Below are 51,968 nucleotides of genomic sequence, written 5' to 3'. Positions count from 1 at the left end.
GGAGAAGTACCAGTAGTTATCTCACTGATAGTTGGTTGCTTATTGGCAGGGCCGAATGATGCACGGCCCAGTTGCTGAGCAAGACTTGTTGCATAGTAACAGGATGTGGAGTAATAAGGCAAAGCAATGGCTACCTGCTAATGGCTGTGCTCATGCTGCTCTATTCCATAAGGATATGTTGGGTCCAGTGTACTTTAATCTATTTGACTGATTCCTTTCCCACCGCAGATTTTGATTTCACATGATTGTTTAACTTTTGTACATTATTATTTTCATTGTATTCACAGGCATGCCAGTCAGCAGTGCTTATCTATATGCCCCTCCAACAGCTGTCACATGATTCCATGTTCCACGTATATTATACCTAATATTTCAAAGCCAACAAGAATGTCAAAGCCAGCCTACCTTGAGAACTACTTTGACAAACCTTAACCTCACAGTGATTCTTATTCTATTCACAAGGTAGCAGAGCAGAGTGATTACAGCCCTATGCAGTTTGCCATTGATGTGCTTCATTTCAACCCACCCTGTTCCTAGGCAACAGGTGTAGCTCAGCCTTGCTTAGTGCCTCAGATGGCCCCATTCACAAGCAGAAAACTCTCAATGAGTGACCATTCGTTGTCCTGCTCAGCTATTGATCAGCACCACAGTGGGCCCTGCCCCCCAGTTACTGTCAAGCAGGGATTATTCGGAAATGATTAAGGAAGGGTGGTGTGGTGGTCATCAGCTGGAAAGTGAGAGAAGAGGCAGATTCAGGCATTCTTTTGGAGGGCCTGGAGATCACCTAGCCTTGGGCAATAGGTTGAGCTGGACGTCCAAGGTAATAGACTGGGGACGACATCCTGTAGTGCTTCAGAGCCCTCACTAAGGCCCTCCAGTAGCCTTGGCATAGGCCTTGAGGAGTGGTGAACCTCTCCACCAACCCTGTCTCTGCAACCTACTAGCAGTGGCCATCTTCCTGGGCCTCCGTCTCAGAACTGGTCTCCTCACTTGGACAGCCTGAGGAGACAGGACCTTTTGGGTTGGGTGCCTGGCTCCATCAAGGATGAGACGTGAGCAGATTGTGGGAGCCTTGCCCTGAAGGAGCTGCCATATGAGATCTGTTTCTGCTTATACAGGATGGGACATTTCAAGGTGAAAGTTGTGCCTTGAGACTTTGCCCTCTCTTGACAGGGCAAGAATTACAGAAAATAACATTCATTTGGTAGAGATATATAGGAATATTATTACCTGACAATGTCCTAACTTTAAGCCCAAAGGATGAGACACCAAGAAGTGTGTATCATCTTACCACAACACTCTCTATCATTTGCTTTTAAATGTCCTTAACTGAAAACGTTCAGTACCTTTGGGTTCTTAGGGCAAGAGCCACCCACATCTTTGGATGAATCTGTAATAAACCTTTCCCTTTTCCAAACTCTAACATTTAGTTTTGATGGGCCTCATTCTGCCCCAAGCACATGGATTTGCAATTTTGATAACAACCATACTGTCGAAGGTCAGACTTGGCCTCTCTTAAACAACAGCAGAGACTGGCCAACTGCTCACAGTCATCCATAACATACCCACTACTAGGCTTGGCTAAACTTCAGCCTTGCTTCTCTCCTCTGAACTTCAGCTTTCCCTGACGCTTGAACAAGCGCTAAGAGTCAGACATTTCTGATTCCTTTAACAGCTCATTCTACTAATCAGCACACTACAGAAAGAAACAATTTCTGTCAAACTGCACCATCATGCTGTCTGTTCATCCATCCCCACCTCTTTCCCCATCACACACACACACACACACACAAACTTACACACACACACATAATTGCTACACACCCTTAATGAAATATCTTTTTCTGTTCCATTTTGAGACATATTAAGAACATGTGTTCAAAACATTCACCCTATGGCAATCAGTCCATTTCATTTGTTCGGTTGTCTCCGACTGTGTGCAACCCCATGGACTGCAGCACACCATGATTCCTTGTCCATCACCAGCTCCCAGAGCTTGCTGAAACTCAAGTCCATTGAATCCTCGATCTCATCCTCTCTTATCCCCTTTTCCTTGATCTTCATTCCTTCCTAGCATCAGGATCTTTTCCAATGAGACAGTTCTTTGCATCAGGTGAAAAAAGTACTGGAGTTGTAGCTTCAGCGTCAGTCCTTCTAGTGAATAATCAGGACTGATACCACACATCCATGGAATGATGCCTGCATGGGCACAGGAGGGACTAGAGGAGTTCAAGGTAAGGAGTGATGTCAGTGACGAGATATAATTCGTCCAAGGTAAGGAGAAGTGGCTGCGCTTTGCTGGAACAGCCGTGAAGAGCTACCACAGATCCAGGTAAGAGAAACCCACGTAAGATGGTAGGTGCTTCAAGACGACATCAGAGGGCAGACACACTGAAACCAGAATCACAGAAATCTAGTCAATCTAATCACACTAGAACCACAGCCTTGTCTAACTCAATGAAACTAAGCCAGGCCCTGTGGGGCCTCCAAAGTTGGGCGGGTCATGATGGAGAGTTCTGACAGAATCTGTTCCACTGCAGAAGGGAAGGGCAATCCACTTCAGTATTCTTGCCTTGAGATCCTCATGAACAGTATGAAAATGTAAAATGATAGGATACTGAAACAGGAACTGCCCAGGTCAGTAGGTGCCCAATATGCTACTGGAGATCGGTGAAGAAATAATTTCAGAAAGAATGACAGGATTGAGCCAAAGCAAAAACAACACCCAGTTGTGCATGTGACTGGTAACAGAAGAAAGGTCTAATGCTATAAAGAGCAATATAGCATAGGAACCTGGAATGTTAAGTCCATGAATCAAGGCAAAGTGGAAGTGGTCAAACAGGAGATGGCAAGAGTGAATGTCAACATTCTAGGAATCAGTGAACTAAAATGGACTGGAATGGGTGAATTTAACTCAGATGACCATTATATATACTACGGCGTGCAGGAATCCCTCAGAAGAAATGGAGTATCCATCATGGACAACAAAAGAGTCCAAAGTGCAGTAGCTGGATGCAATCTCAAAAACTATAGAATGATCTCTGTTTGTTTCCAAGGCAAACCATTCAATATCACAGTAATCCAAGTCTATGCCCCAAGAAGTAACGATGAAAAAGCTTAAGCTGAATGCTTCTATGAAGACCGACAAGACATTTTAGAACTAACACCCAAAAAAGATGTCCTTTATGTTATAGTGAACAGGAATGCAAAAGTAGGAAGTCAAGAAACACCTGGAGTAACAGGAAAATTTGTCCCTGAAGTATGGAATGAAGCAGGGCAAAGGCTAATAGAGTTCTGAAAATAGAACTCACTGGTCATAGCAAACACCATCTTCCAACAACACAAGAAAAGACTCTACACATGGACATCATCAGATGGTCAACACTGAAATCAGATTGATTATATCGTTTGCAGCCAAAGATGGAGAATCACTAAATAGTCAGCAAAACAAGCCTTGGAGCTGACTATGGCTCAGGTCATGAGCTCCTTATTGCCAAATTAACATTTAAATTGAAGAAAGTAGGGAAAACCACTAGACTATTAAGGTATGACATAAATACAATTCCTTATGATTATACAGTGGAAATGAGAAATAGATTTAAGGGAGTAGACCTGACAGATAGAGTGCCTGATGAACTATGGACGGTGGTTCGTGTCATTGTACAGAAGACAGCGATAAAGACCATCACCATGGAAAAGAAATGCCAAAAAGCAAAAGGGCTGTCTAGGTAGGCCTTACAAATAATTATGAAAAGAAGAGAAGCCAAAAGCACAGGAGAAAAGGAAAGATATAAGCATCTGAATGCAGAGTTCTAAATAATAGCAAGAAGAGATAAGAAAGCATTCCTCAGTGATCAATGCAAAGAAATAGAGGAAAACAACAGAATGGGAAACACTAGACATCTCCTCAAGGAAATTCAAGATAAAAAGGGAACATTTCATGCAAAGATGGGCTCGATAAAGGACAGAAATATTATGGACCTAAAAGAAGCAGACGATATTAAGAAGAAGTGGTAATAATACCCAGAAGAACTTTACAAAAATAAAATCTTCATGACCCAGATAATCATGATAGTCTGATCACACACATAGGACCAGATATCCTGGAATGTGAAGTCAAGTGGGCCTTAGAAAGCATCACAACAAACAAAGCTATTGGAGGTGATGGAATTCCAGTTGAGCTATTTCAAATCCTGAAAGATGATGTAGTGAAAGTGCTGCACTCAATATGCCAGCTAATTTGGAAAACTCAGCAGTGGCCACAGGACTGGAAAATTTCAGTTTTCACTCCAATCCACGAGAAAGGTAACGCTAAAGAATGCTCAAGGTACCACACTATTCCACCCATCTCACATCCCAGTCAAGTAATTCTTCAAGCCCTGCAAAAGAATGCCTGAATCTGTCTCTTCTCTCACGTTCCAGCTGATGACCATCACACCACCCTTACTTAATCACTTCCCCAATACTCCATTCTTGAGAGTAACTGAGGGGCAGGGCCCACTGTGGTGCTGATCAATAGCTGAGCAGGACAACGAATGGTCACTCATTGACAGTTGGCTCTTGTGAATGGGGCCATCTGAGGCACCAAGCAAGGCTGAACTACACCTGTTGCCTAGGAACAGGGTGAGTTGAAATGCAGTACATCAATGGCTAACTGCATAGGGCTGTGCTCACTCTGCTCTGTTACATTGTGAATAGAATAAGAATCACTGTGAGGTAAAGGTTTGTCAAAGTAGTTCTCAAGCTGGGCTGGCTTTGACATTCTTGATGGCTTTAAAATTTTAGCTATAATATATGCCACACATGCAATCATGTGACAGCTGTTGGAGGGGCATATAGATAAGCACTGCTGACTGGCATGCATGGCAATACAATGAAAAGAATGATGTACAAAAGCTAAACAAGCATGTGAAATTAAAATTTGCAGTGAGAAAAGAGTTAGTCAAAAAGATTAAAGCACACTGGACCCAACGTATCCTTATGGAATAGAGCAGCATGAGCACAGCCATTAGCAGGTAGCCATCGCTTTGCCATTGTATTCCACATCCTGAGCAACAGGTCTTGCCCAGCAATTAGACAGTGCATCGCTCGGCCTTGCCAATAAGCAACAAACTATCATTGAGATACCTACTGGTACTTCTCCTGCTCAGCCATTGCTCAGCTCCACATTGGGCCCTACCTGATGATAACTGTCAATGAGGGACCACTGGGGAAGTGATTCAGTCAAGAGATAGTGGTGCATTGGTCATCTGACTCTTGCCTTTGGGCACTTTACATTTTTTTTGGGGGGGGGGGAATGTATTTCTGGTAGATGGGGCAAGTTGTGTTTCCCTACTCAATATGAGAGTTGAAGTGTCCCCAAAAATATTAGTGGAAGAGACATTTATGACTTTCTTGGCTCTGATGTGTAATTTTATGGAGACAGTGTATACACCTTGGGGCAACAGACTGAGGATTCACCAAGTCTTGGGATCTCTAAAGCTCATTGGAGTAGCAAAAACATACAACCTGTTCTTAATTACCCTTTTCCATGTTAAGTGCTGGCTCTTAAGTTCCTTAAGACCCTCAAGAACCCCCACTAGGAAGAGGGTTGTCAAAAGATGAAATGACTAGATGACTCTGAGGAAGAGATTTGGAGTGAAAAGTGTTTGGTAGAGGTTCATACAGGGATGGAGGAGGCAGGAGTGTTGAGGGGGAAATATACGTCAAAGAATAAAGGGCACTGAAGGAAAGTCTGAGGGTCATGAGAAGAAACACCATGCCCCTGAATCACCACTCCCCAGAATCAGACACACAGAGGTGTCAGGGGTGAGAAAGTTGTATCATGGCCTGCCTCAGCACCCACTAACCAATGCTGATGGGCACAGTGGTTCATTGTGATGTCTAAGACCCCAAAACCACCATTGGATGGGGAGTGCGTAGCTAACCAATCAGATTGAAGGGTGTGGCTCCTCATTGTTCTGAGAAGGTATATATAGGGAGGTCAGAGGCAGAGATTCTGGGTTATGCCATTTCATGCTATCATTTTAAGGTAACCAGGAAGCCACTGCAGTCAAGAAGAGTTCCAATGCGGTATCCTACAAGGGTGAAAGGACGAAAGAAGACCCTTTGTCCACAGAGATACAGAGGCAGTGTGAATGTAAGATGATGCCCTCTATGCTCCCCACTTTCTCCATTGACTTTGCTGCCCAAGACTTCTACACTGCCCTTGCCTGCCACAAAAGCCCTCATCAGCCCCCATCCCTTTTCATGAAATCTCCCTTCAAACTCAGATGTTATACCCTTTCATCAAATCTAATACCCTTTTCTTGTCTTTCAAGGCACAGAATATGACCATGAGGGTCATAAGACCTCAAAAAGAACCTTGAGAAAGAAATCCGATCATATGCCACTCAGTCGAAGAAGATGAAGAAAACAAGAAATCCAAACTGTTTTTTTCTGTTCATGTGCACTTAAGAAACTGAATCAAAGCCGAAAATTGTGCCAAAATATGAGGCAGAATCAAAGAAGGAGGCAGAATCAAAAGAGAAGGTAAGCTCAGCCATCCCAGAATGAGAGACCCTGGAGAGGTACAAGCTGGGCAGCCAGTAACTGAATAGAAGGTCAAACATTTAGAATTGTGTCTCCAGATGTCTGCTTTCTTAGAAATGGCCAACCAGTAAAAGACTACTCTCACACTAACATAGGAAACTGATGGCTGAGATTAAAATACACATCAAATGGTGAAAAGATGATATTTTTGTGTGGGTTAATTTTCTAATGGGAAGGGAGGAAAGGAAGAAAAGATGTGGGCACCTGAGTGGGGAGTACTGTGGGGTCCCAAGAGCTGAGGGAACAGACCCTCAGGTCGCCAAGTAGCCAGAAAGTAGAGGTCTTGACTGGGTCAGGAGTCAGCACTGAATGTGAATAACCCTGCTTAACAATTGATCTCAGCGGCAAGGAGTAGTGGTGCGGTGTTACTGCCATTGTTTGGGGAGTGGAGTGACATTAGGGTCTAGATTGCCAGAATCCAGATGGGAAGTGTGCTTCACAAGGGGATGGTGAATGCCATACTTCCCCTGATTGAGGCAGGCAGAAATCACCTCCTGGCCACTTACGTCATAACAGGCTTTGTTGCATCATTCACCTATTCTGTCAGCTAAAGGTGCTCAGGAGACACAAAATGCTGAAACAACTAAAAGCCACAATTAGCACTCCCAAAGATTAAAATAATGTTTGGAGGGATCAGACCAAATATCAATTAGGAAACTGTTATCCTAAGAAATTTGTGGGAGCAGTGTGTTCCCAAGGGCAGGGCAGTGGATGTGGTCCAATCCTGGTGCAGATGACTAACAGAATCATGATACGCAGATAATGTTTTTGGGTGGGCGGCACCATGCAGTTTGTGGGATCTTAGTTCCCTGACCAGGCATTGAACCGGTTCCCCTTTTAGTGAAAGCATGGAGTCCTAACCACTGGACAGACAGAAAACTCAGGACAGAGACTTTTGATAAATGTATTAATATAAGACTGTGTAAAAGCTGGTCTTATATTTATCACCATACTCTACTATTTCAAAATAACTACAGTCATAAAACATTCCTCCCCAATAAACTCTTTTGTTAGTCCAAGTTCTACAATTTTCGTGGTTTAAAAAGAAGAGTATCAAATATTTAATTTGGTGTTAACTTTAGTTTTGAAGTGTTTGAAGAGTTTTAAGGAGTAGTCAATCAAATATGGAGATATATAAAGCAGAGTCTCTACAAGCAGAATCCCGTGTGTTTTCAGAAAGCATTTTAGAAACAATTAAAACAGAGTTTCACTATCAGCATCCAAAGAGTTGAGTTCAGATTTTAAGTCAATGCTACGGTATCTTTTATCTGGTCTGCAGCTCCCTAGTTAAATCTTTCTGGCACTTTAACTCCTGAGAGACACAGTTGATGATTCAAAGTCAGTCACTGAATGTGATTTAAAATCATTAAGAGTGAAGGAGACCCTGGGTTTGTTGTCCTTTCAAAGCAAGTGGGAGAACTATCAACTCTGCCTCTGAAAATTAGTCAGCTAAGCACCTACCAGGATGATATGGACAGAGAGCCCGGAGAGGTGGGTGCTGTGATTCCAGATCTGAATACATTATCACCGTTTAACACTATCACTTTAATGCCCTGTTGTAGGACTGACTGAAATACTTGCTGTTAGGGGAAGGTAACAGATTACTAGGCCTGATGAGCTGAAAGTAAAAGTTCCTCAGTTGTATCCAATGGATGGTGATCCCATGGACTGTATAGTCCATGGAATTCTCCAGGCCGGAATACTGGAGTGGGTAACCTTTCCTTAGTCCATGGGATTTTCCCAACCCAGGGATCAAGCCCAGGCATCCCACATAAAGGCAAATTCTTCACCAGCTGAGCCACAAGGGAAGCCAAAGAATGCTGTAGTGGGTAGCTTATCCCTTCTGCAGCAGAGCTTCCCTACCCAGGAATTGAACTGATGTCTACAGCTTTGCAGGCAGAATATTTCCCAACTGAGCTATAAGGAAAGTCCTGAGGTGGACCAAAAGTGGAGGTTAGAGGGCCTTGTTTCCGTAAAGTAGCACTGGTATATATTTTAATATCCGTGGATATAGTGCCACTTTGCAGAAAGAGTTGAGGATGCATAGAGTTTAAAAAGGATCCAAAGACTCTTAGGGTTAAAAGAGAAAAACATAAACACTAAGCCATGGGTTGAGAAAGAGTATATCCCTTTAGATCAACAAGAATAAATCAATATCAGATGTCTGTAGCTCTCCTGGAAAAGGACAGTATATTGTGATTCAAACATGACAAGTTCTATTGCAAACGCTGTGTTGTATGGGGGTGGGGGGTTTGCTCATTAGCACTCACAAAGAGTAGTAGAAACTCTTTATACTTCCACTTATACAGGTTCGCTATGAATAATTTCCAACTGACCCATCTAGCTGTGTCCATAACAACCTCTATTGCCTGACACAATGATTTCCCTAAGACCTTCTCCTTTCCTCTATGCCTGTGTCCATCCTATCATCTGTGACTCAGAAACTAGCAACCATCTGAGGCCAGCCGAACGGTCACCTCCCAAGGAAATGTTCTTAATCATTCTCTTGTATATTAATATTTTCACGTTCTCTAATCACTTGCAGTTCATTACATGCAGTTTGTAGGATAGGTTTTGAAGTATGTATCTTATCAGAAATGCATGCCACAGAGGGAAACGGATTAGAAATCAAAAGGGTGGTGATATAAAATATTATCAAAAGTTGGTTTATCTAAGACTGTAAGGGAGAGAATCACTCTCTTCTGCCAAGTATGTCCAAGAATCTGTTTGAAAATATAGTAAAAACCATAAACTAGAGAGTGGATCAGAAGTCAAAGAACTTAAATGAGAAGCTTATTGTATCAGTAGTCAGGAGGAGCTCTATGTCCTTGTATTAAGAAAACCCTTTTGCAGGACACCAAATGCAAAATCCAAAGCAGTGCCCATGAACTCATGATGAGTGCACAATACTGCTGGCCCAGAGGCTTCTCTTGATTGGCAGAGGTCAAGAGCAAGTCTATGTGCCTAGGGTCAGAATGCATCTGCCCAGGATCACATCCACCTATCAGCGGGCATCAAGTGGGAGTCCCCAAACTTTACATGCTCCTGGCCAAGTCCCTCACTCCAGTGCCTTTGCTACAGGCTTGTCACTCATTACTGCCTTGAGATGATCATGATTAAGTTTCACCTCACCATCTCTTCAATTAACTGCCATGGGCAACTAGAAATCTAAATGCAAAAGATTGAAATAGGACCCTTACCTTAAAACACATCAAAAACTAAACTCAGAGTTGATTAAAGATTTAAATGCAAAATCTGAAACTATAAATCAACTAGAAGAAAACATCCTAGAGAAGGTGTAAACATTGGTCTTAGAAGTGATTTTATGTATGTGACACCGAAAGCATAGGCAACAAAAGCAAAAATAGAAAAGTAGGATGACTTTAAACGATTAAACTGCCTCCAACAAAGAACATCAAAAACACATCTACATAGAAGCCAAGCTGATGGTTACCAAATGGAAAGTTGGGGCGGGGGAAGGAATTGGGAGTTGGGGAAGAATATTTATATATAGATACCACTTTATATAACATAGATAACCAACAAAGACCTACTACAAAACCACAGGCAACTCTGCTAGAAATTCTGTAACAACATAAAGGAAGAAAGGATTTGTAAAGAAATAGATATATGTATGTGTGCCTGTGCAAGCTCAGTTGATTCAGATGTGCCCTACTCTTTGTGACTCTATGGACTGTAGCCTGCTAGGCTCCTCTGTCCATGAAATTCTCCAGGAAAGAATACTGGAGAGGCTCGTCATGTCCCTCTGAGCATATCTTCACAACCCAGGGATTGAACCCAAATCTCCTTCATTTTAGGGTGATTCTTTAACAACTGATGCAAGTGGGAAGCCCAAACACATGTATATGTAAAGTTGAATCATTTTGATGTATACCTGAAACACAATATGGTAAATCAAATATACTCAAATGAAAAAAAATAAAAAGAATCCATCAACAAGTAGAATAATTAGCTCAAAAAACTAATTGGAAAATGCATAAACATTCCCAAACGTACTCTCAAAGAAAGATCCACAGGGAACAAGGTATGAAGGGAAAAAGATGACCCAAGTCCTGACGTGTGCCCATGGGAGAGGACTCAGAATATAAGGGAGTTTACACGGTTAAAGATATGCCCTGGGTGTGAGTGGTTCGAGCCATATATTGGACACACAAGTCCTGGGTCTGACACAGGGAAGAGAAACAGCCTTAGATGGTTGCAGGGCTATGTGGACTAACAGGAGGTCTATGGGAAGACAGACTCCCCCCTCCAGGAGCATGTGCTCAGGGGCTTGCTCCCAAGCCACATTGAAGAGGACAGATTGAGACCGAATTTGTGGATGCCTGTTTTCCCATCAACTGCTCACCCTTACACATGCCCTGCTTAGTTCGTGTGGCCAATCTGCACTGGAGAAGGCGTTGCCATGACCAGGCAGATAGCTGGAATGTGGGAAACAGAGGTGCATCTGGCCCAGGGCAGCATGTGGGTGGAAGAGCCGGGGTCATGCTCATGGAGGGCACTTACATAGGCAGCGTATCAGGAGAAGTCCTGGTCTCTGATGGAGGCCAGACTGCCACAGCAGATGACCCAGCATGTGTCCAGAGCACATGAGGGCCTCACCTGCCCAATAGCACCCCTCTTCAATCGGGCAGGGAGAGCAGAAGCTAGGGGAAGTGATCAGCCTTGAGGGACCAAGAGGTCTCAGACCAGAAGGTATGTTTAAGCAGGGCAGGAGACGTTACTAATGGTGATGGCACGTTGGAGGTAGCCTGGATCTCCGTAAACAGCCAGCCTGGAGATTTGCTACTTTTGTTATTTTTCTAACCAGAACACGCTCCTCTTGGTCCTCTGTGGCAAGGGTTGCAGTGCTGGGAGAGGGGAGTGTACATACCTGAGGTAACACAGCAAGATCTGGCCTGACATTCAGGGCTTCTGCTCCAGAAACTTGGGATCCCACCCTGCCCCCAAGAGGACAGTGAAAGCCCCTGAGGAAAAGGAAGTCTCTGCCTCACATCTGGCTTCAGATGTGGTACCACTGAACTCCCAGGCATAGGTGCTGGCAGACCCTAAGGAAAGATGTGACTTGTGGTCCATCAAATCCAGCTCCACCCCACCCCCACCCCCAGCTGACTATGGTACAGACACTACAGTGATGCTCCCCGACAAGATGACCCCTTCAAGACCATAATAGATAATTGATGCACTTAAATTCAGAGAAGCAGAGTAAATGGGAAGACAGAAGGACTGGTCTCCACTGAAAGACTGAGAGGAAGTCAGTTCAGTTTGTCAGTCATGTCTGATTCTTTGCGACACCAGAGCATAGAATAACTAAAGAGACTCTTGATGAAAGTGAAAGAGGAGAGTGAAAAAGTTGGCTTAAAGCTCAACATTCAGAAAACAAAGATCATGGCATCTGGTCCCATCACTTCATGGCAAATAGACGGAGAAACAGTGCCAGTGGCAGGATTTACTTTTGGGGGCTCCAAAATCACTGCAGATGGTGACTGCAGCCATGAAACAAAAAGACGCTTATTCTTTGGAAGGAAAGTTATGACCAACCTGGACAGCATATTTAAAAGCAGAAACATTACTTTGCCAACAATGATCTCTCTACTTAAGGGTATGATTTTTCTAGTAGTCATGTATGGATGTGAGAGTTGGACTATGAAGAAAGCTGAGTGCCGAAGAATTGATGCTTTTGAACTGTGGTGTTGGAGAAGACTCTTGAGAGTCCCTTGGAGTGCAAGGAGATTCAACCAATCCATCCTAAAGGAAATCAGTCCTGAATATTCATTGGAAGAACTGATGTTGAAGCTGAAACTACAAAGTTTTGGCCACCTGATGAGAAGAGCTGACTCATTTGGAAAGACCCTGATGCTAGGAAAGATTGAAGGTAGAAGGAGAAGGGAACAACAGAGGATGAGATGGTTGGATGGCATCACCTACTCAATGGACGAGTTTGAATAAACTCTGGCCGTTGGTTATGGACAGATACATGCTGCTGTTAACCCTCTTCAGCTAAAACATCTTTTCCACAAAAAGTTTCTGAAATCTGGTGCCTGTTGAGGGGCCCCCATGAGAAGATGTGTGGTTCCCTGTGACCCCCACTGTCATGGATGCTGTAGCCCCCCAACAAGCATCTGTGCCATCAGGCTGTTTTGGGACTGCAGCCTTCTCTAAAGGGTCATGGAGGCCCCCTCCAGTGGGAACAAGAGGATCCAGTCACCCCAGACAGAGGGTCCCATAGAATACAACTTCATGCCTACTGGGACTCCTGAGGACCCTGGGCCAGCCTGTCAAATTAACCCCCTCACCTGGCGTCCTCAGTGAACACAGGGAGTCAGAGTCTTGGTCTATGCACAAGTCTCCTGTGAATTTTTTATGTTTAATTCAGCAAATATTAGAAAGGTAAACCTACTAAGCACTGAGATCAGACTTGGGAGAAGATGGGAAGAGTGAGGTAATTAGCAAGACTTTGGACTTGTCCCAAAATGCGAATGCCAAAGAATGCTCAAACTCCCGCTCAATTGCACTCATTTCACACGCTATTAAAGTAATGCCCCAAAGCCTCTGAGCCAGGCTTCAGCAGTACGTGAACTGTGAACTTCCAGATGTTCAAGCTGGTTTCAGAAAAGAGAGAGAAACCAGAGACCAATTTGCCAACATCTGCTGGATCATCAAAAAAGCAAGAGAGTTCCAGAAAAAAACATCTATTTCTGCTTTATTGACTAAGCCAAAGCCTTTGAATGTGTGGATCAGAATAAACTGTGGAAAATTCTGAAAGAGATGGGAATACCAGACTACCTGACCTGCCTCTTGAGAAACCTGTATGCAAGTCAGGAAGCAACAGTTAGAACTGGACATGGAACAACAGACTGGTTCCAAATAGGAAGAACATATGTCAAGGCTGCATATTGTCACCCTGCTTATTTAACTTATATACAGAATGCATCATGAGAATGCTGGGCTGGAAGAAGCACAAGCTGGAATCAAGATTGCCGGGAGAAATATCAATAACCTCAGATACACAGATGACAGGAACCTTATGGCAGTAAGTGAAGAAGAACTAAAGAGCCTCTTGATGAAAGTGAAAGAGGAGAGTAGAAAAGTTGGCTTAAAGCTCAACATTCAGAAAACTAAGATCATGGCATCCGGTCTTATCACTTCATGGCAAATAGATGGGTAAACAGTGGAAACAGTGGCTGACTTTATTTTTGGGGACTCCAAAATCACTGCAGATGGTGACTGCAGCCATGAAATTAAAAAAAAAAAAAAACTTACTCGCTGGAAGAAAAGTTATGACAAACCTAGACAGCATATTAAAAAGTAGAGACATTACTTCACAGACAATGCTATGGTTTTCCCAGTAGTCATGTATGGATGTGAGAGTTGGACTATAAAGAAAGTGGAGCACCGAAGAATTGATGTTTTTGAACTGTGGTGTTGGATAAGATTCTTGAGAGTCCCTTGGACTGAAAGGAGGTCCAACCAGTCCATCCTAAAGGAGATCAGTCCTGAATGTTCATTGAAAGGACTGATGTTGAAGCTGAAACTCCAATACTTTGGCCACGTGATGCAAAGGGTTGACTCATTTGAAAAGACCCTGATGATGGGAAAGATTGAAGGCAGAAGGAGAAAGGGAAGACAGAGGATGAGATGGTTGGATGGCATCACCAACTCAGTGGACATGATTTTGGGTAAACTGTGGGAGTTGGTGGTGGACAGGAAAGCCTGGCATTCTGCGGTCCATGGGGTCACAAAAATCCGGGCACAACTGAACTGAACTGGATTTGTGACTGAACTGAACTGAACTGGATTTGTCCCAAGAGGCTGACTGTGTAACTGGGAGAGAGGAAAAATGGACCAGGTGAAAGGAAGAAAGGATATAGCCAGACACAGTGCAATGCCTCGGGAGAACTTTGGCCAAGAGGACACTGATTGCTGCAGAGAGGATGTGGGAAAGCTCGGAGATGCAGTCCAAACTGAGCTGAGTAAACCACAAGAGGAGACATGGAAGCAGGCATGTTCCCTGAGTCTGTCTCCATTCTTTAACAGCATGAGTTCATGAAGCTGAGCAGACACATTGAGCCCAGGAGGGAGCACTGGCAGACAGAGGATCAGCATCTGAGAGCAAACTTCTGGCTAGGGGCACACTGTGTGGAGCCAGTGCTGTGGAGAAAGGAGAGGGCCACCTGTAGGCTCTGAGTGAGTGGCAAAGGTAGTCGGTTGGCATAGAGAGTGCCTTTATAAAATAAGGAGCTAACATTCAAAAACCAGGAGATCTCTTACTGAACTTCAGCTTTTTTGGCCATTCTGGACAAATCAAAAGGCCTGGCACCTGGACTGCACACCCTCCTATTGTGAGTGGCAGCTCCTCCTGGGATAGATCATGCCCTCTCCGTGTGTTCTAGCCCCCTCACTCCCTGTGGTTTGCACCCGCTGACCTCACTTTAGGTTGCCTGCCAGGGCCCTGGAGCAGCAGGGACACTGTCACTTGGCTGAGTCTCATGGTCAGTCAGAGGACTAAAAAGGACAACAGGTTCTGTGCATAAATCTTGTCACTACAATTTTACTACCTGTTACCTTAGCTTCCTCATCTGTTAAGTGGGTGTACTAGTATACTCAATTATATAGCAACCACTCAGTATATGTAATTTGCTTAGCATAGCATCTGGACCCATCAGTTGAGTTAAGTTGCTCAGTCCTGTCCAACTCTTTGTGACCCCATAGACTGCAGAACACCAGGCTTCCCTGTCCATCACCAACTCCCAGGGCTTGGTCAAACTCATGTCCATCGACTCAGTGATGCCATCCAAGCATCTCATCCTCTGTCACCCCCTTCTCCTGCCTTCAGTGTTTCCTATCATCAGGGTTTTGGTTTTGTTTTTGTTTTCCAAAGAGTCAGTTCTTTGTATCAGGTGCCAAAGTACTGGAGTTTCAGCTTCAACATCAGTCCTTACAATGAATTTAGGACTGATTTCCTTTAGGATTGATTGGTTAGATCTCCTTACAGTCTAAGGGACTTTCAAGAGTCTTCTCCAGCACCACAGTTTAAAAGTATCAGTTCTTCAGCCTTCAGCCTTCTTTATGATCCAATTCTTACATCCATACCTGACTACTGGCAAAATCATAACTTTGACTAGACAGACCTATGTCAGCAAAAAATGTCTCTGCTTTTTACTATGTGGTTTAGATTGGTCATAGCTTTTCTTCTGAGGAGCAAGTGTCTTTTAATTTCATGGCTGCAGTCACCATCTGAAGTGATTTTTGGAGTCCAAGAAAATAAAATATCTCACTGGTTCCATTGTTTCCCCATCTATTTGCCATGAAGAGATGGGCCCGGATGCCATGATCTTACTTTTTTGAATGTGGGGTTTTTAGCCAGCTTTTTTACCCTCCTCTTTTACTTTCACCAAGATGCTCCTCAGCTCCTCTTTGTTTTCTGTCATAAGGTTTGTGTCATCTGCCTATCTGAGGTAATTGATATTTCTCCCAGCAATGTTGCTATGCCAATAGCAAACTGCTTAAAAACAGTCCCCAGAACCCCAGAGGGACATGATAGCAAGCCGGTGACAATGAAGCACTTTCTTCTGCCCTTGTCAGCCAAGGGTAGGTCCCAAAAGCAGATGAAAGAGCCCAGCATAATTTTCCTGGTCGCCTTCCCCATAACATCGTTGTGCACCAAGTTTATCCCAGCCTTTCAACTCACGGAACCCTCCCTGCTTGCCTAGTGACTGTGCACTGTTACTACACTCAACATACAGATGTGAAACCTGAGGCTGAAAAGGGTCAGCCTGACGAAAAGGGTCATCACTGGCTCAAGATCTAAAACCCTGGCTTCTGAGTCATGAGGCCACAATGCTAAAGACAAACTCAGGCAAGGATACTTATCTGGACTGCTCAGACCTGCACTGTGAGGCTGATGGCCATATACCCTCATGGATAACTGGGGTACCTCAAGGGTCACTGGGGCACAGAAGCCGGCTGGGGTAGGCAAGCAAGAGACAGCTTCCAGATCATGGGCTGACTGGAAACCACAATTTTGCTCAGGGAAAACCTGGCCTTTGTAATTTAGGGTCCAGGTTAATCCTAAGAAACTGATGAGCTACCAAGCATGGAGCAAGTGAGCCCCCACTGCCACTTCCTAAAGGCAGCTTTCCATCCTGTCCAAAGTTAATGCACAGGTTTCTCAGAGACAGAGGAGGCTGCCCAGCAGGGCAAGAAGCACCAGCAGCAGCACAAAGCTCTTTCTGCTCATCTCCTCTACCTGCATTTCCTATTGGTCCTCGAGAAGTGTGCTATGAAGGCAAGTCAACCATGTGAGCCTAATGCTGCTGAGCTTCTGGTGGCATTGCCTGTATCTCAAAACCAGAGACTCCTGAATCACGTTAACATTCCAGAATTATGTGGGTCGAACAAGGTTTTCTGGGGCTGTATTGGGAGACTGCACAGGGCTCCAGATGTCCTGAAACAAGATGGTGGACAGGTTTCCAGAATTACAAATTAGTGAATACACATGCTTGCCAAGGGTCCTTCTTCTTTTTAGCTCTAGGTTCCACCCATTTCTACCACAGAAGACCATGGTTGGTACCAAAAGACACCACATCCTGAGGCTGTTTGGCAGACGGTGGGGTGCGTAGTTATCCAGGTTGACCTGGGGCTGGCCCTTGGTCCTGCCTGTCCCAAGAAGGGCATCCCTCTAGGCTGAAGGCTGGAGGAAGGTAACACATCCTCTACCCCTGGGCCTCTGGCCGTCCTCTGAAAGTGTTCGCTCTTAAGGGACTAGGATCACTTGTTCCTAATGCTTTGTCCAAAAGCCTTGGGGGCCACGAGAATTTACAGATTTAGAAATCATTGACAGGGACACAAAGATCATCAACACCCCGGCAGGGGCTGGCAAACACTGACATGGCAGCAGTGAACCATGTGACTGTTAATAGCAAGTGGGCTCAGTTCAGTTCAGTCACTCAGTTGTGTCCAACTCTTTGCGACCCCATGAAGCACAGGACACCAGGCCTCCCTGTCCATTATCAACTCCCAGAGTTTACCCAAACTCATGTCCATCCAGTCGGTGATGCCATCCAACCATCTCATCCTCTGTTGTCCCCTTCTCCTCCTTCCCCCAATCCCTCCCAGCATCAGGGTCTTTTCCAATGAGTTAACACTTCACATGAGGTGGCCAAAGTATTGGAGTTTCAGTTTCAGCATCAATCCTTCCAATGAACACCCAGGACTGATCTCCTTTAGGATGGACTGGTTGGATCTCCTTGCAGTCCAAGGGACTCTTAAGAGTCTTCTCCAACACCACAGTTCAAAACACATATATGCCTGTGGTGGACTCATGTTGATGTATGGCAAAACCAATACAATACTGTAAAGCAATTAGCCTCCAATTAAAATAAATAAATTTATAATTTTTAAAAAAAAGCATCAATTCTTCGGTGCTCAGCTTTCTTCACCGTCCACCTCTCACATCCATACATGACCACTGGAAAAACCATAGCCTTGACTAGACGGACCTTTGTTGGCAAAGTAATGTCTCTGCTTTTTAATATGCTATCTAGGTTGGCCATAAATTTCCTTCCAAGGTGTAAGTGTCTTTTAATTTTATGGCTGCAATCACCAGCTGCAGTGATTTTGGAGCCCCCTCAAAATAAATTCTGACACTGTTTCCACTGTTTCCCCATCTATTTCCCATGAAGTGATGAGACCAGATGCCATGATCTTAGTTTTCTCAATGTTGAGCTTTAAGCCAACTTTTTCACTCTCCTCTTTCACTTTCATTAAGAAGCTTTTTAGTTTCTCTTCACTTTCTGCCGTCAGGGTGGTGTCATCTGCATATCTGAGGTTATTGATATTTCTCCCGGCACTCTTGATTCCAGCTTGTGCTTATTCCAGCCCAGCGTTTCTCATTATATACTCTGCATATAGGTTAAATAAGCAGGGTGACAATATACAACCTTGATGTACTCACTCCTTTTCCTATTTGGAACCAGTCTGTTGTTCCATGTCCAGTTCTAACTGTTGCTCCCTGACCTGCATACAGATTTCTCAAGAGGCAGGTCACGTGGTCTGGTATGCCCATCTCTTTCAGAATTTTCCACAATTTATTGTGATCCACACAGTCAAAGGCTTTGGCATAGTCAATAAATTTGGCCATGAAATACAGAATGAAGCAAAGCAAAGGCTAATAAAGTTTTGCCAAGAGAACTCACTGGTTATAGTAAACACCCGCTTCCAACAAGACAAGAGAAGACTCTACACATGAACATCACCAGATGGTCAACACTGAAATCAGATTGATTATATTCTTTGCAGCCAAAGATGGAAAAGTGCCGGGGTCCAGTCCTGGTGGATCCAGGGAAATTCAAAGGGGAGACGGCTTTGGCGAACTGGATACAATAGCTTTAATTAAATATTAATTAGAGGTATAAAGAGTAATAGAATAAGGATAGCTCAGTAGGAAAATTCAGTGGAGAAAAGAGGCTGAATAACTTGGTTTATGTGGAAAGCTAATAAAATTCCAAAATAAGGAATGTATGTCACCTACATCGGCTGCAGGCGTCCTCCCATTCTCCCGAAGGAGAGGAGACACTAAGGCCTCCCCGGTCAGATCATAGAAGCCCAGGCATAATTAGTAGGCTTGACGAGCCTCCATGTTCCAGATGGGGATTCAACCAGAAGGTGAGAGAAAGAATGACATGGGGAGACCAGTCTTTCGAGGAGCTGATCCCATTTTTTTATTTTTCCAGGGTCTGTTATTATACACTGAGATGTTATACAAAAGTCAGGCGGGGTCAGCAGTCCTGGCTTTTATTAAAGTCAGGTGCTTCACACAGATGTATACAGAGGTCTTAGGGGTGTTGCATCATCTTCTGGCCAGGGGGCCTGCTGACAATTTATGACCCTCTCCTTGTGACAGTGGTCAGTCAACCAGAACACTTATTTCTCCAGGGGTGATTATTCTTAAAACAGATGCCACCTTCCAAAGGTACCAGATAAAGTTACATTCCTATAGGGTGAGGGTGCAGTGGGTTTTAATTAAGGAAAGAATTTGCTTAGCCTAAGGTCTGACGTGATTAATATCAAAGGTTAATACTTATTTCTTCTATATATTCATTAATGTGTATAAGGGCAGGGGATGTGGAGACTTAGCAGCAAACATTGGCTCAACAAATGAAAAACCCTTCACCAATACAATTTCTAATCAGCCCACTATACCATACTAATAGTTTTCTAACTTCTCTAAAGAACCTGTCTTTAGAAGGTTTAAAGCATCTCATGCCTCTCACGGTTGAAAGGCTGTGAACAATCACATGTGGCCGGACAAGCCTGTCAGGCAGGCTAGAGAACCTTCAGAGGAGATTGTAGGTTGAAACACTCCTATCACGCACAGGAATTATTATTAACTGGAGCTCTTAAGTTAACTCCTTCTCCGAAAGAGGTGTTGGGGGACAGCCCCCCATAAAGTCAGAGGTGTAGGTGAGAGCACAAGGTAGTAAAGTAGGCAGACTCTAGATTTGGGGGTAGATGCTCGAGAATTTCCAGGGGGACTCCTGAGGCTCGATCCCACCTTGGCGTATGTCAAACCTCATTCCTCATGACCTTTGCCACAGGCGGAGTTCCTCATGCTAGCTCCTGGCAGCGAAGCGCTATACAGTCAGCAAAAACAAGACTGGGAGTTGACTGTGGCTCAGGTCATGAACTCCTTATTGCCAAATCCAGACTTAAATTGAAGAAAGTAGGGAAAACCACTAGACCATGCAGTTATGACCAAAATCAAATCCCTTATGATTATACAGTGGAAGTGAGAAAGAGATTTAAGGGACTAGATCTGATAGACAGAGTGCCTGATGAACTATGGGCAGAGGCTCGTGGATTCAACAGGTGTGGCTGAACCTCAAAGACACTGAACGTTCCACCAAGGCAGGATTGACCCACTGGCATTGGATGTCCTCTCGGGAAAACATGCATCACTGACATGAAGGCCAGAGAGACTGGGAGGCAGGCCCCAGAAGACTGGGACATCCAAGACATCTCTGAACTTCTGAGCCTACAACAGCAGCCCACCTCTCCCACCCCATAAAGAGCTGGTGCCCCCACCCTCAAGGGAGCAAACTGGACCAGAGGCCTCCCTCACAGGTGCCCTCCATCCCAGGAAGCAGGGGAGCTGGCTGCCCTGATCTGTGGCAGGACACACGGTACTGCCATGGTGAGAACCAAGGAAGCATGGGAAGAGCTGGTCACCTACTGCTGGGCCACCAAGCAGAGTGAAGTCACTGTACAACACAGGTCGGGCTTACCCGGCCTGGTGATGGAGGAAGATGGATGACACACCCCTCCATCCATCCCTGCTGCCCAGGGATGGCAGCAGAGGCCTTGGGGTTGCACTGAGCTGCCTGGAGCCAGGGACCATGAAGAGGGCTGCCACCTCCCAGGAGGCGGGTCCCACATAGGAGGGAAGGTGGTCCATACAACGCAGCCTCCCAGAGCTTTGATAGGTGGGCAACCAACCAAGGTACAGTCCAAAATGACACTGAGGCCAAAGGCAGCCACCCCAGTAAACAGGTCAAGATCCCTCGCCCAGGTTGGGCCCCTGAGCCAGTTCTCAGGTCTGCAACTGAGGAACAGGGATGGGGAAGGTCCCTGGGAGAAGGACGCTGCAGCACCACAGCAAACAGACATGGGAACAACCCCAGCCCCTCCCAAAGGGACCTCGGGCACTGAGATGGTGAACCCACACAGGCAGGTGGGACCACCAGAGGAGTGGAGGTTGCCAGACACAGGGTCAACTTGACACCAACTTGAGAGACACAGTTAACTCTGACTCTGTGGTCCCTTTGGGACGACCCCCTGGGCTGGGATTTCTGGGCACAGGGGCTCAATGGTCAAGGGACACAGGGCCAGTCCCCAGGATTCATCAGTCAGTCTTGAGCTGCGAGGGCCTGGAGGCCTGGAATGCAATATCCCCCAAAGCCAGGTCCAGGGCTTAGTGAGACGTCTGTTGAGGACTCCTTCAGAACCTGGGGGAACGTGTGATGTAAGGAAAAGATGGTAAGGCTGAACAGAAACCCTGCATGAACTCCAGTGAGTAAAAGAGAAATGCGCAGAAAAAGAGAGGGGATACACACCCCGCTCATGAACTGAAGAACCTGCTCACCTCTGGGGGCAACTCATGGGCATCCTCTGCTCCTGACCCCTCACACCCACTCTGTGCTTGGCCAAGTCACCATGGTGGGCACACTAGTACTCAAAGGATAGCTGGACAGGTCTCCCACCCAGAGCGTGAGAGTCCCCTCACTGAAGTCCTCTCACCGTGGGTATGGGATGACAATGCACACTCCAGTCCGCCCTCCCTGTTCCTTGTCCTTGCAAACTAAACAGCTGGATCCATTCTGTGAGCCGCAGCCTGGTGTCTGGAGGTCCCCTCCAGTGCTGGTGGGCGTGGCACCTGGTTTGCGGCCATCCTGCCCAGATGGAGGACAGTGAAGAGCACATAGACCCCAGAGCTTGGGAGTGATGGACACAGGCAAACCAGCATCTCCCACTTCCGTGTCAAACGTGATGTAAAGGCCTGTGATATGAATGAGAGCAGGGCAGCAACAAAGGCTCACAGAAGCTTCCCCGGTCCCCCTGGGTGGTGTCCCATCCCCTAGGCAATCAGTACCCTGAGAAGCAGCAGCAGAGTGGCCATCCGTGTCCACAGGTCATATGTGTGCCATGTCCTCTCAAAGAACTGCAGCAGAGCTGAGATTAAATCAGAAACTCGTCTGGTTCTCAGGCTGGCCCCTCCATCTGGGCTGTATGCAAAGAGGTGTGGTCAATGGGAGCTGCCCTGGGGACAGAGGGGAAGTAGGTCTGGTTGACCTCCTGGAGCTACACAGCTGCCCCTGGGTTTGTCCCGCGTGTGGGAGTCCAAGGCCCAGAACCAAAGCTAGGCAGGGACCGAGGAACTGACATGGAGGTGAAGGAGCCCTCTCTCATGGGCAGAGTGCTGGACACCAGGGCAGCATCTCCTTGAGGACTGCTTGCCCCAGGTGCCAAGCCTGGGGGTGGATGGCAACCCCCAGTGGAAGGACCTGACAGACACATGCTGACCTGTGGGGCACATACAGCTCCGAGACATCAGGCAAATACTGAGTCCATTGCTAGCCGGAAAACAGAAGTGAACGAATCTGCAATACAAACACCAGGGCAGGATGAGTGCCCAGACCCCAAAAGAAGTGCCCACAACTCAGCACAGAAAGGACACACAGCTCAGTGGAGATATGGGCAACAGGCATTTCAGAGAGGAAACCACATTGGCCAAGGAGGACATGAGGGAAACCAAGAATCTGTGTCAAGCCCTTCCAGGTCAGCGCTGTCTGCAAACGCACAACAGGAGCAAAGTAGAACCCTCACCAAGCCTCAGAGACCCAGGTGGGGAAGGAGGCAGCACCCCCTGTGGATCAGTCTACACATCTGGGCACGTGAGGAGAACTGGTGCCAGCAGCAGGGATGGGACAGGTGTGGAGAAATGCCACAGAGCAGGGCCTCACAGCTGCCCCCATCAGCAGCCACACATCATAGGTGTCCAGTTCACTGGGCAAGGTCTAGTTCATAACCAGGATGCAGAAAGAACAGCATCAGCCTACCTACCATTCACAGGATCCTCCCTCATGATCTGAGACCACTACCAGGAGGTTCTGGCGTGTATGGAGGTAGCTGATAACCACTCTTGGAGCAAGGACCGAGGCACCAGCATGAGGGAGTTGGGTGTGGTATTCGCTCGGGTCCCTGCAGCACTGAGGCCTCAAATCCAGGAGGCAGCCTCTGCCCCTCAATTCATAGCCGGGAGGGTTCTGCAAGGAGAGAGCATGCTAGAAGGGAAAGTACTGCTCGGAATAACATTCCCATGGCAGCAGTTTCATGGGTGCCTGGCTAATGGGAACCAGTGAGACATCGACCCTGCCTTCCTGGGACTTGGTGACCCTTGGCAGTCCAGACTTGTGCACAGCAGCCACAGTCTGGATGGAAGAACAGGGCAATGGCTTCAACAGGAAGATGCAGGGTGCCCCAGAACTACCAGATGAAAGCACGTGACACTCGGACAGACGGAAAAGGGATGTTACAGCTGTGCTTGGAAGGAGGACAGTAGGTTGTCAGGACAAGAGGAGCCAGCAGTCCAGGAGCAGGATCTGCACGATCTGAAGTGTGGGGTCCCAGATGTACTCTGCACAGAGCCTAGGGCCAGCACAGCCATCCAGAGTGCTGGGAAATGAGGAACGAGACCTGGGACCACAGGAAGCCCCCCAGGGCACCATGGATGGGTTGGGGCTTGGGCTCAGCTGTACTTCCCATCCAGGGTTGAGGAAAGATGTGTGCGCGGTGTGACACACATCGACAGAATCTATAGAGTGTGCAACACTGGGTGGAAGAGGAGACAAGAGGGGTCCAAGCTGGTGGGGGCAGCCTAGGCTGACAGCACTGGCCCCAGGCCATGAGGCCTGAGCTCAACTAGTAGCAGTGGGGACGGGAAGAGGAGCATTTACTGTGATCAGGCATTTGGGAGGCAGGGACACAGCAGCCAGGGCGGCGGTCAGGAGCAGAATCAGGTGGTTGCCCTGGGTGGGCTGAGCCCCCAGACAAGAGGAAGAGTTCAGGAAACAGTTTTGAAGGCAAAGCTGCCTTTCTCTGAGACATCTCAGGTCCCAGGGGCAGCAGGTAACACAGTGAGGATTTTCTTCCGCATCTGCAAAAAAACAGATAGACTTGCTCAGCACTGGGCCAACAGTCCCAGGGTGGCTTGGAGGGGAGACAGCCTGGGTTTTCAGCCCAGAGATGGGGAACTCTACCCAGAGGTCGTGCCTCTCTCTGCTTCCCTGGCCCCTGGGGTCCACTCTGAAGCTCAGATGCAGTCACTGAAGACACTGGGTCACGGTCACTTTGACTCTCGCCGATTCTCACGGACTGGACGCCTATGGCAAGGACTCAAAAGGGCACAGTCTGGCCTCTGCCATGAAGCTGGACAGGCCCACTCTCCGTGGGTTTCCTGGGCCCACAGCTCCATCCTTGTCAGCCACGCCCTGCCTCTGGTGGCTCCACCCCACCCAGAGCCATGCCCAAACCCCGCCCCAGCCCCAGCCTAGCCCCTTTCTGTCCCAGTCCCGCCCTGCCCCAGCCCTGAGTTGAGTCCTTCTCCAGAATCTCCACCTCAGCTCCGTCTTTCCCACACTCTTCCTCCCACACTGCTCCTCCCACCTCCTCCGCCTCTCTTCCACCAGGCCACTCACTTCCTGGTCCTCCTCTGGGTCCTGCTTCAGGCTGCTGGTCTCGAGGCTCCTCCCAGCCTGACCTTCCAGGTGCCTCAGAGCGTGACGGATCTTAGTTTGTCTCCTAGCGGACAGGGCCAGTGAGGGAATGCACCTTTGTTCGTACTTGTGTGTCTATGTAACTGCGTGCCTACGTGAGTAAGGGCAGCCATACACACTGGAAATGACAGGTGTCAGTGTTTGTGGGCACGATGAAACTGAAGCCAGCCAGTGCTGTCAGCTGTCTCGGTCCTAGTGGCGGACCACTGTCCTGCCTGGTGGCTGCAGCCCAACCATCCCAAAGTGCCCACAACTCGCTCTGCTTGCAGGAAGGCGGGACCTGCCTCGTGCGTAGATGGTACCTCCAGGCAGGGGTTTCCAGGCTCTGGGACCAGGAGTGCCTGCCAGGAGGCCAAGCGGGACATTCTGGCCCCCTCCACAGCCACAGTACCCCCCCACCACCACTGCTTTCTTTCCACATGTGCATCCCAGTAATGCCCTGGGACACATGGGAAGATGCCCCAGACCTGCCATCCAACCTCTTACCCCGCCCCTGGACTATGACCTAACGCTAGCCCCACACTCCCGCTGGAAGGCGCCCCCCTCACCCCGACCCTGCAGGGCTCAGCTGCTTGTCCACAGTTCCCCTCCTGGTAGGGCCCAATCAGGAGTCCATGGAGGGCGGCCCACTGACGGTTGCGGCTCCCGGATCCTTCCAGAGTGGCAGTTTGAGGGGAGGAGTCATTTTCTCTTGTTCTTTGCGGGGTCTCCTGGGCTGTAAATCACAATCACTCCTGGGGTATGGGTTTATGTGCTGCAGACTGAGACATCGTGGGGTCCCTGTCCCAGCCCGGTGAGGACAGGCCAGCTGCTGTGATGAGCAGAACCCACCCTGAGGGAACCTGCACGTGTGTTTCTCATGAGTTGGGCCCTCCTGGGACCCCGTTGTCTGAGGTCCCCGGTGAGGAGAAGATGGTGGTGGCTTGTTGTCCAAGATTGCTGTATTGTCACTGGTGACTTTCTCCCTGTTCCTCTGGTCCTCGTGCAGGTGAAGATGCCCAGTCAAGCAAGCAGAAGAATGTTTTCTCCTCTGGCCACCAAGCAGGCACCTTCTGCTTCAGGCCATAGGAGTGCTTACAGCCACTTCTTGGTCAGGGATTCCACCCACACAGGTGAGATTCAGAGGCTCTCAGGAGGAAGGGGTTGGGTTGGCTGAGATACTGAATGGCACAAACTGGGCAAGCATGGAATCCAGTCACATACCCTAGTAGAAGACTTAGCAATGGCAAAGTCCCAAGGGCCAGCCTTGTAACCAAGCCAGACCCAATGAACAGTGTAACCCTTTGTCACCCAGCACATGGGCAAACGTTCAACCGAATGATGATGCTCGGGACCAGGCAGTGCAGGAGGACATGACCCCCTTGCCTGTGGTTGGTGGAGTGGAAACAGGGGAAGCCTTTGTGGAAGGCCATTTGCTGGCATGTGTTAGCACCTCGGGTGTGTGCCATGTGCACTGGGCCGCCTCCTGCATGGTTCTTCAGTGAGTGTGTGGTCACATGGAGTGGCTATATTGGCATAATGAGTTTTCCCTTCCCTTCCATCAGGAGGGAAGCATCAGTAAATTGTGGGACCCCCGACAATGGGAGGTGTAAACAGACACCGTGTAAGGGTGAAAACAGACACATGAATTTTGCAGACGTGGAGGAGTGTGCTCGAGGTGCCGGGAGTGGAGAAGCCATCCCCCACTCCCCCCTTACCCCTGTGGAGAGATGTCCCGACAGACCTGACCCTCTGGCTTTATTTGCCAGCAGTCACATCAGGATTGCACCGGGTGGCTCATACTAGGAACCGTGTTGGTTCAGGAGGCTCGGCAGCCGAGGTCGAGATGTCAGCTGACGTTGGCTCTCATGAGGGCTGTGGAGTCTGTCCTATGTCTCCCCCCTCACTTCCAGGGCATTGCTGCCCTTGGTGGGTGTGTCTGGGCTTGGAGAGCTCCGCCTTCCTCTTCACCCCAGTTTCCCCGTGTTCCTGTCTGTCTCTAAATATGTCCTTTGTATGGGGACAGCCATCCTGTTAGAGGAGGGTCCATCCTAATGAGCTCACTTGACCCCCATCAGCTCTGTGAAGACCTTTCCTTTGTCTGTAAGGTCACACTGAGGTGCAATGTGAGTCCTCACACCCTGCAAAGGGTCTGAGGTAGGAACACACTGGAAGGTTCCAAGGATGGAAGGATGGCCTTCATGGCTACCGGAGATGAATCCAGGGGCAAGGAGAGCAGGCCAGTAGGGTAGGAGCCAGATCATGTGGGACCTTGTGGGCCTGTGAGAACTGAGGCTCTGCTGTGCCAAATGAAGGAAAGGCCCAAAAGGCCCTGGGTTGGGTGCCCCTGGGACCTTGTTCCTGTCCTCATAGCCATGTGGAAATGGAGGCCCCTTGCGAGGTGCTGAGACCCTGCTGAGGTTCAGGCTCATGGCTCTGCTCCTCTGCCTCCAGGTCCCTCCAGTGAACGGGGACCCCCATCCAGGTACAGGGAAAGAAGTGCAAATGGAGATGTGTGTGTTCAGGTCCCCTGCAGTCTATGCCTCAGTGCCACTTCAGCCATTGAATGAGGTGATGGTAACCTAGTGTATTATTTGAAGTCTGAATTCTGTGATACCTGAATGGTGCCGTCCCAGGCCCTGGTAATGACATGGAGTGCACCCATCCCATTAGTTTCTGTTCTCCTTGGTTCTTTCTCGAGGCTCTGGGCAGGGGCCGGGGCATCTGCTGACAGTGGAGGCAGTGGTATGGGAAGGGCTAGGAGGAAGGTGGCTCCCAAAGGCATGGGGAAGACACTTGGCAGGGCCATCTGAGGTCCAGGGTGCCCAAGGGCCGAGTCCAGATTGGTTAGCATGGATATGCCCTTAGCATCCCTGGGCTAAGATGGGGGATCTGCAGAGCATGGGCAGTGATGGGGTTGTGGAGCTGAAGGGTGGGGTGGTGGCAGGGAGTGGGGGAAGCCAAGCCCAGGACAATGCCTGTCTGTGCTGGGAGAGGACCAGAGCCCTCTGGGCTGTGAAACCAGGGGGCTTGCCCTCCCTCTTCAGTGCTCGCAGGGTTTCAGGGCTCTCTGTCTTGGAACTCACCTTGTGCCTCTCTCCCACTGTCCCACCCTCCTTGCTGACCTCCCCACAGACTGCATGTAATGGATGGGTCCTCTGGGTCACCACCCCCCTATCAGTGGACTCTGTGGAGCCGAATGGAATGAGCCAGCTCTCTCTGACCCCTGCGTTCTGTGTCAGCAGATTTGGAGGATGCTCGGGCTCGTGGGGCTGAGGTCCAGCCCAGGGCTGTGAGCTTGCAGGCCACTGAATCACACTCCTGACCTTTGTGGTTTTGTGTTTGCGCAGCCACATGAGGCCCTGGGAGCCCTAGGAGCCCTGGGAGATGAAGTTCGGCTATCTGTTCTTCCAACAGCCTTATGCGGGTTTCATTTTTTTTTTTTTTTTTTTTTTTTTTACATTTTTTTTAAATTTTATTTTATTTTTAAACTTTACATAACTGTATTAGATTTGCCAAATATCAAAATGAATCCGCCACAGGTATACATGTGTTCCCCATCCTGAGCCCTCCTCCCTCCTCCCTCCCCATTCCATCCCTCTGGGTCGTCCCAGTGCACCAGCCCCAAGCATCCAGTATCGTGCATTTTAAACGGTGTCAAGAACCTGGAGATGCCATGGTGGCCCATGCTACATGGTCACCGGCACTGTACCCTGGCCATCCACATGGTGTACCAGGACTGGAAAGACTCGGCCTAGTGGGAGCTGCTGGAGCAGAGGCTCAGAATGAGCCCCACCCAGATCCAGGCTTTGCTGGGGAAAAGTTCGGCCATGGAGTGATCGTGGGTAAGTGACACCCTGCCCCCTGCTGCCTACATGGGCCCTGGCACTGCCCTGAATCTCAGCTGGGTTGTACTTGTTTGTTTTCTGTTGAACTAGTTGGTGGGGTTGGGCGTGGGTGCTGAGGTTTTTTCAGAGGGACAGCAAGGGTCCATGGGCTGGGAACTGGTGGCACAAGGTGCCTGATCACCACTCTGGGCCTCAGTCCCCGTTTGTGCTTGAGGCAGAGGCGCGTCCAGGACTGCACATGGCACTTGTCTGTTTGTATGTGTGTGTCCCCACATGTGTGTCTGTGTGCCTGGCAGAGACCATGAGAAGCAGTAAAGCACCCAGCCTGGGTTCCATCCCCACATCGCCTGAAGCTGGGCCTGAGCAAGTCCCCTGACTCTCCAGGGGTGAGGCCCCACAGCAACACCTGTCTGCTGGTAAATCCCTTGGGGACCTGATGTCTGCTGGCCCCCGCTGGGGACCTCATGCTCTGTCCCTGCGGCCTGCAGTGGACAGACTGAAAGCTGCCCATGTCCTGGTGGGTTCCTGGAGCACCAGGCCTCTCCCTTTCATTTCACACCCTCCCTCGCTTGGCCTCGCCCCGAGTTCCCTTTGCCGAGGTGAGCCCTCAGCCAGAGGACCCAGTTCACCTCAGGTTCCCTCTATGATACAGTCTTAGTCTCAAGAAGGTGCAACTTTGAATGACCTTGTTCTCATTCTGTGTCCTGTCTTTGCACGCAGGTCTGTGGTCATTGGGGGCACTTTGCTGTGCCTAGAAAACCTTGGTCCCAACCAGGTGCAGGAGCTGGAGAATCAAGCCCTGCTACCCAACCTGCGACAGAGTACATGACTGCGCTGGCCAACCCCCGCTGGCTGTTGCCGCCCGTCCCTGGGAGAGGCAAGAAGGATATCTTCCAGGTGGACATCCCCCAGCACCTGATCCCCTTTGGGCAGGAGGCCTGTCCAGACTGGGCTTTCGAGAGGAAAGTGACCAAGAGACCAGCACATGGTAATACCATGCAGTCAGCACCACGCTCTGGACTTGCCCATCTGGTTGTGTCTGAATTGGCCCTGCACTGCAGTGCCCAGTTGGTGCGGGGCTGGGGGCAGGGACTCCCCTTGCGTGATGCTGCTCTGGACTCAGCGAGAGACTCCAGGACTCTGAGCTCTATGAATTGATGGTGTTGCCACTTATTTTGGCCCTGCTGAGTCTGGGTGGTTGAGAGAAATGTGTTGTTAGGAAACTGGTTAGTGTTTTTCCCTCTCTGTTCTGGTCCAAATTCCTAATGTTGGAACAGTGTCCAGTGGGTGATAGGGGAAGGCCAGGGGCGGGGCTGAGCATAAGCAGGCAAGAGGCCTGCAAGCCCAGAAACAGGCCGTGGTTTGTCCTTGCATGTGACACTTTTCCTACTGTAAAGTGTTCCTTGGCTCTCAAATTATGTGTGTTGGACGCAGTGCCTGGCCGCCTCACATCCAAAGATAGGCTTCTTTTTTTTTTTTTAATTTTATTTTATTTTTAAACTTTACATAATTGTATTAGTTTTGCCAAATATCAAAATGAATCTGCCACAGGTATACATGTGTTCCCCATCCTGAACCCTCCTCCCTCCTCCCTCACCATACCATCCCTCTGGGTCGTCCCAGTGCACCAGCCCCAAGCATCCAGTAAAGATAGGCTTCTAAATACACCCGTGAGGGCAGAGTGACAAGGGCTGGTGTTCACCTTGTGGAAACCTTGTACTTGTCTTTGGCTTTGGGGTAATGTGTTTGCAAGGCACCTAGTGGCTGGGGTGACCCTGCTTTCCAGTGAGCCTCTTGAGGAGGCCCCTGGATAGGGAGCTGAGATGCTCAGCTGCTGATCAGAAACTTGTGACATCACTGGGGGATCCTTGAGGAGCCTCTTCTGCTGCAGGGTGTATGACTCATGGAAGGTGACACACCCAAGGTCAGGAGCCCAGCTGAGCCATCTGCTGAGCAGCAGGCAAGGCCCAGGGACCAGTCCATCCTGGGTTCGCCTCAGCACTCGGCTCATGGGTCAGAAACTTGGATGAGCCTGTGAAATGCTGCTGTTTCAGATGAAAATGGACCATGGGGACAAGACTGAAGATTGCCTGGGGCATGGGCTTCCAGCCTCTTCGAGCTCACCCTGTGCCATGTGTGAATACAATGGACAGATAGAAAGAACACAGACTCGTAGTTCTCGTTTGATAGTTTATTTACTCCAATGGAGTTTTGCTTGACTTTATTAGAGCCAGAAATCCATTTTTAATTATAAGAGAGTGCTTTTGAGTGTCCCTAGGGATCTGGCAGCTCAGGGATTGGGCTTGTTCTTGAGCTGCTCACAGAGGGCACACTTATAATCTGAGGATACTCCCTGCTCATCCTCCGCCTCAGGGGTCTCATCTGGTGCCATGACTAAAAGGCCCGCCATCAGAATGGAGTAACAGGTGTTGTACAAAGTCATCACCGATTCATAATCTGGGTACACCAGGGGCTCTCGGGCAGTTTCCCTGGGCTGTCCCTTTCAGCAGTAGCCGAGGGCACAGATATGGCACTGCTGGATGTGCCCTCTCCAGCCACCCTGCTGGAGCCACCCTGCTCATTGGGGAGATGGCTTCCCCCAGCCCACTTGGCTACACTGCCCACAGACCAAAGGTCAGAATACACAAATGAGCACTGGCTGGGGGTTCTGCGAGCAGTTGGCATCCCCTTCTGGACTTTGTTGCCAGCCTTTTGGGTGAACTCATTGTGGTGGAATTGAGGAGAGTGTCTGGTTGCCACCACTCGCTTCTTTCTCTTTGGAGTTGTTGTTGTGCCAGTGGCAGGCTGAGAAGTTGTTCTGGGGTTGCCTCTCCTCTGGATGTTCTGCAGAAGCAGAGGCTTGTCTCTCTGAAAATTGGAGTTTCGATAGATCTGAAAGGAAATGAATCACTTTAGGCATGAGAGGGGAGAAGAGCCCTTCCTCACCACCCTCCTCCCCACAACAGTCCGGGCCATGCCTAAGTATGAAGACAAGATCTCTTCATTCCTGGCAGCTTATGAGGCCCTAGCATGTCACTTCCTAGGGCTCGCCCAGGGCCGTCTTCACTTGAGGTGTTACTGGCCCTCCCTGACATCAAGTGGCCCCTCAGTGTCTGGAGTCACCCCCATGAATCCTGTCTAAGAGGGGTGGTGGAACACAACAGATCCTGCTTTCTCTTCTTTCCTTAACCACCCTCTCATGAGAACAACATTCTCCTGGGAAATGAAACCCGTCCAGCACTCAGCTCATCTAGTCTAGTCTCCCCAAAAGGGCTTTCTACGTTACCAGGAGCTTCTTCCCTGCAGAGTGACTCGAAGGGCGGACTTTCCTGAACCCGTACAGGTTCAGTTCACGGATGAAGCTCTTGATGCTGTCTGTCTCGAAGATCTGGTCCATGCCTCTGCGCTGGAGTACCTCTATCTGGAAGAGATCTGCCTCGATGACCACTGTATCTCCCTCATCGTTCCAGTGCACAGACGTGAAGGCTGCATCCTCCACAATCCTCCAGAGCTTCCTGGGGAAGGACAGCCCAAGGATGGCGTTGTTCTCTTCCTCTTTGGCCATTTCTGGGTTCGGGCCCTGTGGGCGTGGATTGTCATGGAGGCCTGGATCTGGGCTCTTGGGCTGGTCACCCTTCTTCTCCAAAGCCTCCCCTGAATCCAGGGTTGGATCTGGGGAGGAATCACGGGTGTCCCCTGCTGCAGGCTCCCCGTCAGTTGATAGGATTAGCAGGGCTGCCCGTGACTCATGGGAACTCCGACTAGCCATGGAGCCAGTCTAGCTAAGGAGCACTATCTATCCAAGCGCGAGTGCTCAGGGAAAACGGGCCTCAGACCATGGTCGGGGTGCCCCATAAATACTCTCTGGAGATTCTAGAATCTGGGTCTTGGGACAGGCAGCCAATTAAGTGGTCAGCTTCCTTAACTGTTTCATGATGTCACAGAGGTTATGTGGAGAGGCAGCCCTGGACCTGTGTGGGGGAGGGGGTCTGGGGATGGAGATGGGATCCCCAGCTTGGCTGTTGTCTGACAGTACAGAAAATTATTTTTCAGGTTGCCTACAAGGGCTCCCTTCTGCTGCCAGGCACATTGTTTCAGGGGCCAGGCCCTGGCTGGGTTGACAAATGTGTCCCTAACTTCACTCCCCTCACTAACAACATACAGGCCTGTGGCTGGCTTCTGCTGAAGGGCCAGGCCCTAGCGAGTCCTAGGTCTGCTACCACCAAGAGAGATCCCAGGAGTCAGATGGGCCCCTGGTGACTGTCCCTCACAGAAGATGGGGTCCGTAGCAGGCTGATTTCCCTTACCTGAGTTGGTGGCTCCCCCATCCTTCCCCCTCTTCTAGCTTTGTTGTCTTCTGGCTGTTGCTGCTGGTTGGTTGGTCCCGCTCAGTTGGCCCCAAAGTCAGAGTCCTGTTGTCTTGCCCCCACAACCCCCCAGGTCGAGCTCTCCCCATAGTAGGGCTGTGCTCGAGTACAGTGGAGCGACCTCATATTCCACATGACTGTTCCCAATCTCCTGAGACACAGATTCCCCAGGATGTCATGTGGGAGGGCAAAGCTAGGTGCTCCACTGAGCTCACAGCCTCCCGAGCTCTGCCCACACACAGGTATCATCCCACTGCAGATGATAGACTGTTGTCTTCAGTTTCCAATTTTTCCCATAAACACCACTTTGGTGGCCCTAGAGTATTCACTTTGGGAACACATGTGCTTTTCCCATCCCCTTCCCAGAGCCTCAGATTCAGCCTCCCTGCAGGCTGTTTCAAAAGCCCTGTTTCCTTTCCTCAGGGGGTGGTTGGGCTTCTGCTACCCCTGGTCCTGGCAATCCATGTCCAATTTGGGTCACTTTGGGTACCTTCCCTTTGAAGGACTTGATCGGGGGCTCAAGGTACAGCCAGTTCTGTTGAAAACAGCCACTTCACTGGTCCTCTCCAAGGCCAGCTCTGATCTTCCCCACCCCTGCCCCTGTCCCCACCACCACTGTGGACCTGTTCTCTGTTACCCAGATGACAGGCCCATCGAATGATTTTATGGGTTAGGTGCTTTACAAGGGCCCTCCTTTACACACTCACTCCAAGGAACATGTCTAAGTTGTTGAGCGAGATGTGACCAAAGGACGCCCTCGTCAACCTGTATTTGAAAAAGTATGAGAATCCGGGTGTGGGACTGGATGAAACCTGAGTGAGTCACCGGTCTATACCACATGTGGGCAGTAGAGCAGTGGGTTTGGAGATGCGTGTTCTCTGGTATTTGTGGGCCACTGTTCTTGAAAATCACTGTGTAGGAAACAGACTGGTACCTTGGAAAGGCCCGTATTTGAGGACCCTAGGGCATTGTCTCCCAGTTCTGCCAGTAGCAGGGTCATTTTCCCTGTGTGAGGACCACAGCCTGGTATCTGAAAGGGGTGAGCTAAGAGGGTGTGGAAGAAGCTCTCCCAGAGGCCTTTCTGCCTAATGACTGGTGGCATGGATGAGATTCAGGGTTCGAATTTGGCTTCTTCATGGCCTTTCTGCTTAAAAGCAGGTTGACAAAGCTTTGCTTCCAGCCAGTTCATCTGACTGGGACATGACTCTGGAGGCTATAAACGTTGGTGGGGGCCTCTGGTGGCTCCTCTGAAGGAGACAGAAGGTCCTGGTATCTGTGGGCAGCCTGACTAGCTGGTCTTTCTTGCTCCCTCCCACGCTTTGGGCCCCTCCTCACCCCCTGGGTCCTGAGGGAGCTGCCTTTTCTGGTCCCCCTCCTCCAGGAAGCACCCAGGCCCTGGCAGTGTGTTTGTGTGTCGCCAAGGAGGTATTTGTCAGCCGTGGCTCGAGACACTTGTGTTGTGCGCACACAAGCCCTCCTGACGTCCAAGGCCTGCCTTTCTCTGCCTCACTCTCCTGCCCCCGTGCTTAGTGTCCACCCCCTGGTTTCCCCAGCCCAAAGGCCCTCCTACTGCTCCCCTCCCTCACTGCAGCTTGGGAGACCTGGAGCCTCAGGGATCCACCTGTGTTCCCTTCCCTCCCATATCGGAGGAGCCTCCTGTAGAGTCTTATCCCAGTGGGAACTGGGACCATACAGTCAGGCTTTCCCTCCCTCCTGCTCAGTGATGACCTGGTCAGCCTGGCAGGTTCAGTTGGGCAGGAGGCCGCATGGCAGCAGCAGGGACAGGGTGCCACCCTCAGGCTGGAGGCGCTGGGACTGGACAGAGATGCCAGCCCCAAGCAGAGTCAGTTCTCAGCAAAGCACAGAGCAGCCCCACAGGGCTTCTGATTCTCCTTGTCCCCTTCCTTCCACAGGCCTGATTTTTGTCACCTCAGAGGCATCGTGTAGCACTGAGAAGAGGAAGGTATGAGAAGTCGCAAGGTCAGGTGGTGGCCTGGGGTGGGCAGGAAAGGTGGGGGCACCAGAGGAATAGAGAACAGGGCTTTGAGCCCACCGCGGCCCTCACTAGCATGTGATCCTGGGAAGATGGCCAAGCCCCGTGGCCTCAGTTCTTCATCTGGGAGGCGAGCACGTGTGAGGAGCCTCGTGTATTGGGTTGCAGGATGGACATAAGGGATGAGACAGAGCTCGCAGGGCCTGGCAACAGTTGACCCTGTGATAACAGGGCAGGAATCTTTCACACTGTTGCCCCCAGAAAATCCTCCACTGTCCACTGGATGGGGTTGGCTACTTTGTGGTCCAGGGAAGGTTAGAGAATATGCACCTCAATAGGATGTGGAATTCCTAATTAGCCAAACAGGATGTTTCATAAATGAAACTAAGAAACTTTTCTACTTAGACTGTAGTGGACCATAGTGTTAGTCGCTCAGTCATATCTGATTCTACAACTCCATTGACTATAGATTGCCAGGATCCTCTGTCCATGGAATTCTCCAGACAAGAATAGTGGAGTGAGTTGCCATGCCCTTCTCCAGGGGGATCTTCCTGACCCAGGGATGGAACCCAGGACTCCCACAATGCAAACAGATTCTTCATTGTATGGGCTACCCAGAAAGGCCCATTTCCAGTTAGAGGACCTGTAAAATTTGGGTGTGGAGGAGTGTTCCAGCAGGACCCAAGCAGCTCCAGGAAACAGAAGCAGGAACCACTCTTTGCATGTGTCCCAGGTGGTGTTGCATCCAAACACTTACCTTCTGTCATTGCAGCACCAATAAATGTGGAGTCTTTGATTACAATGCCCAATTACAATGAAGATAATTGAAAGCTAGTTAACACCTTGAGTTCTGGGCCCCCAGGACCAGGAAAGAGAGGGTCAGTCCTTGGATTTCTGGGCATCACTTCAAGGGAGTGAGATGGGAGTTCTTCGGGATTCCTAGCAGATAATGGGTAGAAAACACCTGTGCCATCCTTGTGGTCAGCAGCAAAGTGACAAGAGCTAGGACCCCTTCCATGCTGCCCCCAAAAGAGATCTCTCTGGGCTTTATTCAAGAGCCAAAAGGACACCTTACAGCAATGTCCCATTTCCCCTCCCTCCCATGTGGGATGCACCTCATGTGACTGTGGCTCCTAGACCATCGCTCTAGGTATGGGAGTGTCCTGCTTCTCCCAGTGTCCCCACTGCTAACACAGGGCCTTTCATGGAGCAGAGGCTCCATAAAGGTCTTTTCAATAAATGTGCCAGTGAGGAGGGGGCTGCTCGACTCAGATGAATTGCTACTTCTTTCGATAACCCAGGAAAATCCACATAAACTGAGATCCCTTAGCTGTACCAAATGAACACACACAGGTATAAGAAGCAAGAATTCACTACTATCACTTTTTATTTTCTAATTTTTCCACCAACTATATCACTGCTAAATAAATTCACATTTCCAAAATCATTCTAATTCCATGTTATCTTGTGCAGGACCACAGAATAAAATGGAAGTGTTCCTACTCTCTCTTACAGAACAGGAAAACTCTTCATCTTGAACTGGTTAAGTACAAACACAGTGTGATGATCAACGTCATTGACATAGTTAGATACTGGAATGCATTGTCTTCTATAAAAAGGAATAACATTTGAAAAATTCCTAAAGAAAACAGAGATGAGCCTCCATGTCATTGTAGAGAACAGGAACACAAAGATGCCACACACCGGGTTCCCCCAACGGGCCCGGACCTTCACTGCTGAGAAGGCTGACTGTTTCCTCTTCAATAACAAAGGGAAGAATCAGCCTCCTTTCCTGCCCCCTAGGACAAGCTGTTGGACATGGGCCCAGAAGGAGCCTGGCTGCTGCTCTGGCTCAGAGTCCTCTTTCCTCCTCCCTCGCAGCCTTTGCAGAGGGGTTGGAAGGAGCTGGGACCCCTTCAACCAACTCTGTCCAGATATTCCAGGTCTTTAAACTTTCTGGTCTCCACATAGCCCTGGGGACCCCACAGGAACTCGGAGCAAGCAGGGTCATCATCAGGCACCTGCCGGTACACCAGGTACCCCTCCCGCACCCACACTTGGGTGAGCAGCTCCCTGGGCTCCCCATAGATGAAGTGTTCTTACCAAGACACACCCCCATCCTGCTGAGTGCTCCCCAGATCTCCTCCTCAGGGGCGTGGCCATCCTCCACAGCAATCAGGCACAGGATCACCACCAGGAGGCCGGCCTTGGGAAACCTCTGCCATCACTCAGCATCTCACTGAGGGTGAGGCCCAGGGAGGGGACCAGGATATAGGTGTGCTCACTGGGGTCCACCTCCTTCACCTCCAAGCCAAAGACCAGCTGCAAATACTCTGAGGATTGACCAAAGACCACCAGGAAATGGTCCTGGTAATGTTTGAGCACACTGTTCAGCACTTCTGCCTTTGTTATTGGCTCCTTGGCAAGACACCTGCTGAGCAGGAATTGCACCAGCTCATTCTTCTTCACCCCCAGTGCATCTCAGAGCCAGGATCTGGCATCTTCCTGGTCACGTGAGGTGCTTAGCACTTCATCTTGCCTGCTGAGGCCATGCTCTTCATATTGGCTCCCCGGACTAGCAGCCATGGCATTGGGAAAGGGCCAGACACCCAGAGGGCTCTGGGGGAGACTCGGTGTTGCAGCAGCAGCCACTTCCTCCAGAGTACCCCTGACCGGGAGAAGGAGAAGGTAGCTGCATCTCCTTCCTTTACTTGCTCCTCTTCCCTCCACCTGCTGCTGCTGCTGGTCCTCCTCCTCCTTCTCCACCTCCTGCTCCTCTTCATCCTCCTCCTCCTCCAACTCCTCCTCCACCTCCTTCTCCTCACCCCAAATGAACTGTGCCTCCATCAGGCCCTCTTCCTTTCTTGGATCCTGAAAGACTCTCTCAGGCTGGCAGAGCCCATGCATCCCTTGCATGATGACCAGGGTTGAGGTGCAGACAAGAGTGAGGCAGGGGGACAGATGGGGATCCTGGGCCTGTGGGAGAGGGTGGTTGTGAGCGTCCTCGGGTGAGAAATACACCCTGGGTGGTCTGACTCAGGCCACTTACAAGTCTCCCCTTGAGGGGTGCTCTCAGGCCTCATAGAGGAGCTCCTCCTAAGCTGCCTAACCCCTGGCTACCTGAAGGAGGACGTGAGGTGGCTCACCAGTGTGCAGTCAGCACAGCTTGAGGTTGTGGGGCTGACATGGTGGGGAGGATTAGGGCCTTTTGGTGTCCCCACTGTTCTGGGATGTGGAGTCCCTGGTGCACACTCAGGGTAGCCAACTCACCTTGACTCTTCGCACTGCCTGGACCTCCTCAGCTCTCTGACCTATGGAATTGGGCCTCAGACATCTGCCTACGCCTCCTGTTTCTTGGAGCCCCTGTGAGAGAAATGGAGGGACACCTCGGGAGTAGATTGTGGCACAGACTTGGGCTTTCTGTGCTGGTAGGAGGGGTGGACACTGTGAGGCCCCCACAGGCCACCACGCACAGGGTGGGTGGTCCTCTCGGGGCTTTCTTGTAGTGCCCCCTTTCCCCTGGCACAGCCTGGACCCTCCCCTATGGGGACTTGCAGGGTAGTAACCAGCTGTGAGGGAGCGAGAGGTCTCAGACCAGAAGGTATGTTTAAGCAGGGCAGGACACTCTACTGATGGTGATGGCACAGATGGCACGTTGGAGGTAGCCTGGATCTCTGTAAGCAGCCAGCCTAGAGATTTGCTCCTTTTGTTATTTTTCTAACCAGAACATGCTCCTCTTGTCCTTCTGTGGCAGGGGTTGCAGTGCTGGGAGAGGGGAGTGTACATACTTGAGGGAACACAGCCATATCTGGCCTGATATTCAGGGCTTCTGCTCCAGAAACTTGGGATCCCACCCTGCCCGCAATAGGACAGTTAAAGCCACTGAGGAAAAGGAACTCTCTGCCTCACATCTGGCTTCAGACCTGGTACCACTGAACTTCCCAGCCATAGGTGCTGGCACACCCTAAGGAAAGATGTGACTTGTGGTCCATCAAATCCAGCCCCATCCCCACCCCCAAACCCCGCTGACTATGGTACAGACTGTACAGTGATGCTCCCCCACAAGATCACCCCTTCAAGACCATAATAGATAATTGATGCACTTAAATGCAGAGAGGCAGAGACAAATGGGAAGACAGATCGACTGGTCTCCACTGAAAAACTGAGAGGAAGTCAGTTCAGTTTGTCAGTCATGTCTGATTCTTTGCGACACCATGAACCACAGCACACCAGGCCTCCCTGTCCATCATCAACACGCGGAGTCCACCCAAACCCATGTCCATTGAGTTGGTGATGCCATCTAACCATCTCTTCCTCTGTTGTCCCCTTCTCCTCCTACTCTCAATATTTCCCAGAATCAGGGTCTTTACCAATGAGTCAGCTCTTCACATCAGGTGGCCAAAATATTGGAGTTTCAGTTTCAACATCAGTCTTTCCAATGAACACTCAGGACTGATATCCTTTACGATGGACTGGTTGGATCGCCTTGCAGTCCAAGGAACTCTCAAGGATCTTCTCCAACACCACATTTCAAAAGGATCAATTTTTGGCACTCAGCTTTTTTATACTCCAACTCTCAATCCATACCTGACCACTGGAAATACCATAGCCTTGACTAGACAGACCTTTGTTCCAAAAGTCATGTTTCTGGGTTTTATTTTTTATCTTTAATATAAATTTATCTAATTTAATGGGAGGTTAATTACTTTACATATGGTATTCGTTTTGCCATACCTCAACATGAACCTGCCACAGTTGTACATGTGTTCCCCATCCTGTACCCCCCTCCCACCTCCCTCCCCGTACCATCCCTCTGGGTCATCCCAGTGCAAGTGTGCTGTATCATGCCTCGAACCTGGACTGGCGATTCATTTCATATATGATATTCTACATGTTTCAATGCCATTCTGCCAAATCACCCCACCCTCTCCCACATAGTCTATGCTTTTTAATATGCTCTTTGGCTAGTCAAAACTCTACTTCCATGGACTAAGCTTCCTTTAATTTCATGGCTGCAGTCACCATCTGCAGAGATTTTGGAGCCCAGAAAAATAAACTCAGCCACTGTTTCCACTGTTTCCCCATCTACTTCCCGTGAATTGATGGGACCAGATGCCATGATCTTCGCTTTCTGAATGTTGAGCTTTAAGCCAACTTTTTCACTCTCTTCTTTCACTTTCATCAAGAGGCTCTTTAGTTCTTCTTCACTTTCTGCCATAACGGTGGTGTCTTCTGTATATCTGAGCTTATTGATATTTCCCCCCGGCAATTTTGATTCAAGCTTGTGCTTCCTCCAGCCTAGCGTTTCTCATGATGCACTCTGCATATAAATTAAATAAGCAGAGTGACAATATATAGCCTTGATGTACTTTTCCCTACTTGGAACAGTCTGTTGTTCCTTGTCCAGTTCCAGCTGTTGCTTCCTGCCCTGCATAGAGGTTTCTCAAGAGGCTGGACAGATGGTCTGGTATTCCCATCTCTTTCAGAATTTTCCACCGTTTACTGTCATCCACACAGTCAAAGGCTTTGGCATAGTCAATAAAGCACAAATAGATATTTTTTATGGAACTCTCTTGCTTTTTCCATGATCCAGTGGATGTTGGCAATTTGATCTCTGATTCCTTTGTCTTTTCTATAACCAGCTTGAACCTCTGGAAGTTCATGATTCACATATTGCTGAAGCCTGCTTTGGAGAATTTTAAGAATTACTCTACTGGCATGTGAGATGAGTGCAATTGTGCGGTAGTTTGAGCATTCTTTGGCGTTGCCTTTCTTAGGAATTGGAGTGAAAACTGACCTTTTCCAGTCCCGTGGCCACTGTTGAGTTTTCCAAATTAGCTTGCATATTGAGTGCAGCACTTTCACTGCATCATCTTTCAGGATTTGAAATAGCTCAATTGGAATTTCATCACCTCCACTAGCTTTGTTCCTAGTGATGCTTCTAAGGCCCACTTGACTTCACATTCCAGGATGTCTGGCCCTAGGTGTGTGATCACAAAATCATGATTATCTGGGTCATGAAGATTTTTTGTGTGTGTGTACATTTCTTCTGAGTACTCTTAGGGCCTCTTCTTAATATCTTCTGCTTCTGTTAGGTCCATACCATTTCTGTTCTTTATCGAGCACATCTTTGCATTAAATGCTCCCTTGCTATCTCGAATTTTCCTGAAGAGATGTCTAGTCTTTCCCAATCTGCTGTTTTCTTCTATTTCTTTGCATTGATCACTGAGGAAGGCTTTCTTATCTCTTCTTGTTCTTCTTTGGAACTCTGCATTCAGATGCTTATATCTTTCCTTTTCTCCTGTGCTTTTTGCTTCTCTTCTTTTCACAACTAATTGTAAAGCCTCCCCAGAGAGCCCTTTTGCTTTTTGGCATTTCTTTTCCTTGGGGATGGTCTTGATCCCGGTCTCCTGTACAATGTCTTGAACCTCCGTCCATAGTTTATCAGGCACTCTATTTGTCCGGTCTAATCCCTTAAATCTATTTCTCACTTACACTGTATAATCATAAAGGATTGGATTTACATCATACCTGAATATTCTAGTGGTTTTCCCTACTTTCTTCAATTTACATCTGAATTTGGGAGGAGCCAAGATGGCGGAGGAGTAGGACGGGGAGAACACTTTCTCCTCCACAAATTCATCAAAAGAGCATTTAAACGTCGAGTAAATTCCACAAAACAACTTCTGAATGCCGGCAGAGGACATCAGGCACCCAGAAAAGCAGCCCAACTCTTCGAAAGGAGGTAGGAAAAAATATGAAAGACAAAAAAAGAGACAAAAGAGGGAGGGACGGAGTTCCATCCCGGGAAGGGAGTCTTAAAAAGAGAGAAGTTTCCAAACACCAGGAAACCTTCTCACTGCCAAATCTGTGCCGAGCTTTGGAAGCACAGAGGCAACATAAAAGGGAGAAAAAAAAATAATAAACAATTAAAAATCGCAGACTGTGAGCCCTACGGTAACTCCCCCAGCAGAGAAGCAGCGCCGATGCCTGCACACGTCATTAGCAAGCGGGGGCTGGGCAGGGAAGCGCAGCTCGGACTGTGTCCCTTAGAGTAAGAATCGGGCCGAATGTCCTGAGCGCTATCTGAGCGAAATAATTTGGGCTAGCAAACCAGACTGTGGGATATCTACCACGCGAAAAGCCAGCCCTAACCTAAGACACCGCCAGGCCCGCGCACAGAACAAAGGACTGAACAGAGATAGCCGGCTGCAGACCTTCCCCCTCCGGTGACAGGCAGCCAGAGCCTTAAGGGGGCAATTGCAGCCCAAGAGAGACACTATCTATAAAACTGTAAGCAGGCTTCTTTGCTAACTAAAACTTCTTGGGGGTCTGGATGGTCAACATCTGCCTGAGAAAGTGCGCCGGTTTTACACCCAGATAACCGAGTGGCGGGGAGGCGATAGGTCGCAGCATTGGTGCCCGCCAAACACATCACCTGAGCTGCTCGGATCTGGGAAGAGCACAAAACGCAGGCCCAACCGAGTCTGCGCCTCTGAGGACTACCCGAGTGCCTGAACCTGAGCGGCTTGGACCTGGGAGCTCAGCCCAGGGCCGGCCTCTGATTGTTCCCGGCAGAACAACCTAGAGCCCGAGCAGTGTGGGCAGGGAGGCTACATGCGCTGGGAGCGGGGGCAGACCCAGTGTGGCTGAGGCACTGCGAGCACATGCCAATGTTATCTGTTTGCAGCATCCCTCCCTCCCTCCCCACAGCGCGGCTGAACAAGTGAGCCTAAATAAAATAAAAAAAAATAGTGTCTTCCACCGTCCCCTTTGTGTCAGGGCAGGAACCAGACACTGAAGAGACCAGCAAACAGAAGAAGCTATAACAGAGGAAAACGCCTTGGAAGCTACAGGCCATAGATAAAAACCCTGTGGTTACTACGGACTACATAGGAAGGGGCCTATAGATCTTGAGAAATATAAGTCAGACCAAGGAACTAGCCAAAAATGAACTGAACCCACAATACTCACAACAAAACCAGAGAAAGACCTAGATATATTTTTACTATTTATACGATCAATCTTTCTTTCTTTTTCTTTTTTTTAATTATTAAAAAAAAAATTTAAGTCCTCTATTGTCCTTTAATTTTCACGTTTATAACTATTACTTTGCAAAAAAAAAAAAAGACCCTATTTTTTTTTTCTTCTTCAGCAAACTTCATATATATATTTTATAATTTTTTGACCGTGTTTTGTTTTGTTTCTTCTTTTCTTTAACATTGTATTTTTGAAATTCCAAACTCTACTCTAGATTTTTAATTTTAGCCTTTTGGTATATGCTATCAATTTTGTACCTATAGTTTTTTTCATAATTTCTGTGACTTTTTTTTTCCCTCTATTTCTTTCTCTTCTTCTTTTGTATAACATCGTATATCTGCAATTCCAAGCTCTACTCAAGATTTTTAATATATGATTTTTGGAATTTGATATCAATTTTGTACCTGTATTTTCTTTATAATTTTTGCGACATTGTTTTTGTTGGTTTGTTTGTTTTCTCTCTTTATTTTTCTTCTTTTTTTTAACATTGTATTTTTGAAATTCCAAACTCTACTCTAGATTTTTAACTTTTGCTTTTTGGTATTAGTTATCAATTTTGTACCTGTAGTTTCTTTATAATTTTTGCGACCTTGTTTGTTTTTCTTTGTTCGTTTTTTCTCTCTTTCTTTTCCTTCTTCTTTTCTTTAACATCGTATTTTTGAAATTCCAAACTCCACTCTAGATTTTTAATTTTAGCCTTTTGGTATATGTTATCAATTTTGTACCTATAGTTTTTTTTTATAATTTCTGTGACTTTTTTTCTTTTTTTTTTCCCTCTGTTTCTTTCTTTTCTTCTTTTATATAACATCATATATCTGCAATTCCAAACTCAACTCAAGATTTTTAATTTATGCTTTTTGGTATTTGATATCAATTTTGTACCTGTATTTTCTTTATAATTTTTGCAACATTGTTTTTGTTGGTTTGTTTGTTTTCTCTCTTTATTTTTCTTCTTCTTCTTCTTTTTTTTTAACATTGTATTTTTGAAATTCCAAACTCTACTCTAGATTTTTAATTTTTGCTTTTTGATATTAGTTATCAATTTTGTACCTGTAGTTTCTTTATAATTTTTGCAACCTTGTTTGTTTTTCTTTTTTCGTTTTTTTCTCTTTCTTTTCCTTCTTCTTTTCATTAACATCACATTTTTGAAATTCCAAACTCTACTCTAGATTTTTAATTTTTGCTTTTATGTATTTGTTACCAATTTTGTACCTTTAAAAAACCCAATCCTCAGGACACATTTTTCACTAGGGAACGAGATTACTGGCTTGACTGCTCTCTCTCCCTTTGGACTCTCCGTTTTCTCCATCAGGTCGCCTGTATCTCCTCCCTAACCCCTCTCTACTCTACCCAACTCTGTGAATTTCTGTGCGTTCCAGATGGTGAAGAACACTTAGGGAACTGATTACTGGCTGGACCTGTCTCCCTCCTTTTCATTTCCCCCTTTTATCCTTCTGGCAACCTCTGTATCCTGCCTCCTCCTTCTCTTCTCTGTATAACTCCATGAACATCTCTGAGCGGTCCAGTTGTGGAGTGCACATAAGGAAGTGACTACTGGCTAGCCCACTGGCTAGCCCACTCTCTCCACTATTGATTCCACCTCATCTCATTTGGGTCACCTCTAAGTCCCTCCTCCCACTTCTCTTCTTCATGTAATGCTGTGAACCTCTCTGAGTGACCCTCACAGTAGAGAAACTTTTCATCTTTAACGTAGATGTTTTATGAATGGTGCTGTATAGAAGGAGAAGTTTTGAAACTACTGTAAAAATAAGACTGATAACTGGAAGTAGGAGGCTTAAGTCCAAACCCTGACTCCAGGGAACTCCTGACTCCAAGGAACATTAATTGACAGGAGCTCATCAATGCCTCCATACCAACACTGAAACCAAACACCACACAAGGGCCAACAAGTTCCAGGGAAAGACATACCAAGCAAATTCTCCAGCAACAAAGGAACACAGCCCTGAGCTTCAATATACAGGCTGCCCAAAGTCACCCCAGAACCATAGACATCTCATAACTCATTACTGGACATTTCATTACGCTCCAGAGAGAAGAAATACAGCTCCATCCACCAGAACATCGACACAAGCTTCCCTAACCAGGAAACCTTGACAAGCCACCTGTACAAACCCACACACAGTGAGGAAATGCCACAATAAAGAGAACTCCACAAACTGCCAGAATACAGAAAGGACACCCCAAACTCAGCAATTTAAACAAGATGAAGAGACAGACGACTACCCAGCAGATAAAGGAACACGATAAATGCCCACCAAACAAAACAAAAGAGGAAGAGATAGGGAATCTACCTGATAAAGAATTCGGAATAATGATAGTGAAATTGATCCAAAATCTTGAAATTAAAATGGAATCACAGATAAATAGCCTGGAGGCAAGGATTGAGAAGATGCAAGAAAGGTTTAACAAGGACCTAGAAGAAATAAAAGAGAGCCAATATATAATGAAAATGCAATAAATGAAATTAAAAACACTCTGGAGGCAACAAATAGTAGAATAACAGAGGCAGAAGATAGCATTGGTGAATTAGAAGATAGAATGGTAGAAATAAATGAATCAGAGAGGATAAAAGAAAAACTAATTAAAAGAAATGAGAACAATTTCAGAGACCTCCAGGACAATATTAAACGCTACAACATTCGAATCATAGGGGTCCCAGAAGAAGAAGACAAAAAGAAAGACCATGAGAAAATACTTGAGGAGATAATGGTTGAAAACTTCCCTAAAATGGGGAAGGAAATAACCACCCAAGTCCAAGAAACCCAGAGAGTCCCAAACAGGAGAAACCCAAGGTGAAAAACCCCAAGACACATATTAATCAAATTAACAAAGATCAAACACAAAGAACAAATATTAAAGGCAGCAAGGGAAAAACAACAAATAACACACAAGGGAATACCCATAAGGATAACAGCTGATCTTTCAAAAGAAACTCTTCAAGCCAGGAGGGAATGGCAAGACATACTTAAAATGATGAAAGAAAATAACCTACAGCCCAGATTATTGTACCCAGCAAGGATCTCATTCAAATATGAAGGAGAAATCAAAAGCTTTTCAGACAAGCAAAAGCTGAGAGAATTCTGCACCACCAAACCAGCTCTCCAACAAATACTAAAGGATATTCTCTAGACAGGAAACACAAAAACGGTGTATAAATTCGAACCCAAAACAATAAAGTAAATGGCAACAGGATCATACTTATCAGTAATTACCTTAAACGTAAATGGGTTGAATGCCCCAACCAAAAGACAAAACTGCCTGAATGGATACAAAAACAAGACCCATACATATGTTGTCTACAAGAGACCAACCTCAAAACAGAGGACACATACAGACTGAAAGTGAAGGGCTGGAAAAAGATTTTCCATGCAAATAGGGACCAAAAGAAAGCAGGAGTAGCAATATTCATATCAGATAAAATAGACTTTAAAACAAAGACTGTGAAAAGAGACAAAGATGGTCACTACATAGTGATCAAAGGATCAATCCAGGAAGAAGATAGAACAATTATAAATATATATGCACGCAACACGGGAGCACTGCAGTATGTAAGACAAATGCTAACAAGTACGAAAGGAGAAATTAACAATAACACAATAATAGTGGGAGACTTTAATACCCCACTCACACCTATGGATAGATCAACTAAACAGAAAATTAACAAGGAAACACAAACTTTAAACGATACAATAGACCAGTTAGACCTAATTGATATCTATAGGACATTTCATCCCAAAACAATGAATTTCACCTTCTTCTCAAGTGCACATGGAACCTTCTCCAGGATAGATCACATCCTGGGCCATAAAGCTAGCCTTGGTAAATTCAAAAAAATAGAAATCATTCCAAGCATCTTTTCTGACCACAATGCAGTAAGATTAGATCTCAATTACAAGAGAAAAACTACTAAAAATTCCAACATATGGAGGCTGAACAACACGCTGCTGAATAATTAACAAATCACAGAAGAAATCAAAATTTGCATAGAAACGAATGAAAATGAAAACACAACAACCCAAAACCTGTGGGACACGGTAAAAGCAGTCCTAAGGGGAATGTTCATAGCAATACAGGCACACCTCAAGAAACAAGAAAAAAGTCAAATAAATAACCTAACTCTACACCTAAAGCAACTAGAAAAGGAAGAAATGAAGAACCCCAGGGTTAGTAGAAGGAAAGAAATCTTAAAACTTAGAGCAGAAATACATGCAAAAGAAACAAAAGAGATCATAGCAAAATTCAACAAAACCAAAAGCTGGTTTTTTGAAAGGATAAATCAAATTGACAAACCATTAGCCAGACTCATCAAGAAACAAAGGGAGAAAAATCAAATCAATAAAAGTAGAAATGAAAATGGAGAGATCACAACAGACAACACAGAAATACAAAGGATCATAAGAGACTACTATCAACAATTATATGCCAATAAAATGGACAACGTGGAAGAAATGGACAAATTCTTAGAAAAGTAAAACTTTCCAAAACTGGACCGGGAAGAAATAGAAAATCTTAACAGACCCATCACAAGCACGGAAATTGAAACTGTAATCAACAATCTTCCAGCAAACAAAAGCCCAGGTCCAGACGGCTTCACAGCTGAATTCTACCAAAAATTTAGAGAAGAGCTAACACCTATCCTGCTCAAACTCTTCCAGAAAATTGCAGAGGAAGGTAAACTTCCAAACTCATTCTATGAGGCCACCATCACCCTAATACCAAAACCTGACAAAGATCCCACAAAAGAAGAAAACTACAGGCCAATATCACTGATGAACATAGATGCAAAAATCCTTAACAAAATTCTAGCAATCAGAATCCAACAACACATTAAAAAGATCATACACCAGGACCAAGTGGGCTTTATCCCAGGGATGCAAGGATTCTTCAATATCCACAAATCAATCAACGTAATACACCACATGAACAAACTGAAAAATAAAAACCATATGATTATCTCAATAGATGCAGAGAAAGCCTTTGAAAAAATTCAACATCCATTTATGATAAAAACTCGCCAGAAAGCAGGAATAGAAGAAACATACCTCAACATAATAAAAGCTATATATGACAAACCCACAGCAAACATTATCCTCAATGGTGAACAATTGAAAGCATTTCTTCTCAAGTCAGGAACAAGACAAGGGTGCCCACTTTCACCATTACTATTCAACATAGTTTTGGAAGTTTTGGCCACAGCAATCAGAGCAGAAAAAGAAATAAAAGGAATCCAAATTGGAAAAGAAGAAGTAAAACTCTCACTGTTTGCAGATGACATGATCCTCTACATAGAAAACCCTAAAGACTCCACCAGAAAATTACTAGAACTAATCAATGACTAGAGTAAAGTTTCAGGATATAAAATCAACATACAGAAATCACTTGAATTCCTATACACTAATAATGAGAAAACAGAAAGAGAAATTAAGGAAACAATTCCATTCACCATTGCAATGGAAAGAATAAAATACTTAGGAAGATATCTACCTAAAGAAACTAAAGACTTATATATAGAAAACTATAAAACACTGGTGAAAGAAATCAAAGAGGACACTAACAGATGGAGAAATATACCATGTTCATGGATTGCAAGAATCAATATAGTGAAAATCAGTATACTACCCAAAGCAATCTATAGATTCAATGCAATCCCTATCAAGCTACCAACAGCATTCTTCACAAAGCTAGAACAAATAATTTCACAATTTGTATGGAAATACAAAAAATCTCAAATAGCCAAAGCGATCCTGAGAAAGAAGAATGGAACTGGAGGAATCAACCTACCTGACTTCAGGCTCTACTACAAAGCCACAGATATCAAGACAGTATGGTACTGGCACAAAGACAGAAATATAGATCAATGGAACAAAATAGAAAGCCCAGAGATAAATCCACGCACATATGGACACCTTATCTTTGAGAAAGGAGGCAAGACTATAAAATGGATTAAAGACAATCTCTTTAACAAGTGGTGCTGGGAAAACTGGTCAACCACTTGTAAAAGAATGAAACTAGAACACTTTCTAACACCATACACAAAAATAAACTCAAAATGGATTAAAGATCTAAACGTAAGACCAGAAACTATAAAACTCCTAGAGGAGAACATAGGCAAAACACTCTCTGACATACATCAGATCAGGATCCTCTATGAACCACCTCCCAGAATATTGGAAACAAAAGCAAAAATAAACAAATGGGACCTAATTAACCTTAAAAGCTTCTGCACATCAAAGGAAACTATTAGCAAGGTGAAAAGGCAGCCTTCAGAATGGGAGAAGATAATAGCAAATGAAGCAACTGACAAACAACTAATCTCGAGAATATACAAGCAACTCCTACAGCTCAACTCCAGAAAAATAAATGACCCAATCAAAAACTGGGCCAAAGAACTAAATAGACATTTCTCCAAAGAAGACATACAGATGGCTAACAAACACATGAAAAGATGCTCAACATCACTCATTATCAGAGAAATGCAAATCAAAACCACTATGAGGTACCATTTCACGCCAGTCAGAATGGCTGCGATCCAAAAGTCTACAAGTAATAAATGCTGGAGAGGGTGTGGAGAAAAGGGAACCCTCTTACACTGTTGGTGGGAATGCAAACTAGTACAGCCACTATGGAGAACAGTGTGGAGATTCCTTAAAAACTGGAAATAGAACTGCCTTATGACCCAGCAATCCCACTGCTGGGCATACACACTGAGGAAACCAGAAGGGAAAGAGACACGTGTACCCCAATGTTCATCGCAGCACTGTTTATAATAGCCAGGACATGGAAGCCACCTAGATGTCCATCAGCAGATGAATGGATAAGAAAGCTGTGGTACATATACACAATTGAGTATTATTCAGCCATTAAAAAGAATACATTTGAATCAGTTCTAATAAGGTGGATGAAACTGGAGCCTATTATACAGAGTGAAGTAAGCCAGAAAGAAAAACACCAATACAGTATACTAACGCATATATATGGAATTTAGAAAGATGGTAACAATAACCCTGTGTACGAGACAGCAAAAGAGACACTGATGTATAGAACAGTCTTATGGACTCTGTGAGAGAGGGAGAGGGTGGGAAGATTTGGGAGAATGGCATTGAAACATATAAAATATCATGTATGAAACGAGTTGCCAGTCCAGGTTCGATGCATGATACTGGATGCTTGGGGCTGGTGCACTGGGACGACCCAGAGGGATGGAATGGGGAGGGAGGAGGGAGGAGGGTTCAGGATGGGGAACACATGTATACCTGTGGTGGATTCATTTTGATATTTGGCAAAACTAATACAATATTATAAAGTTTAAAAATAAAATAAAATTATAAAATAAATAAATAAAAAATAATAAAATTAAAAAAATAAAAAAAAAGAAAGTAAAAAAGTCATCTAAGTTGAACCATCATAAGTTGGGGACTGTCTACAGTCATTTCCCTGGCTGCTCATGATCTAATCTGCTCTCATCTGAATAAAAGTTCATTGTCAATGAAAAAAAAAAAAATTTACATCTGAATTTGGCAATAAGGAGCTTATGATCTGAGCCACAGTCAGCTCCCAGTCTTGTTTTGCTGACTGTACAGAGCTTCTCCATGTTTGGCTGCAAACGATATGATCCATCTGATTTCAGTGTTGACCATCTGGTGATGTCCATGGGTAGAGTCTTTTCTTGTGTTGTTGGAAGAGGGTGTTTGCTATGACAAGTGTGTTCTCTTTGCAAAACTCTGTTAGCCTTTGCCCTGCTTCATTCCATACTAAAGGGCCAAATTTTCCTGTTACTCCATGTGTTTCTTGACTTCCTACTTTTGCATTCCAGTCCACTATAATGCAAAGGGCATCTTTTTTGGGTGTTAGTTCTAAAAGGTCTTTTCAGTCCTCATAGAACCGTTCAACTTCAGCTTCTTCTTCATTGATTGTTGGGGCATATACTTGGATTACTGTGATATTGAATGGTTTGCCTTGGAAACGAACAGAGATCATTCTATAGTTTTTGAGATTGCATCCAGCTACAGCATTTTGGACTCTTTTGTTGACCATGATGGCTACTCCATTTCTTCTGAGGGATGCCTGCCCACCGTAGTAGATATAATGGTCATCTGAGTTAAATTCACCCATTCCATTCCATTTTAGTTCACTGATTCTTAGAATGTTGATGTTCACTCTTGCCATCTCCTGTTTGACCACTTCCAATTTGCCTTGATTCATGGACTCAGCATTCCAGGTTCCTATGCTATATTGCTCTTTATAGCATTGGACCTTTCTTCTGTCACCAGTCACATCCACAACTGGGTATTGTTTTTGCTTTGGCTCAATCCCTTCATTCTTTCTGGAGTTCTTTCTCCACCGATTTCCAGTAGCATATGGGGCACCTACTGACCTGGAGAGTTCCTCTTTCAGTATCCTATCATTTTGCCTTTTCATACTGTTCAAGCGGATGTCAAGGCAAGAATACTGAAGTGGATTGCCCTTCCCTTCTCCAGGGGACGACATTCTGTCAGACTTCTCCACCATAACCTGCCAACTTGGGAGGCCCCACAGGGCCTGGCTTAGTTTCATTGAGTTAGACAAGTCTGTGGTTCTAGTGTTATTAGAATGACTAGATTTCTCTGATTATGGTTTCAGTGTGTCTGCCCTCTGATGACGTCTTGCAACACCTACCATCTAACGTGGATTTCTCTTACCTTGGACATGGGGTATCTCTTCACGGCTGCTCCAGCAAAGCACAGCCACTGCTCCTTACCTTAGACAAGGTATATCTTCTCACTGCCACCATTCCTGACCT

General features: G+C 46.9%; 3 pseudogenes; 1 reads left to right on the top strand and 2 right to left on the bottom strand.

Annotated features, from left to right (window-relative positions):
* The first annotated feature begins 28,307 nt into the window (after positions 1-28,307).
* Positions 28,308-29,926, top strand: LOC129639975 (EOLA-like protein; annotated as a pseudogene).
* Positions 29,927-31,058: 1,132 nt separating this feature from the next.
* On the bottom strand, positions 31,059-32,537 carry LOC129640410 (heat shock transcription factor, X-linked member 3-like; annotated as a pseudogene).
* A 4,507-nt stretch (positions 32,538-37,044) lies between these two features.
* LOC129639974 (melanoma-associated antigen 10-like) lies at positions 37,045-38,934 on the bottom strand (annotated as a pseudogene).
* Positions 38,935-51,968: the final 13,034 nt, after the last annotated feature.

This window comes from Bubalus kerabau, chromosome X (assembly GCF_029407905.1).
Source record: "Bubalus kerabau isolate K-KA32 ecotype Philippines breed swamp buffalo chromosome X, PCC_UOA_SB_1v2, whole genome shotgun sequence".
In the NCBI taxonomy this organism is placed as follows: Eukaryota; Metazoa; Chordata; class Mammalia; order Artiodactyla; family Bovidae; genus Bubalus; species Bubalus kerabau.
The sequence above is the reverse complement of the archived record's forward strand: the minus strand, read 5'-3'. Positions and strand labels throughout refer to the sequence as shown.